At 38.3% G+C, this 71,942-nt stretch overlaps 4 protein-coding genes across 12 annotated transcripts; 2 read left to right on the plus strand and 2 right to left on the minus strand.

The window, feature by feature from the left end:
• Positions 1-5,539: 5,539 nt before the first annotated feature.
• Positions 5,540-6,860, plus strand: cart3 (cocaine- and amphetamine-regulated transcript 3). The gene is made up of 3 exons (XM_054621178.1): positions 5,540-5,737; positions 6,557-6,640; positions 6,753-6,860. The coding sequence occupies exons 1-3, from the start codon at positions 5,540-5,542 to the stop codon at positions 6,858-6,860; spliced, it is 390 nt and encodes a 129-aa protein (XP_054477153.1).
• A 7,143-nt stretch (positions 6,861-14,003) lies between these two features.
• Positions 14,004-19,406, minus strand: cdkn2aip (CDKN2A interacting protein). Its single transcript, XM_054621166.1, has 4 exons — positions 19,335-19,406; positions 18,728-18,968; positions 17,599-17,723; positions 14,004-15,892 (listed from the first exon to the last, which is right to left on the minus strand). Exons 2-4 carry the CDS (start codon positions 18,964-18,966, stop codon positions 15,315-15,317), a joined length of 942 nt encoding a protein of 313 aa, XP_054477141.1. The 5' UTR covers positions 18,967-18,968; positions 19,335-19,406; the 3' UTR covers positions 14,004-15,314.
• Positions 19,407-20,870: 1,464 nt separating this feature from the next.
• Positions 20,871-32,663, plus strand: tubgcp4 (tubulin, gamma complex associated protein 4). The gene is made up of 18 exons (XM_054621155.1): positions 20,871-21,014; positions 22,267-22,395; positions 22,603-22,725; positions 22,808-22,861; positions 22,983-23,039; positions 23,545-23,624; positions 23,751-23,952; positions 24,358-24,523; positions 24,617-24,741; positions 25,204-25,254; positions 25,339-25,444; positions 27,375-27,482; positions 28,534-28,678; positions 28,780-28,957; positions 30,003-30,137; positions 31,327-31,443; positions 31,547-31,686; positions 31,806-32,663. Exons 1-18 carry the CDS (start codon positions 20,937-20,939, stop codon positions 31,810-31,812), a joined length of 2,001 nt encoding a protein of 666 aa, XP_054477130.1. The 5' UTR covers positions 20,871-20,936; the 3' UTR covers positions 31,813-32,663.
• A 49-nt stretch (positions 32,664-32,712) lies between these two features.
• Positions 32,713-57,648, minus strand: tp53bp1 (tumor protein p53 binding protein, 1). Of its 9 annotated transcripts, none has more exons than XM_054621108.1 (28): positions 57,302-57,648; positions 53,313-53,400; positions 53,149-53,230; positions 52,988-53,055; positions 52,756-52,884; positions 51,614-51,665; positions 51,352-51,512; positions 50,660-50,786; positions 50,462-50,556; positions 50,197-50,384; positions 48,382-49,471; positions 46,819-46,935; positions 46,525-46,707; positions 46,344-46,410; positions 44,994-45,086; positions 42,875-43,148; positions 41,902-41,970; positions 41,660-41,812; positions 41,150-41,361; positions 40,647-40,817; positions 39,297-39,694; positions 38,455-38,646; positions 37,687-37,869; positions 35,894-36,082; positions 35,688-35,782; positions 34,226-34,422; positions 33,106-33,242; positions 32,713-33,019 (listed from the first exon to the last, which is right to left on the minus strand). In XM_054621108.1, the coding sequence occupies exons 1-28, from the start codon at positions 57,479-57,481 to the stop codon at positions 32,820-32,822; spliced, it is 5,190 nt and encodes a 1,729-aa protein (XP_054477083.1). In that variant the 5' UTR covers positions 57,482-57,648; the 3' UTR covers positions 32,713-32,819. The 9 variants fall into 9 exon arrangements, with proteins under 9 accessions (XP_054477083.1, XP_054477066.1, XP_054477058.1 ...); XM_054621091.1 differs by having other exon boundaries at positions 35,885-36,082; XM_054621083.1 differs by having other exon boundaries at positions 35,885-36,082; positions 44,994-45,083; positions 51,614-51,668.
• Positions 57,649-71,942: the final 14,294 nt, after the last annotated feature.

Consider the following 71,942-nt stretch of genomic DNA (forward strand, 5'->3'; position numbering starts at 1 on the left):
TCCATTTGTGGAAATGATTTATTCGTTTGATGGATTTTGATTCCATTTGTGGAAGACCAGATTGAGCACTGAGTTCTATTTGAATGTTATTTGAATAACTGACTGTAAGTCGAAATGCTAAATGACAATGAAGGAATGTCCTTTTATTTCAGCCATAAAATCCTAAATCTGCTCAAGCTTAACCAGCTACAATCAAACATCTCACATCCTCATACAATCAGACCCTGAACATAACAGAAAGTCCGGTGGCATCACTGTCACATAATAAAAAAGACATAATCTACCTAATTTAGTTTTCAAGTGTGTTAACAGTCTGGCCCCAGAGCCTCTTTTCAGATATATCCAGGACATATCCAAGACCCGACCGTAACAGATAGGAGCATAAATATAAAATACCACATTTTAGATCCAAATTTGGACAACCAGCTTTCAGGGCTATTAACTCTGGAACATATTACCAACTGGAATCAAATCAATTCCTGATATAAAGTCCTTTACAACAAAGATTAAGTGCTGGCTTAAAGCAAACCAAATCTGTTCCCATTGTAATAGTGAAAGATGTCAGAGTGTTGTAGATGAGCAACAGCTATAAACTCTCTGTTGCATGCTCTGCATTGGAACTACGTTAAATTGCATTGTCCGAAAATAAAACATATTTTAGGACAAAACCTTTAATGAGGGAAAATATATAAATAGAGCAACAGGGGAGGGATCCGGCTTCCAGGACAGACAAACATGCCAAAGATGTTGTGTATGCAGGATAGACAGAAATAACAACCGTAAAATGATACTATGGAGAAGAATGACAGTAAATGGAGTGCAACTGTACAAAATGAATAAAAATGTCAAGACGTCAAGTGTAAGAATATTAAATATCTTACGCTGAATTTCTTTGATGGCTAAATTGTCGTTGTGAAGCCTCCTCCTCAGCTCAGCTGTTTGTTTCCTTCCTGCTGTTTCTGTCAACAGTGATAACTGAGTCCGGTTAGAGACACAGTGAGGTCGGCAAACCAAGAAATAAATATTCAACTATCAGGGGTTATGAAATGTATTTTGGCCAGAGATGCAGGATGATGCTGTCATCAGTATCGTCAGAGAAAGGCTTTAAAATGAGAAATAATAATATTTCAGTGAGTGTGTGTGTGTCTTCTGGGTTCATGCAAGTTTACGTTACATGGAAACTTGAGAAAATTTTATTTTTTTGCCAATATATCTCCTGCTGGGTCTCTTACGTTTATTCCTCCAGTTTAATGAAAACCCTAAAATTGCCTGAAGGTGTAAATGTGATTATCATTTTAATTCTGTCAGTTTTCTATTAGAAAATTATAAAGTCTGCAAAGGTGTTAAAGAGGGCTCATATTCCTCTATGAGTCTTTTTTATGTCAATGAAAAAAGTTTTTTGCATCAGGATTTCCATACACTGAGACTCATTCTCCTTTATTTGGTCAGTGTGGTTGTTTTCTGATATCTATCCTTTTTTGATTTCAAGGTGGGATGGATCAACTGATCAATAAACTCTGAACAATGAACTGTTGGAGGGAGAAAGTTACAAATTCTCGTTCTCTTTGTGGAACATGTTTGGACTCCACTGCCTGTTGGGGTCAACCACTCAAAACTGTTTTGCTAAAAATAGAACAAAAAGAGGGAGCTGATACAACCCAACTAAAATCTATTCATTCTTTTTTCTCCAGTGATTAAAGCTGCACCGATCAATAGTTCTTTATTAACAATGGAAAAGAAAAACTATGTGAAATGTGAAAGAGATCGCTCAAAGTGATGAACCCACGGAAAACAATCATCCCTTCAGCTCTACGGAGGGTTTTAGCAATCTGTCAACTCTTTGCATGCCAGGAAAAAATGATGTAGTTGTATAAATCTTCAAACCACGGATATGTTGAATGTTTTTGGGCTCGGTCAGAACAAGTGACGTAGCAATTATAGTAATTATAAAACACGTGGTATAATAATTGTAAAATATTACAATCAAAAAAGTCCCCTAAGAGCCGATGGGATAGGAGTTGGGCAGGTCAAACAAAAAACAAAAATTGAAAAACATAAATATCAACTTCTGTATTTGCCGTTGTCCTTTCCTTCGGTGTCTACCAGCAAAAAAACAGGAAGGAAGCTTTTAAGATGTAAAGCCTTAAAAGCTTTACAGCTTGTGCCAGTGACGAGCATTTCAACTTTAATGTACCTGTAAAAAAACACAAAAAACACACAATGCATGGCACAAGAAGAGAGTGCATGGCAGGACATTAACGTATGAAAACAACAGTTCCGGGGATGTTGTGTTTCTAACAGGAGGAAACCTCTGTTTCTGGCGAGTGAAGCCGATGAGGAAGTTTCTTAAACCTGCATTCTCTCTCCTGTCCATCAGGGGGCGACTCCTCTGGTTGTATAGAAGTCTATGAGAAAATGACTCTACTTCTCTCTTGATTTATTCCCTCAGTAAACATTGTAAACATGAGTTTATGGTCTCAATCTCTAGTTTCAAGTCTTCTTCAATACAGCATGATGTTCATTTAGTAAATGATGCTCCATTTAGAGTCAAACAGACCATAAAGCAGTTGATGCTTTAGGGCGGGGCTACACACTGATTGATCGGTCTCTACCAGAAATGTTTATGGCGTTTCTACGTCACTCCTCCACATTCCAAATATGGTAACTTCCGTTCACTGGCTGCAAAAAACAACAACATGGCGACGGCCGTAATCCAAGATGGCGACGGCGAAATTGTCGATCTCGTGGCTTAAAAACAACAGTTCACAAACCAATGGGTGACATCACATCCACTTCTTATATACAGTCTGTGGTTTAACATCGTTGAGCTGCCAACAAGTGGCCAAACAATCTGTGATCGCAGTTTAAAACGGGAGAAACTGATTTAAACCTTTTGTTTTTGAGTCAGCCAACTCTAAACATAATTTGTTCTGATAACTTACTGTAGTTCGCTGCAGTTTACTGCAATCCTATTCTAAACATAATTTTAGTCTGTTGCAATTATTGATAATCTGCCTCTGCACTGTACTTTTGCTCTGTTTATTTTAAGATGCTTGTTTAAGAAAGGAGATGCACTTATGACTTCTGGTGACTAGTAGTTCTCTTGAATACCTATGTTGAATACACTTCCTGTAAGTCGCTTTGGATAAAAGCGTCTGCTAAATGACTGTAATGTAATGTAATGTAATAACGGTTGTTATTCATGCTTGAAGGTGCTCAATCCGAGGGCCGATTTAGCCAAGTCACCCAAAGTCCTCAACAACCGTTACACCAAAACCTCCAGAGGAACGGATCAGAGCTGGGAGCCGTCTCCTTGAAGGAGGACGTCGTACAAAAACTAATGAAGTCGTGTTTGTGAATGACATGTAGCCTGGTTGTTGTGAATGAAATGTTAAATTGGCGTCTCAGTCATTAAAAAGTGTGTGGGGGGGGAGGGAAACATGAGTCATGCAGCCTGGAGCACAATCAAAGCCTCCTGCTCTCGAAAACAGGCGTCTCTGAAAACAGCAATCAATGCAGTGAACCGGGAAATAAAACATGAAGCTCAGGATTAACGAAACAATATCTGTTACAGCAGCAGTCGTTTGTCCGTCCACATTGTGTGTGAACACTCATCCCTTGCACTGTTACAATGGTTGCAAAAGAGATAATATGATATCATTGTGTGGCTCCTGCAGAGATGATTAGTGGGAGTATTTATATATATATACATATATTTCTCATATATTCATTTATTTCACAGTTATCTGTTTACTGATTCAGTGTGTTTGTTTGCTTTGCAGTGTTTCTCTTTTCCAACTCTTCCTGCTTTCATCTACAGCATCACCAACATGATTTATCTCTGATATGAAGTTCAAAGTAATCATTTCTTTAATATGCAGGTTTATTATGATGCTATTGCACTGATTAAAACAATGAGATAACAGTTTTATTGTTTAGCATAATGCTTTGTAGTATGGAGCAGTAGTTTAAAAACATTCTAAATTAAAAAACACTGTTTAATAAGCAAGTTTTTACCTATTTGTTCTTTTTAAATGTATAAAAATGGTGTTTACTACTCTTGAGATGACCTGCAACACAAATTACTTCCCTAGTTTAACAAACCATCAATTCCCTTCCAATAATAAATGATAACAGCCAGTAATAAAACAATGTGTTTGTCCATTTGGCCTTCGGTCTTTGCACATCACATGAAAAGTGAATGTTTCCGGTCAAACCAACCCTCACAGTGATGAACCTGACTTTAACACGGGTGGGGAGGTTCATCGCTGCTTTGATTTTAGAAAGAAGAAAGAAAAGAAAGAAGAAAGAAAGAAAAACAAGGGGCGTTTAACGTCAGCGCTGTTTGCTTTTTCTTGATCATTTACAGCAGAAAAAAACGGCCAGTCTGAGTCACCACATTTAAATGCAGGCGAGGCTGCAGAATGCCATTTCTGAGGTGATAATAGAAGAGTATTAAAGTAATAAATGCAGAGATACTGCTGGTCGTTGTGGAATACTAAACACAGACTGACTGAAGCACATTATGGCTCATTTAAAATAGAAAAGATTCCTTGAGGCTCTGATCCAACACAGGTTTACAGAGTGTTCTGATTCAAATGATCATCTTATAAGGGAGGCTGTGGCGTAGTGGAGAGCAAGGTAGTTCTCCAATCAGAGGATCGGTGGTTCGATACCCGGCTTCGGCAGTCGATGTGTCCTTGGGCAAGACACTTAACCCCAAGTTGCTCCTGAAGGCTTGCCATCGGTGTGGACTGGATGATGAATGTTAGTTAGAGTCTGATGGTGGCACCTTGATGGTAGCCTGTCATCAGTGTGTGAATGGGTGAATGATATGTAATATACTACTGACTGTAAGTCGCTTTGGATAAAAGCATCTGCTGTAATGTGATGTAATGTGATGTAATGTGATTGTGAAAAACAAACATCATCCTGCAAAGTGAAGCTTAAACGTCCAAGTAAAGTAACAAAAGCTGATGTTTGAGTGAAGAAAAGCTTTGACACATCTGGATGTGCTGATGTTTAAGCTTAAATATGAGTTAACTGCATAAGTGGAATGAATCCGATATAGATTTGTCTTCTTTTAGTTTTTACATCAGTTTAAATCTGAACTCATCTGCTGCAGGTTAATTATTTTCTTCCATGCAAAAATCATCGGCTCCATTAGTGAATGAACGTGACAGTTACTTCCTTTTTCCTCTGCTACATGACTGTAATGTAATGTAATGTAATGTATAATGACCACAGTTACAGACACCAACATATAATCTGCTGTTATTTGAATGTAATGTTGTTGTTGTTGTTGTTGTTGTTGTTGTTGTTGTTATATATATTTTGCCCAGCAACTTTTCACAGGGATGACTCACCCAAGAAGCTGTTACATGACCAAAAAAAGGAAGAAACTCAAAAGGATAAGGTGGAGCCAGATAGAGTCAGATGTAAAGGTGTTTGGAGGGGGGGAGGAGAGGAGGAGGAGGTGGGAGGAGGGAGGAGGGGAGAGAGACTATTTGAGACCAGAGTGAGAGAGAGGGGGCCCCACATGCTGCCGAGCATCAGGACCATGCAGACCACCTCCAGGATGCTCAGCTCGGCGCTCCTCTGCTCGCTGCTGCTGCTGCTCTCCAGAGACGCCGGAGCACAAACCCTGCTGGAGCCGGAGTCCGAGGAGGAGCTGAGCCCCAGAGCTCTGCGGGACTTCTACCCTAAAGGTCCCAACCTGACCAGTGAGAAGCAGCTGGTGAGCTTTACTATTACTTCACTGCATGCTTTAATAAAGACTGCAACTTAGATACATTCACAACAACTCTGAATGGGTTTTTTTTTGCAATTTACTTCATTTAATTGTTGCCATTCAGCTCCAGTTTTTTTAACCAAACTCCATTCAGAAATGCATGCATTTAAGATTTATGCTCTGTGCAGATAATTATGAATTTGACTTTTCATATAATCGATTTGTGCCATTTTTTAAACAACATATTCAACTGTCATAACTATATTGCATATTGTGATAAAACATGGCAAAAGTATTTATTATATTTGTAGAATCTTTTTTGCAATTTACTTCATTTTAGTTGTGTTTTGTTAGTAATTGTTGCCATTCAGCTCTTTTTAACCAAACTCCATTCAGAAATGCATGCATTTAAGAGTTATGCTCTGTGCAGATAATTATGTATTTGACATTTCATATAATCCATTTGTGCCATTTTTTAAACAACATATTCAACTGTCATAACTATATTGCATATTATGATATAACATGGCATTATGTATTTGACTTTTCATATAATCCATTTGTGCCATTTTCTAAACAACTATATTGCATATTATGATAAAACATGGCAAAAGTATTTATTATATTTGTAGAATCTTTTTTTGCAATTTTGTGAATCTACATGTTTGTGGCTGAAATAAAAAAAGCTTTATTCATTTAAGACTTTCTTTTCTTTCTGCTGTGTGTGTGTGTGTGTGTGTGTGTGTGTGTGTGTGTGTGTGTGTGTGTGTGTGTGTGTGTGTGTGTGTGTGTGTGTGTGTGTGTGTGTGTGTGTGTGTCTGTCAGCTCGGAGCTCTGCAAGAAGTTCTGGAAAAGCTTCAAGCCAAACGACTCCCATCATGGGAAAAGAAATTTGGCCAAGTCCCAACGGTACTGTGTGTATATCTCTAATGCATCACATTGCATTGATTGCTATTGGGTTGGTCTGCATGCATGTCGCAGCAGAGACACTGAACGCCTCTGGTGTGGTTTCTCCCCTCAGTGTGACGTCGGGGAGCAGTGCGCCGTGAGAAAAGGTGCACGGATCGGGAAGATGTGCGACTGTCCCCGGGGAGCTTTCTGCAACTTTTTCCTGCTGAAGTGCTTATGATGAGATGGAGAGAAGAGGAAGAAGAGGAGGAAGAAGAAGAAGAAATAACTCGATTCCTTTGTAATTACTGTCATATTTTTTTATGATACAGCTGAGGAGCAGGTTTGGTGACTGGCCCACCTTTAGTAGTTCTATGATTAAAAATTATCTTTAAAGTATGTCTCATGATGGACAGGATGCTATAGAGACCCATAGAGTTAAATATCCAGAACCACTTAATGTCTGTACAACCACAGGACTGTTGTTTGTGACGTAGTAGGAGCTCATTCAATAAATAACCCACAAGTCTTAACAGAAATATCATGGGAATATTATAGTGATTCTTCACCTGGGGGGAAAGAAATCTGTCTTTTGAACTTGAACTATTTTGTTTCAGATGAATGTTTGTGTATGAAATCATAATAATATGATCATATAATAATAATAATAATAATAAAAAATCATTATTGTTTTGTAAAGCAGTGGAGTGAGTGCATATTCTTTTCATGCAAACAAAGAAAGGCTTTGGGATTTTTTTAAAGGCACAAACAAGATGGTGTTAAAGAGCTCAGTCAGTGTTTGAGGGAATGACGTCGAGGTGACCCAGTCTGTGACGTCACGCCTCCAGGGGGTTGTTGTTGTTGGGGATGGAGGAGCTGCAGAGGAAAGAGGAAGTATTTATGAATCAGTAACTGTCACGCTCATTCACTAATGGAGCCGATGAGTTTTGCATGGAAGAAAATAATTAACCTGCAGCAGATGAGTTCAGATTTAAACTGACGTAAAAACTAAAAGAAGACAAATCTATATCGGATTCATTCCACTTATGCAGTTAACTCATATTTAAGCTTAAACATCAGCACATCCAGATGTGTCGGTCAGTTTCAAATCAAAGTGCTTTTCTTCACTCAAACATCAGCTTTTGTTACTTCACTTGGACGTTTGAGCTTCACTTTGCAGGATGATGTTTGTTTTTCACAATCACATTACATTACATTACAGTCATTTAGCAGACGCTTTTATCCAAAGCGACTTACAGTCAGTAGTATATTACATATCATTCACCCATTCACACACTGATGACAGGCTACCATCAAGGTGCCACCATCAGACTCTAACTAACATTCATCATCCAGTCCACACCGATGGCAAGCCTTCAGGAGCAACTTGGGGTTAAGTGTCTTGCCCAAGGACACATCGACTGCCGAAGCCGGGTATCGAACCACCGACCCTCTGATTGGAGAACTACCTTGCTTTTCTTCCGTGCTCCCTTTGGATACACTTTAAGACTTTTTTTTGTTTGATTGACCAAAATGGAATGTGCAAAGAATTCAAGTAAACGTTAGCAGCACATACAGGCTTCAGACAGAGGATGTCACATGTGTACAGATGGTAAAGCCCTCACAGGCCAATTTGTAATTTGTGATTCTGGGCTATACAAAATAAACTGAATTGAATTGAATTGAATACAGAACTTGTGGAAGTAGAATAATACACTAAAATAATGAAAAAAAGATAGATATAAACACAGCTATAAACACAGCCATCAGATGTATTTGGGAAAAAAGTATGGTACTTTTTACCCGATAGGGTTTTTATTTTGCTTTACATAAACTTTGGGTGATATCCAAAATTCCCTCTATAAAAAAACCTTTGACTCTAACATGTCCACAAAATGAAACAAGAATTTTGAACCTGGCTTTATCCAATTTTCAGATTTCTGTTCTTGATATTTATGCTTGATAATAAGCTCATATAAGATAAGATAATATCTCATTTGTGTATTAAAACATATGATTTCAGAGAACTTGTAATACAAAAAAGTATTGTCTTAATGCAAGTAATCAACTGGGGAAGTTTAATATTGATATCTGTTGATTTCTTAACCCATTCAGCTGGAGTATTTTCTGACGGAGATAACATTATGAATGAAGGACTTTTATTTGTTAGACAGTATTTTTACATTGTGGTACTACTACTTTTCCCTAAGTAAAAGATCTGAATACTTCACATGACAACGAGCTGCTAGTCATATAATCATTTGTTGCAAACAGTCAAATGACAATAAACACCATTAACACTGGAATATTAATTAATAAGATTCATCTAACAAACACATATTATCATCTTCATCATCACTGAACATTTGCTGGTTTATTCCCTCTTATAATAATAATAATAATAATAATAATAATAATAATAATAATAATAATAATAATAATAATAATAACATATTTCTAGAATCCTCCTTGTTGTTTGAGTTGACTTGAGATTCCCAGCCGTCTGTTTTTGTTTCTTCTTGGTATTCCACATCACTGTGCTCATCTGGGATCCACCGTCTCCTCCTCTCTGCTACCTGTCAGCAGCTATCAATGATGCAGCGGAGACGAGTACAAAATGTTTACTCTGTCCATTCCGTGGACAGAGTAAACAGTGTGTGTGTGTGTGTGTGTGTGTGTGTGTGTGTGTGTGTGTGTGTGTGTGTGTGTGTGTGTGTGTGTGTGTGTGTGTCATAATAGTCATAATATGTAGTTTGTGCTGTTGATCGATCTAATCACACGTTTTCCTGTTTGCCCTGTGATTTCCTGCAAAACCTGCTATCATCATTAATATTTCAACGTGTCAATATTTTATTCGTGTCATAGGATCAAATATATTTTGAAATTGGTCCAGTATTGAAGGAGACTGGGGGAACTCCTCACTGTTGATGTACGTACCAATAAAAGTGCTTGTTTCTGCCTCAGATTGTTGTTTTAATGACAACATTAAAGGAAAGACGTAACGAGGAAATCAAACCCTTTTCTCTTCCTTTCCCTCAATCTCTGAACCCATCTGCTACCGCTCTGATGACAAATAGGCCTCTAAAAACAAGGCTCTATACTTCTTGGGGTTCCAGTAGAGCCAGTGGATATCGGTGCTAACAGTCTTCCTTTTTCCAAAAGTAGCAACTAGCTAATTGTGATCTGATTTTGAGCTAAATCAACGTCAGACTAAAGGTTGTCGGTTCCAGGTTTTGCTCTTCACACGGACGGTTTGCCTGCATTCAACCAAAGACTGCTCCAACGTGATTGGTCGATTAACACTTCCGATACCCAAATCTTGTCACGTGCTGAACAGATTCTACATATGAATGTTGTTAATAGCAAGTTATCGTAATACAACGTTTCATATGATATCTTATGAAACGTAACAATTCATTTTTCGTGTCTTTTCCTTCAAAAGTCCAGCAACACATGTTCATTTCCACCTGTTACATGCATATGGTCTTTTTCAAAGAAAGAAATCTGTCTTAACAAGAAACAACTTAGTTAGGTTTCTCTGTAACAAACAGAAAGGGAAACGTAAAGAAAAGTTTTACTTCTCTTTAGGGTCTTTTCCATCATTTTGTCAGACACTTATATTAAAAAACGAGCTCTTGGGATCACATTTCTGCAAGAATATGTACAACAGAAAAGGGCAAGACACAAATCATTTTCTTAATCCTGTTTGAATTGTGCCATGAGCTTCACATATAATGTTTATCAATTTAAAAGATCATTTTGCACGTCAAGAAAGTCTACTTTTATCATAAAGCTGTTGAAGTTAAAATGACTTCACAGCCAAAAGTGTTGTTTCTCTCTGAAGCTACGATTGTGTTTTCCTACCAGAACGTTCTCACATCAACAACGCTCTCACTCCTTCTTTCACTTCCCATCTGATGAAACTTGTTGGCATGAAACATCAAAGTTAGCTAACTAGCTAGCCAAGCTAACGACCATGCTGGTGTTGGTGATGTACATTGTGATTTTCATCGGTTTCAAACTAAACTAAATGTTACTCCGACAAACGGAGACTTCCTTGACTTTCAAAATGATCTTTTAAAGTGACAAACATCATATTCATGGCACAATTCAAACAGGATCAAATCATTTTTTGTCTCTCCCCATTGACTAAAAGTTTTTCCAAAATAAGGTCCCATGGAGGACACAGGAAGGGGGCGGGGCTTTACCTCTCCATTGACGGTGAGCCGTTGCCCCTAGCGATCACATTTAGCGGCTGCCGTCTGCAGCGTTCTCCGTCAATACTGGACCAATTTCAGACAATTGTTGTCCCCGTTAGTCACTTCGACATAATGAAATGAGGAAATTGGGTCCAGGTTGCAAAAACACAGAAGTTGACCTTTAACCTTTGTAGCTGTTGAGATGTAAAAACTCCAATCTTGTTCATTTTGGCTCATTTTGGGGTTTTTAAAGCACATTTATAGATCCCCTTAACTTATTAAACACTTGTTAAAAAACACCCAGACACATTCACGGCGGTGGGCGCTGACAATAAGACTGTTTATCTTGGTTCCTGAGCGGCGATACTTTCCCCAGACAGCGAGGATTTGCTATCGATCTCTGGGGGAATTACCTCTAAGCCCGATTGAGATTGCATGTGTGGATAAGAGGCCCTTTTTTCCCCCACCGCACAGTGAGACACTTTGAAACCTGCAGCAATCACCCCCGTCGGGCTGAACGTTTGTCTGTGTGTGATAATTTGACAGAGAAGTAAAGAATGACGGATTAGAGATGGTGACGGAAACACTGATAATAAAAAAAACCCTGAAAGGAGAGAGAGACGAGGCGGAGGGTGATTGAGAGCGTGATGGATGGATGTGCGGAGCTGGTTGACAAATGAGACATTCTGTAATAGAGATCGTTCTCTGAGGACGACAATGTTGGGTGTAAACCGCTCAATGCATCAGCTCCAGACACGAGGCTGGAGGCAGCGACGTTGATTTATAGTGTCTGAACACCCGTATGTCTACAGGGGTTTACTCTGCTCCTGCTGTGAGTCAATACAGTAGAAACTTTTGACTCTTAGGATCTCTACTCAGGAATAGAGGCTGATAATAAATAAATGGTAAATAAAAGAAGGTATTTCCACGACTGCGTCTTTGTGGCCTAGCGGTTTAGATATCTGGAATGTAAAGTTTTCGTGGTTCGAATCCAGTTGGCGACCGTTGTTGAACGTAATACTTTTCTCCAGTAAAGGAAAATAGCAAAAAATATCATTTAAAGGGACAGTTCAGCACAGAATCAAAAACACAGATTTTTCCTCTCTCCTGTAGTGCTATTTATATATACAGCGGGTAAAATAAGTATTGAACACGTCACCATTTTTCTCAGTAAATATATTTCTAAAGGTGCTATTGACATGACATTTTCACCAGATGTCGGTAACAACCCAAGTAATCCATACACACAAAGAAAACCAAACAAATAAGTTCAGAAATTAAGTTATGTGTAATAAAATGGAATGACACAGAGAAAAAGTATTGAACACGGTTACTGAAATGTATTTAATACTTGGTACAGAAGCCTTTGTTGGTAATGACAGCTTCAAGACGCCTCCTGTATGGAGAAACTAGTTGCATGCATTGCTCAGGTGTGATTTTGAAAAATGGTGACGTGTTCAATACGTATTGTACCCGCTGTATATCGAGTTATTTGGTGAGAGTTGCAGAGTTGTAGATATCGGACGTAGAGATGTCTGCCTTCTCTCCAAATAATGGAACTATATGACATGTCATCTTGAGGTACTCAAAGTGCCAAAAAACAACAACATTTAACTCAAAAGAAATGTTTCTTTCTAGAAATCATGACCCGGTTACTACTTACAGAACTTGTTGTGAGCAGTTTCTGTGGTTCTTATGAAACTTTTTATAAATAAAAAACAGCTACAAAATTCAATGCTGAATATATAATGATTTTATAAATGAATGCCACATTGACATTCTGCTGCCAAAAAGTACTTTCATTTTGATACTTTAAATGCATATGTACTTCTACTTAAGTAAGTTTTTTGAATGCAAAACTTGTACTTGTAGTGAAGTCATTTTACCCTGGTGTTTTGCTACTTTTATTTAAAGTGTCAAATTCCATACTAACATGCTGTTTTTCAGAATTGTGCCTGCAAATTTCCATTTTTTTCTGTGTATCCAATGAAGAAAAACTGTAAAACATTATTTATTCAAAGTGGCAAACTTGAAGATTTTCCTTTGGATAAATGTCTGTTAAGTCAGTATCTCATGCCGAAGGAGGTAACACAATTGTGATTGAGCTTTTGGCCCACTTATGAAAGTATTGCAATATTTATATATTTGCAGTTTTAGAATCTGGTTGTTTGTGGAGACATCCCTGACAGAAAATCTGTATTACAGTTTTTCCTTTGCATTTTTCTGCATGTATACGGACAAAAAATATAACTATGCACATATTTCTGAAAAATAGCTTGTTAGTATGGAATTTGAAAAGCAGCCTAAAACAAAACCATGAACACAATTCCATTATGTCATTAAAATATAAATTATACATCAACTAGAACTAAATATTAAGGACTAACACTTTAAGTAAAATGTCTAAATACTTCTTCCACCTCTGGCGTTTACATTCTGTTTTCCAACTGATGGATTAACAAATAAATACTAAAAGAGGTCTGATTGTAGAATTCAATAACGCGGTCAATAATGTGAAGAACTAAAGGTCAAACTAAATCAGTTTCTACGTTTCCTTTTCTTTTCCTAAAAGGTTAAACTGGAAAAGTCTCTCTCTCTCACAGCCGGACCAACCTTACGGCTCAGATACAAACAAAAGTTAACCTTTATCTGGAGCGAGCTTTGTTCGATTCCCTAAATCACACAGGACCTTGAGCTCCTCGTGAATTTGCAAACGTGACGTTTCCACCGCCGCCGCAGCTTTAAGCAGCACGTTACAGATCACATCAGTGTTCAGAGGAACCACGGACCAGTCATGTGAATGAAGTCCGGTGAACTGTGCTGATGAGGCCGGAGGCTTCCTGCTGGTACAAACAATAGCCGCTTCATCTGTGGGAGGAGGTCAGGCGTGAATGTCGCTCAAATCATACAGAGATTTATGATTATTTATTTATCTGAGCTTCTATTTAATGAGGAACTGAGTCATCCTGCTCACATCCTGTCTGAACTCGCCAATTAGCGCTAATGAGAGGTGAAACGCGTCTACTTATTGATACAAATAGTTATTTTCTTCTTTATTGTAGTCCCTTTGTGACATGAGATCATTAGGCTGTTGATAGAAAGTATTTTTGGCTGTTTTTTCAAAAATGCTGTTACGAGAAAATGTAGTGAATCTGCAGGTAGAAACCAAATAAAATGCACTTGGGTTAAATTATTTTCTTTATTTAAAAATATATTTAGAAACAGAACCACTGGTGTAAACGAACAGTAACATACAGGAACCGTGTGGAACTCACACTCACAACCCTGTTCACCTTCAACCCCCAAAAAAGAATTAAAATAAAATGAATCACACGTCACAGCAGCACTTTACCCTCAAACACACCGGCACCGTGCTCTCTGCATCAAACTGAGCTCAGAGGAATCTTTCTGGATTGTGACACTCGAATACATTTCAACATTGTGTGGGTCTCAGCTTATTTTTTAAATCAATGAAGTTAAATAATGAAATAAAATAAAAGCAGTAGCATTTAGTACTTCTGTGTACAGTTTAATGGGTACTGTGGTTTGCCTCCTTAAACATACTGTAATAAAAAAACTCAAACCAGTAAGTCAATTTGTTGTAGCAATACTTTGATTGAAATCACTATTTTTTTTATTTAAAGTAGAAAAATTATCGTTAAATGAATATTTGGGTCAGTAGAAACGAGAATGCAATCGCAACCTGATACAGAAACAAAACTTAAAACGCAAAGGTTAGCACATTTGTAAAAATAAAAAAATAACGTCTGGACTTATTCCTCATATTCATCTATGTTTGTGTTCTTCACTGGTGTGAACAATAAAGGCAAATCAATCAGAACTATAAAAAGTTACAGTGACCGTATTAGTTTTAGTTTTTGTATCCTGCTGCCTGACAAAGTGACAGATAATCAAAACTGTAAAAAAACAAGTTATCGGTTTGTCTTTTTATTCCCTCCTAACCGAGCTGTGGGAATCTGAACCAATCAGAAAGCAACAGTAAGTCAGGTGGTGTTGGATAAAACCCGTCACGGTAGGAATGAACAAAGGGGAGCAGTATATATATATACACACTACTCCTAGTATTATGGCCGAAAGCACTCTGTTGTGAAAAATAATCACATAAACTCTTAATGTGAAACTTCCTCCGACAACACTCAGGTGATATTTAATCCTTTATTTGTTTTAAACTGTTCAAACTGTTTTGCTGATTGAGCTTCTTTTTTCCAGTTTATGGCTGTTTGACTTCACACACTGTCAATAAAACTGAAAGCGGTTGTAAATGTAGTCGGGACAGTATAAAGATCCATTCTGCTTGTTGTGGTGATCTGAGACGTTTCTCTAACAACGTGCCACCTGCATTATGACACCATTCATTGTGTAAAATGCATCACAGCCTGGTCCTCGAACACGCTTATGAACTCCTTCAGTAGCTCCGGTAAGTCGACGTCACTTGTCTTTGCTTCCAGTAGGTCAAACGTCCCAAACCGTCTGCTCTACGAGGAACCCTCTTCCTGCTGCTCGGCCTCAAAAGGGTAGCTGATTGCGGGAGGGAAGCCCTGACTCCGAGGCTGTTCGTCCAACAACATCAAGTCCTCCACGTCTTTCCCTTTGAACCTCCGCCTGCAGATCTTTACTGTCACTTTTCGCCCCTGAAAGACCTTGAGGGCCTCTTTGGAAGCCATGGCCTTGGCGGCGGACTCGTCCCGCCCGTACCCCGTCCCCATGTAGACGCTCTGACAGCGGATCTCGCACACGTGGCCTTCCTTCTGCGTGCGTCCCGCGGGGAGGCCCTCGATGTCCTTCAGCGGCACAAACACGCAGGTCAGGGTCTCTTTGCACGACTCCACGCAGCTGCGGAGAATTTCAAAATGGTCCAGGTTCGGACCGAAGCCCCCCGCCGACACCAGCTTCCAGGCCACGGCCTTGTACAGGCGGTTGAAGAAGGGCTGGTGCTCTGCTGGAGCCTGTGGACTAGGTCCTGACTTCTGACTCCCGGGCCACGGAGCAGCTCGGCCGTCGAGCTCATTAGATCCACATTTGGCTCTTTTCACAGCGCCCTCAGCGTCAGCCTCTGCAAATGATGACACAACAGGCAGGAGACAGTGATGACTGCACAAAGAATCACATCCTAATGAGGGAGCAGACTCCAGTCTCAGGTGTGGGAGTTGAAAGAGAAAAAACCTGCTAGTAGGTAATTACAGAGAAACCCTGCTGTAAAGAAAACATCACTGAAACATGCTGGTGGTCCGTAAAAAGCAGCAAAGCCTGTGCTGCACCGAGTCCTTCCCACGAGATAACCTGCTCACAGCTTGCAAGTAGTCACATCGCTCATAAAGCTATCCAAGGTCACCAGATTATCTAATCCTTTAGATAATGTGTGTTAAAATGAGCCTCAATAAAATGTAATAAATTTACAATAAATCAAAAAAGTGATGTTCACTGACAAATGCAGCTATCAATAATATAAAAATGTTAATATTTTTTATGTACTGTGTATGTTTTGTGTTCATTGTAAGCACTTTTCTATAAATCTACGGTGAATCATGAAGGATGGTTTATATGAAAAAACTAATATTACAATATTTTAACCAAACAATATATGCTTCCATTTCAGTGTTTGTTGAAACTTTCAGAGAATAATTTACTCAAGAATAAACATAGGGACGATATGAACATTTTGTGTCATGATTAACTTGGGCAACTAAATTGTGATTCACGATATTATCCAAATAATCATAAATATATGCTTTAAACTCTTAAATTGACACTTAAACATTCTGAAGTCATGTTGTTAAGAAACAAAAAATGTTGTTGCATCACAGACCTTTTAAAAAAAATGTAAAACATATTTTTAGTGAATGTAAAAATCAGACAATCATAAATAAGGTAATTATAATTTATTTTTTTTTTAAAATGGTAATTCCTGTGATTTTTTTCTTTTTTAAATCAGGCTCTGTTTCTAACTTCTCTACCCAGGCGGCAAGTCACTTTTGACAATATTCACGATTATCCGGATTATGGAAATTTACAATGACCATTTGAGTGTGTGTGTGTTTTTATCCTGACTGCTGATGAAGATACTTTACTCTTCCATCCCTCTCAAAGCGGATTGTAACTTTTGAGGCTGTAGCTTGTGGCGTTGCTGGACTGCATCTTGTTTATAGGTGCTTTTAATATATTTTGTCCATCCAGATATACACAAAGGTTTGGACTTCTCATTCAACTACTCTGAAGAATCTAAAATATAAAACATATTCTGGTTTGTTGAGCATTTGTTTGTTTACCACATAATTCCATATGTGTTCCTTCATAGTTTGGATGTCTTCAATATTAATCTACAAAAATAAAAATAAAAATAAAGAAAAAAACATTGAATGAGAAGGTGTGTCCAAACTTTTGACTGGTACTGTATATATATATATATAAATATAAAAAATAAAAATATATAAAAATAAAAATAAAAATAAAGAAAAAACCTTGAATGAGAAGGTGTGTCCAAACTTTTGACTGGTACTGTATACATACTAGAAAATACATTTTAAGACAATACAATCCAAGACCACACCGCTATCTGGCCACAATGCTTACTGTATTCTCCTTATTTATCTGTTGCTCTGTGTATTCCTAACAAGCTCAAATTATAAAATAGTTGTACTGAGTGTCAAATGTGTGTCTTGCGTCACCGTCCGCCTGAATCCATCTGCAGCATGAACTGTGTCTGAGAAAGTAAATACAGGCGTCTGTTTGTATTCTTATTAAACGTGTGTATTGCATTACCAGCTGTGGCACTCCGCTTTCCTCTGGAAAGAATCCCATCTTTTGTCGTTTTGCGAACTGGAGCATCTTTGACCACGATCCCCTCTCCCATCTCCTTGATCTTGTCCATCACAGCCTGTGGATAGCTGGAGAGAGAAGAGAAGAGAGGAACGTGAACTCCACATCTGTACGCCTTTATCTCTGCTGCTCTGTCAGTGTCTGTCCTACCAAGAAGCACTACACTGAGCCTTCCACTTAGCACTTATTGTATTCTATTAGTTTGTTGCACTTATTGTATTCTATTAGTTTGTTTCTGCACTTATTGTATTCTATTAGTTTGTTTCTGCACTTATTGTATTCATATTAGTTTGTTGCACTTATTGTATTCATATTAGTTTGTTGCACTTATTATATTCGTAATAGTTTGTTTCACTTATTGTATTCTATTAGTTTGTTGCACTTATTGTATTAGTTTGTTGCACTTATTGTATTAGTTTGTTGCACTTATTGTATTCATATTAGTTGTTGCACTTATTGTATTAGTTTGTTGCACTTATTATATTCGTAATAGTTTGTTTCTGCACTTATTGTATTCTATTAGTTTGTTTCACTTATTGTATTCGTAATAGTTCATTTCACTTATTGTATTCTATTAGTTTGTTTCTGTACTTTTGCTCTGGTTTATGCTTTTAGTTGCTTGTTTAATAAAGGAGATGCACTTATGACTTCTGGTGACTAGTAGTTCTCTTGAATAATAATATGTTGAAGAAACTTATTGTAAGTCGCTTTGGATAAAAGCGTCTCTCTAAATGACTGTAATGTAATGTATGTATGTATGTATGTATGTATGTATGTATGTATGTATGTATGTAATGTATGTAATGTATGTATGTATGTATGTCATGTATGTAATGTAACGTATGTAATGTATGTAATGACTGTAATGTATGTAATGTATGTAATGTAATGTATGTCATGTATGTAATGTATGTAATGTAATGTATGTAATGTATGTAATGTATGTAATGTATGTAATGTATGTAATGTATGTAATGTAATGTATGTAATGTATGTAATGACTGTAATGTATGTATGTAATGTATGTAATGTAATGTAATGTATGTAATGTATTGTATGTAATGTAATGTACCTGCAGCCGAGGAAGACGTGATTGGCCCAGACCACGGACAGAGACAGCAGCTTGTCCAGGCTGCTGCTGGACACTCCGGGCTCCAGTGAGGGGAAAGCCTCCATGTTCCTGAGGATGAACTCTCTGCGGGCAGCCCACTGCTTCTCACTCTCACAGTAGGTCCTGAGTGTGGGGACCCACTGGGCCAGCTGTGGGTTCTGCTCCAGGTACTCTGAAACAGTGTCCTCTTGGCTTGCCATCCCTGTAACAACAACAACAACAACAACAACAACAACAACAACAACAGTGTTATTAGTGCAGCTAGCTAACAGGCTAACTGCTAGCTCCACAGGTCTGCAGAGGAGCTGACACATGTTATGCTATGCTAACATTAGCCTCATTGAGCTAACAGTCACATTCCCCACAGACACACTGACACACTGACTTCAGCAGCTGACGTCACGTTAAGTTAAACAGCTAGCTAAGTTAGCCTGTGAATGCTAGCTCTAGAAGCCACGCTGAGAACTACAAAACGTGCTTTAATGAGTCCTGGTGTGGTGAGTTATAATGTGAGTATTCTGCTGGAACAACGCAGATAAAAACATCTGAACCAGTAACTGCGACGTACCAGAGTCTCCGCTGCGAGCTGCTGCTAGCTAGCTACATGGCCGAGTGATGACGCGAGACTGGCGACGCGTTCTCCAGAAGAACTACATTTCCCAGAAGCGCGTTGAACTTAACTTTTGTTAACTATTAAAAAAATATATATACATATTATTATATCGTTGGTCTAAATGTCAGAGTAATAATAATAAACACATTTGGGAAATTTATATAAAAAATAAAGTTGAAGTTAAGGCATAGCAAGGAGGAACTACATTTCCCAGAAGCGCCTTGAACTTAACTTTTTTAACTAAAAAAAATATTAAAAAACAGCGGGTGATTTAGTGTCATATCGTTGATTTAAATATATATAAATAAATAAATATCAGAATATTAATAATAAAATAATTTGTGATATTTATATCAAACAATTAATAGAAGTTAAGCATAGCAACGGAGCGACGGTTGCTACGTCCATGGTTACCGTTGGTTAGCAACCAGTCCGTGCCGCCCCCATGATGCTTTGCGTCCTCTTTTTTTCCGAGAAGAACTACATTTCCCAGAAGCGCCTTGAACTTAACTTTTGTTAACTATTAAAAAAAAAAAAAAAAAATTTATTATTATATCGTTGATCTAAATCTCAGAGTAATAATAATAAACACATTTGTGACATTTATATAAAAAATAAAGTTGAAGTTAAGGCATAGCAAGGAGGAACTACATTTCCCAGAAGCGCCTTGAACTTAACTTTTTTAACAAAAAAAAAAAAAAACAGCGGGTGATTTAGTGTCATATCGTTGATTTAAATATATATATATAAATAAATATCAGAATATTAATAATAAAATAATTTGTGATATTTATATAAAACAATTAATAGAAGTTAAGCATAGCAACGGAGCGACGGTTGCTATGGCCATGGTTACCGTTGGTTAGCAACCAGTCCATGCCGCCCCCATGATGCTTTGCGTCCTCTTTTTTTCCAAGAAGAACTACTTTTCCCAGAAGCGCCTTTAACTTAACTTTTGTTCACTAAAAAAAAAAAAAAGATTTATTATTATATCGTTGATCTAAATATCTGAATAATAATAATAATAATAAACATATTTGTCACATTTATATAAAAAATAAAATAGAAGTTAAGGCATAGCAACGGAGCGACGGTTGCTACGTCCATGGTTACCGTTGGTTAGCAACCAGTCCGTGCCGCCCCCATGATGCTTTGCGTCCTCTTTTTTTTCCGATAAGAACTACTTTTCCCAGAAGCGCCTTCAATTTAACTTTTGTTAACTAAAAAATAAAAAATAAAAACAGCGGGTGATTTAGTGTCATATCGTTGATTTAAATATATATATATAAATAAATATCATAATAATAATAATAAAAACATTTGTCACATTTACATAAAAAATAAAATAGAAGTTAAGGCATAGCAACGGAGCGCCGGTTGCTACGTCCATGGTTACCGTTGGTTAGCAACCAGTCCGTGCCGCCCCCATGATGCTTTGCGTCGTGACGTACTCACCCTGCGACAGTTTGGTTTGTTGTGGTGTCTTCTGGAGACGCTCACAAGCTGCTCACAAGCTGCTGGTTTCTTCAACGTTAATCAATTAAAGGTTAATTAAACATGATTCACGAGCTGCTGCTGGCGCTGAGCGGATATCCGGGGACGATATTCACGTGGAACAAACGGACGGGACTACAGGTGAAAACTACATGGACAAGCTAATGCTAGCTAGCTAGCTAACATGTGGTTTATGCAGAAGATATATCTCATTAACTGTTAAATGTAATGCATGCTTTTATGAATGTATAACTAACCTCTCACACATTTAACCTTTAACCTGTTTATGTTATTACTCTGTTAACTGTTTAACTACTTTTATTATGTGTATGTTGCACATGCACTTAACCTTCTCCAAGACACTTGTTTACATCTCTGCTGTTGACTACAACTGGGGTTTGCACCTTTCTGATGATCTTTATTGTTTATATTTATGCATTATAAAGCACATTTGACCATTTACATTACATACATACATACATTACATTACATTACATTACATTACATACATTACATACATTACATACATTACATTACATACATTACATACATTACATACATTACATTACATTACATTACATACATTACATACATACATACATACATTACATACATTACATTACATACATACATTACATACATACATTACATTACATTACATTACAGTCATTTAGCAGACGCTTTTATCCAAAGCGACTTACAATAAGTGTATTCAACATAGGTATTCAAGAGAACTACTAGTCACCAGAAGTCATAAGTGCATCTCCTTTCTTAAACAAGCATCTAAAAGCATAAACCAGAGCAAAAGTACAGAAACAAACTAATAGAATACAAAAGTGCAACAAACTAATAGAATACAATAAGTGCAACAGACTAAAACGCATAAAATAAGTGCTACAACTGATACGAATGCAATAAGTGCTACGAGGAAGGCTCAGGGTAGTACTTCTTGAGCTCAGGGCATTTGTTGCTGCAACTGCTGCACAATAACTTCCCCCGGGAGGATCCATCCTTTCTTTTATTACATATTTATGCAATTTAAAGCCTCCAACTCACCTAAACTGCTATTTTTATTATTTTATTATCACCACAAACTTGGGGAACTGTTGAGTGAACTCTCTATAGTCTGCCTTTAGGAGAGATAACACTGCAACAACATGCAAGAAAGGGTTTGCCCGTTAGCTCACTTTGCTTTTCAAGGAACAGGACTGTTCATGTGTTGGTTCTCAGAAAGGTAGATCAGGTGATTCATGTGCAAGCGTCACTTAAACAGAGCTGTAACACTGGCTTTCTGTATTAGTCCTTATGCAAAGGAGAGAGTGTTGAGGCTCGTTTCCCACAGGAACATTTGTGTATTAGAGTCACACATGAACCACTTTGTTCCTCCCAACAGGTGTCCCAGGACCTGCCCTTCCTTCATCCCAGTGAGACCAGTGTCCTCAACCGGCTTTCTAAATTGGGCTCCGATTACATCCGCTTCACAGAGTTTATAGAACAACACACCGGCCATGTGCATCAGCAGGTGAGTGAAGTCCCTCGATGCCATATTACAACATTTTTCATAATAAGCTTGTAAGAAATCAAATTCGAAATTGGCCATTTAGAGATGCGCCTTTCTATATGAAAAGTAATGTTTCAGGCGATATGCAGTTTGTTAAAGAGTTCATCTGTTAATTAAATGGATAAATAATGCTCCCTGGATTTTTCTCAACAACATTTCTTTCTTCAGGAACATCACACGAACCAGCCCAACCCGACGGGACTTCATGGAATTTACTTGCGTGCTTTCTGCACAGGACTGGACTCTATCCTGCAGCCGTACAGACAGGCCCTGCTGGACCTCGAACAAGAGGTAAAATGATGTCACACACAACGAGTTTGAATGTTGAAGCATGTGACACGATGCTCATTTAACTTGTGTGCGTCTGTTTCAGTTCCTTGGAGATCCACATCTGACGATATCTCATGTGAATTATAAGCTTGATCAGGTAAAGCATTAATCAAACGAAGAAAGATTTGTTTAATTGAAAATATTCTAAAGACACTCAGTTGAAAGTCTTTCTACGGTTTAAAGACATATTTGTCTAACTCTGTACCTTTTTCTTTCAGTTCCAGTTGCTGTTTCCCTCTGTGATGGTGGTGGTAGAGTCAATAAAATCACAGAAGGTAAGGAGTGTTTATAGAAGTATTTAGTTTCACAAGAAGACGAATTGTTCAACAGAGGATAATTACGACAGGCCTCCACTTCTCCAGATAGCCCCAAAAATAAAGAATACATAGAATACAAGAATACACACAGCCTATGCTGCATGTCAACCCCAACTTTTATTACCATATCTGCCGATAAAAACACTGAATACAAATGTGTCAAGGAACCACAATAATTTGTAAAATATTGAGAGAAAACACATTTTCTTTTGCCAAAATGTCTGAAATTTTCTAGAACCTGCTCAACAATTTGCAGTCATAACTATTGTTTAAGTTTGCAGCTCATCTCTCAAAGCATTTTATACAAATGAAATGAACAAACATGATGTAAAAGCTGAGGCAGCACTGTGGGAGCTCTTTGGAGGAAATGACTACATAACTAAACACAATGATCCAGAGTAACACTTGTGTAACAGAACTGACCGCTGTGATCTTCTTGATCTTATGTGTGTTTCTGCTTTAGATCCACGGCTGTCAGATCCTGGAGACGGTGTACAAGCACAGCTGTGGGGGGCTTCCTCCCGTCCGCATGGCCTTAGAAAAGTAAGTCGTCCTTTGGTGAAGACTTGTGTATTAGCAGCATTGGTATTGTCATCTTCTATGATTCATCATGTCACACTATGAAACAAAACTTTTTGCCTTTGTCGTGTTGTTTTCCACATTCTGCAGGATTCTGGCTGTGTGCCACGGTGTGATGTACAAGCAGCTGGCGGCCTGGATGCTGCACGGACTGCTGCTGGACCAGAGCGAGGAGTTCTTCGTGAAGCAGGGCCCCAGCGCAGGAGGAGCTGCTGCCAACCAGGAGGAGGAGGAGGAGGACCTGGGGCTGGGAGGCTTGAGTGGGAAACAGCTCAGAGAACTGCAGGACCTGGTGAGAACCACAGTCAAGTCTAGGGATTATACAAAGAAGGCCAATTCATGTTTAGATGGTCTGAAAAAAATCTTCATTTGAGTAAATATTTTGCAGCCAAATCAAATTGTTTACATGATATTTAACCTTTGTTTCTTTATAATGGATTTAATACTTGACTTCTTTTTGTTACAGGACTTGTATTAAGGCAATAAAGTAGGCCATGAATATGAGATATGAGTTTGCAGATAATTATTTATGGCTTTTAGACGGTTTTCATTTTGATTCTTCACTGTTCATTTTTTTCGTACGCTCTCTGATGTTTCAGAAAATATTCAGAATATAAACAAAGCTTCAGACACAAATAGTCTTTCAGTACATATTTATGTTTTTAACTGGATCATGTGTGTCTGTGTGGTGGTGCAGAGGCTGATCGAGGAGGAGAACATGCTGGCTCCGTCTCTGCAGCAGTTCTCCCTGAGAACAGAGATGCTTCCTTGTTACATCCCCATCAGAGTGGCTGAGAAGATCCTCTTCGTTGGGGAGTCCGTCCAGATGTTTGAAAACCACAACCACAGCCCGTCCAGAGCTGGTAGCATATCCTGGTCTAATTTACAAGCTTATTATAACATTTGTCTTCATGTCACTGAGAGGAAACATCTCATTGTTGTGGTGTTTCTTTCAGGCTCCATTCTGAAGCACCAGGAGGACTTGTTTGCTGCCGAGCTGCACCGACTCAAACAGCAGCCTCTTTTCAGCCTGGTGGATTTTGAAAACATGATCGATCACATCAGGAGCACAGTGGCAGAGGTGAACACACACACACGTTAGGATTTCATCAATACTGGTACTTTTATCGATACTCTTATCGGTTCTTTTTGACTATATTGTGAGAAAAAAGACAATTAATTAAGGAAAGAACATTGCTTTATTATTCTTTTTAATAGTCTTTCTTGAGCAGCAATACAAGAAGTTCCAAAATCTTTAAAATACATTCACAGTTAAACAATTATCTCAGTGATTATCTTTCATTGATTATCCTGTTCTTCTGATCAAACTAAGCATCTCCAATCAGTAGAACACTGATCATTTGTGCAGTCTGATGTTCTGCTTGTTGTCCAGATGTTGTGGTAAACTGCTGCTGTTTCCTCCCTTAACTTGTGAGGGTTTTTTATTGAGTTTGAGACAACGAGAGTTCTCAGAGTCTACTGGAGGAAAATGTAAAACCACTTTGGATCTTTGTTAAAATGTCTAAATCTCTCTGACTTGCAGCATCTCTGGACCTTGATGGTGGAGGAGTCCGATCTGCTCGAACAGCTCAAGGTTCGTATTAAACACACTTTCTTTTTTCTGGATCATAATGATGCCAAAATGAACAGTATTGATGTTTGTATTTTTTATTCCCAGATCATTAAGGACTTCTACCTGCTGGGTCGTGGCGAGCTCTACCAGGTTTTCATTGACCTCGCCCAGCACATGTTGAAGACGCCTCCCACAGCCGTCACTGAGCATGGTAGGTTTGAATTACGAACTTGACTAAAGAAGTTTTCACTCAGGTCTTTTTGTTCAGTAGTTATATTAAACATTCCCACCTGTATCAACCAGAACAGTGGTGTAACAGCCCATTGATATTTACTGCTCAAACTTAAATGTGTATTGATCCAATGTCATCATGCTACCGACTGGGAAAATTAATAATAATTGAAATAATGCTGGTTTGGTCAGGTGAAAAGGTGGTAATAAAATGAAATTCAATACTATGACATTATCATTTTTTGACATACTATACTATGATTTCTTTTACATTTTGTATGACATACAATGCTATGACTTTTTTTATTTATGTTTCTTTTATAATTTTTTTCGACATACTATACTATGACTTTTTATTTTTTTTCCAACATACTATACTGTGCCTTTTTATTTATTTTTAATTTTTTTGACATACTATACTATGACTTTTTTAAATTTCTTCGACATACTATACTATGACTTTTTTTTGACATACTATACTATTATTTTATTGTTTTGACATACTATACTATTATTTTATTTTTTTGACATACTATGATTTTTTTTTTGACATACTATACTATGACTTATTTTTACATTTTGTATGACATACAATGCTATGACTTTTTTTATTTATGTTTCTTTTATAATTTTTTTCGACACACTATACTATGAGGTTTTTTTCGACATACTATACTATGACTTTATTTTTTTCCAACATACTATACTGTGCCTTTTTATTTATTTTTAATTTTTTCCACATACTATACTATAACTTTAAAAAAAAGAAATTCGACATACTATACTATGACTGTTACTCAGAGAAATAACAAAGTATAATAGATTAATATCATGGATGACATACTCATGGCCTTGTATGCTGATTTGCAGCAAAGCAAAAAAATGTACACCCCAAGTAATCACTTTCACAAAAAAACTGTGTATTGTGCAGCAGGTTAATCACTAGTACTGTTTAGTTTTTATTGTTTTATATCTTATTCATGAGCACATAACCACCTTTTGCAAATACAAAGATTGCGTAGTCCCTTTTTAAAACAAGCTCTGTACAGAGTTCTATTGAATCGCTGTCACTGAATGGTAGCAAGTGAATATTTCAAATGTTATGAAATAAGAGATACAAATAGTTTGGAACCATTAAAAAAAAAGAATAAGTACCCTAATGAACTTTTGTTTTATTCTTTTAAGTACTACATTCTTTGAACACAACATATCACTCCAGTTCTGCACAGACGCCAACGTCTAAATGGAAAGAAAGCTTTATCGTTATATATTAGTTGCAGATTCATGGCCATGAAGTTGGCTGTTTAAAACAATGTTCCTGCTCTCAAAAGTAAATCAACTTTTCAACTTTGTGAATTGTGATGAAGCATCGTACTGTGTTCCAGTGTGCACAGGGTCTGGAACAACCATGCAGCAGCCTCCAGCTGCCATTACACACCAGATGTTTAAGCTTCGTTCTGGTCCTTTTACAACTGAACCCTGCTCACTAACTCTTCATTATGGAGTGTCACTACGAGTAAAATCAAGTCAATAAACATCTACAGCCAGGGACAAAGTGATGGTTCCTTTTATTTTACTTTAGGGTGGTGTTAGGAATGAGTAGCTACAGGTTTATAGGCACGACTGATTTAATGTTTATAAAGTAGCAATAATGCAGATTGTAAATGTACCTGGTCGTCTCACATCCAGTTAAGGCCAGTGGAGAAAGAGAGTTTTATTGTCCACTTTCTCTCCTTAATGTCTGGGAACCTTAATGTGAGCGAGCAAACGGAGGCAGAGCGAGTAGAGAAAGTGTGTCGGGGTCAGATTGTGTTGGACCTTTATTGTACAGCAGCAGAAAGAAACCAAAAGTTATTATTTCATAAGAGTAACTATATGTATTTTAACGTCATGTGATTCCTCTTCCACAGACGTAAACGTGGCCTTTCAGCAGGCGGCTCATAAGGTGCTGCTGGACGACGACAACCTGCTGCCTCTGCTGCACCTCACTGTGGACTACCAGGGCAAAGACAGCAAAGGTCTGCTGCTGAACACACACACTGACCATGCTCATGATAGGATCCTATTGAGGAGACTGAAGGAGAGAAGTACCCTGATGTACAAAGGCAGATGATGTACAGAAACTTTTTTCCTTTAAGAGGATGCTCTCCTTTATTTGGTGTTTAGCGCCATCCAGTGGTGGTATGATCAAACTGTTAAGAAATTTTAAATAACAACTCTTATCTTCAGTTTTTATTAATCTGCTGATTGAAAACACCAAATCTTCTTTGAATTGAATTGTCCATTTAAAGAAATTTACTCAACAACAATTTATACAATTTATAATTGTTTAACAGATTTATTATGCAAAAATGCAGCACATTCTCTATTTGTGTCTTCTCAAATTGGAGGATCTGCTGCTTCTCTCTGGTTTATATCAATATAAAAAGAAATATGTTTTGCTAATCGTTTTGAACTGTTGTTAAAACAAAACAAACAAGAAGAAGATGGCTCAGGGACTCTCTGATGGATACTATACTTTTAGTTTTTTTTATATTATTTTTATAATTTTAATTATATAATTTTGTTTTGAAGTATTTTCTCATTAATATTATGTATTCATATCATAATATATATTTTAACATTATTCAGGTGGAAACTTCAAATAAGTCCAGTAGTTTTTTGCCTCTTCCTGCACTGTGAAATTATTTATCTCTGTTATGTTTGTGCATTTTTTTAAATTGTGCAACTAAACTAAACTAAACTTTCAACTAAAACTTTCAACTTGTAAACATTTATTTACACATTAATCGATTATTGGTAATAATTATTATTTACAGCCCTTTTTCTAACACAACACACACTAGCCTGAAGCTTATGTGATCCTGTGAGATCAGTTTGTATTAAAACAAATGATCAGATGAGTCACCGTCATTACAGAATCCTCCTTAACTTCCAAGCACCCTGATGAAGATGATTATCAGACTCATTGGATGGTGTCCAGTGAGGCTCAATAACCCTCCTGATCACTCGTTCTCTTATCTCTGTAATTTAATGTGGTTAATGTTTTTTGTGCATGTTTTCTTCCAGAGGCGACAGGCCCCAGAGAGGGAGCCACTCCTCCTCAGGACACCTCCCCCCGTGAGGCTCCTCCCACAGGCTGGGCGGCTCTCGGTCTCACCTACAAGGTCCAGTGGCCGCTGCACATCCTCTTCACTCCCGCCATCCTGGAGAAGTGTGTACTCATTTGGCTCCCTTTATAGTATTGTTATTTATTGATTATGTTTGAGTTCAGCTGGTGATCATCCTCTCCTCCTCCTCCTCCTCTGTGTTCAGGTACAACGTTGTGTTCAGGTACCTGCTGAGCGTGCGGAGGGTGCAGTCTCAGCTGCAGCACTGCTGGGCTTTGCAAATGCAGAGGAAGCACCTCAAGTCCAGCCAGACGGTCGCCGTTAAGTGGAGACTACGCAACCACATGGCGTTCCTCATCGACAACCTGCAGTACTACTTACAGGTAACGATAGAGAGGAAGAGGCTGAAGGAGCCAGATGTACAAACAATGTGTGTGTATGCACAATATGTACACGTGCAAACCAGTTTTTATCAAAACAGATTTTGCAGCAAGATTGTGTTCATCTTGCACATTCTTGATCTTTAAAACATGATTTAACGAACTTTACTGCAGTTTAAATGTATTTCCAGACTCCTCAAAGTCTCCTCTTTTAAAAAAAATAATTATCTGGTTAAATATTAGTAGCTACAAGAGACACATCTGCTTTCTTGCTCATTAAGACACAAGAAAAAGATAAAACTGGTAAAGACAAACTTTTGGTTTGTGTTCAACAAATCAAGCATCCAAATGTATTGTTGTGGGAATATAAAATGGAGACAGAATCTAATGATTAAACATGATTTGTTTTGGTTGTTATTAACCAATGTCACCTGGCATATGTGGTCTCTTTGAAGGCTAACAATTATCTATAATAAGATAATTAAATATATGTTAAAACCTTATTTTAAATAGTCAAACGCCCAATTTTATGCTGCTTTTCTAGTTAATATTATTTTATTGAAATAACTCATGTTTGTTCTACTCATGATTCTTTGTAAAGCACTTTGTAAACTGTATTTAGAAAAAAAGTGATCGTAACTAGTCATTATTGATTACCATTCTCAAGTGTGATGAATATTTACAGATACATAGTGAATTACAGACACATTGGGTGCTAAAACAGTCATTGGTACATGATTTGAAACAATTCAACATAAAATAATCATTGAAACTGTGCTTCTTAAGCGTTCTTTTGGTTGACTTAAGGTCCAGATTTAAGGACTAATGGCCTTCAACCACTTGTGGCTACTTGTTGAGTTGTTCAGTTTCAAAATTCTTGAGATGTAATAACCAAAACCATGTTTCACAGATTACCATGTGTACGTACAGCTTTATAAATCTCATTAAAAAGAGTTCTTGCAGACTTTATTATTGTATCTGACCCCAGACATACCGTATGATTGGAGCATTACGTTTTTAAAGTATTTTTCTTGTTTCCTGCCTCCAGGTGGACGTGCTGGAGTCTCAGTTCTCTCAGCTGCTTCAGCAGATCAACTCCACCAGAGACTTTGAGAGCATCAGACTGGCCCACGACCACTTCCTCAGTAACCTGCTGGCCCAGTCCTTCATCCTCCTGAAGCCGGTATGAATCAGGATTCTTCACAAACACATGCATCTTCACTAAAACCTTAATATTTATAACATTTCTGCATAAACACGGTCATGCTTGCACGGTGGCGCTTCTCCTCCGTGTGAGTCCAGAGGACGTTAAAGTCTTTAGTAGGGATGAACCATGAAATATAACTACTCCTGCCATGGCTGTCATAGTATAATATGCTATAAATATGTAATAAAAAAGTATTTGTATAGTATATCACAAAAAGTCATAGTGTAGTATGTCCAAAAATGTCATAGGCCATAAAATTGGTCACAATATCCAAAGGGTCATACTAAACAATGACATATTACCATGAAAAAAAATCTAAATATAATAACTAAAAATAAATGTCAAAATATATGTCATAATAAAATGACAAATAAAATGTAGAAACAGTCATAATAGAAATATAAAAGAACATTTCATGATCATAATAAAATGTCAAAAAAATTCTATGAATATTATAAAATGACAGAAAACATCATAGTATAGTATATCACAAAAAATTATAGTGTTGTTTGTGTTAAAAATGTGTCATAGTATAGTAGGAGACAATTTGAGAAAGTATAACATCTCATGAAAAAGTCATGTGATGTAAAAGAGTCCTATTATAGCATGTCAAAATATAGCCATAGTAACAGTCTTAGTTTAATGTCATAAAATATAAAAGAAAGTACAGTATGCTATAAAGTATACGAGTATAGTATGTCAAAAAATCTTTATAGTATGGCATGTCATAAAAATGTCATAGTATAATATGTCATAAAAACATCATAGTATAGTACGTCATAGAAAACGTATTCCCCCCAAAAATCACAGTATAGTATGTTGTAAAACTTGTCATAATATAGCATGTCAAAAAAAAATGAACATAATTAAATATGTAGAAAAAATCATAGTACAGTATGTTGTGAAAAATGTCATATACCTCATGCCAGAAATGTACAGTATTGCAGAAAATCATAGTATGTTGTAAAAAATGGAAAAATCATTGTTTGTCATAAAACAATTTAAAAACAAAAAAATCTGAATGGGTGACATAAACTTGGGGTCACTTTGACCACTTCAAATCAAATCAGTTCATCCTTAAAGTCACTGAGTTTTATGTTGTTAATTAACTGGCTGATTAGTCCATTTATTTGAATTAACCCTTAATAAACCCTCCTGTCGTCAGGTGTTCCACTGTCTGAACGAGATCCTGGAGCTGTGCCAAACCTTCTGCTCTCTGGTCAGTCAGAGCGTGGCGCCGCTGGACGAGAGGGGAACCGCTCAGCTGGACATCCTGGTCAAGGTGGAGACGCTCTCCTCCCCATCTGCCCAATGGCCGAACAATTCAATATATATATATATAAATATATATATTTCTGTTGTAACACAGAGCTTTGTGTTTCCAGGGCTTTCGGCGTCAGTCCTCCTTGCTGTTTAAGATCCTCTCCAGCGTGAGGAACCATCAGATAAACTCCGATCTGGCTCAGCTGTTACTGAGACTGGACTACAACAAATACTACACCCAGGCTGGAGGCACTCTGGGCAGGTAGGACACAGAATCCCAGCATGCACCATCATCCTCTTTTGCTTAATAATTCATTCAGTGAACTTCAATATACCTGACTGGAGAGTTAATTAAAACATTCTAAATGTCTTTCTTTTCAGTGTTTGAGAAGAACAGACTCCCATCAATCCCAAACTATAATGTGGCATGCCTGTTAAATGCTCCTTCAGGGTTATGGTTCTCATATTCCTTTTTTGCCTCTGAAGCTTCAGCCTCCACCTCGATACAACAGAGGTGGAGGGGATTTTGTTTGTCACAATCACAGCATTGAAAAATGACACTTGTATTTTCAGACACATTGACCTCATTGGGAAAGATTTGAGTGAAACTACTTAAAAACAGTCGTTCCATTGACGGCTGTTCATTGAGGTCTGTGGATTAAACACAGAAAGTGAAGTTTCCTGTAAAAAGATTGAGGTTTGGTTTATATATATTTTTATTTAAAGAATGGTTCAACATTTTTAGTAAATCTGCTTCCTTGTTGAGAGAAAGATGTAAAGATTTATGCCGCTCTCATTTGTTAATTATGAGGCCACAGAGGTCAAAACTCGGTCAAAAATACTTAGCTTAGCCATGCTAGCTGTTAACAGTCTTTATGCTAAGCTAACAGTTTCCTGTAGCTTCTATATTTAGCGTACAAATATGAGAATGCTGTTGATATTCTCGATAAAGGAGAGAATGTGTTGAACTATTCCTATTTTTGTACTCAAGTTCAAACTTATTCAACCTGCTTCATAACGAGTCCGTGCCATCATTTTTCAATGCTGTAAATTTAGCAAACAAATTCCATTTACTTCCACTGAAAAGAGCTGGAAGCAGAAGCCTCAGGGGCAGATCAACACCTGAGCACTTCGACCTCACTCTGAGTTCAGTAGGGAACTGTTTGGTCATGTGACCCTTTGGCTACAGCTCACTGTCCTTGTATAAACTGTAAATAAATATTAAACCATGTTGTGTGGAGAAAAATAAACTGGATTCAGTTAAAATGAAACAAAGAGTCACAATTTATTATCTCAATAAAAACAGACAGGATAAAGTTATATACAGCAGAGGCATGCAACAGAACTAATGCAGAACATTTAATGTGGTCCGGAGGCGTTTGTTTTGGAGTGGGATTATGATGAAGAGGAGGAGGAGGAGTAGTCATGGTGATACTGAGGCTTACTATGGAAACCCAGGCGCTCCCCGCGGATGACGCTCTGGATGATCCACTCTGGAGACACCAGCGGGACTTCCTGTGATGTCATGTTTTTCTCCACCGATGCCGGACAGGCGCGGTCCGTCACCACCACGTCGTACTTGCCGGCAGGAATGTCTGCAGATGGAGGGAGGAGGAAAAAAAAACTGTCAATAAATAGCTTCCAGAATCATATTGTGACATCATGAGGTGTGATTCTGTACCTGAGACGTCTTTGTCTGCCGGGAACTGTCGGACGGAGGAGCCTCCACCCATCCCGATCAGCTGTGCCCAAAGCTCCACCGGCTTCTCAAACACCAGAAGGACCCGCAGAGTCTTGAACGGGCTGCAGCGCGGATGCCTGATGGGAGAGAAAATATATTTAAAAAAAATAGCAAATCCAGCTGCTTTTGAATGAGCATCTCAAGCTAACATTGAAAAACCTTTTCAGAGGAGCAGGTTCTCTTCCTCAAGATAGTTTAGTATGTCACAGGATGCTAGGTCTTAAAAATAGAAAGTATAGTATGTCGTAACAAAATTTCATAGTTTAGTGTGTCCCAAAAGATTTCAATGTCAAGAGTCATGAAAAAGTAATAATATAGTTTATCAAAAAACGATATATGTCTTAGAAAATGTAAAAAAACAAAATATAAACCATGTTAAAAAAACATAGTATTGTATGTCGAAAGAAATGTCAAATTATAACATGTCAGAAAAAGTCATAGTATGTTGTAAAATTGTCATAGTAGAGCATGTAATTAAACACATCTTAGTATAGTTTATATAAAAAAACGTTATAGTATAGTACTTTATAAAACATCTAAAACGTCATGAAAGTCATATTTAGTCTGTCAAAATGTTTTCGTACTACAGTATGTCGTAAAAAAAGCCACAGTATAGCAAAAATATAGTATTGTATGTCAGATAAAAAGTAATAGTAAAACTTGTAAAAAAGCTGTGGCAAAATGTCAAGAGTACAGTATGTTGTTAACTCAGTGTAGTAGGTCATAAGAAAAAATCATAGTATAGTAGGTTAAAAAACTCATAATATAGTTCTTCATATAAAACTTGATGTGTTCAAGGACTGTAAGAAAATTGTAAATCTGAAGTTAATGACGGTTTTGAAAGCTTCTGGCTACGATAAACTTATATTTTTGAGAATTGTTTTAAAGAAAACATGCTTTTTCGGTTGCAGAGGACAAACAGCCTTCTGAGTTTTCACTCTGTGATTAGAATGCTAAATCAACCAGAGATACTCGAATCATAATCAAACATAATCCATAGAATCCATCCAGTGGAACCCAGAGAATAAAAAGCAGAGCTAATGAAAGCCGCTCCTCTCACCATTCCACTATGGCCTCATCGGGCCCCACCCCGGCGGGCAGCAGGTAGTTCCTGTAGTTGAGCAGCTTGTTGTCTTTGCAGCAGTCCCTCACCCAGATGTGCGACACGCTCGGCACACCGCTGGCCAAACACAGAAGGTACTTCCTGGTGCGACAGTGCTGGTCTGCAATCAGCAGACTCTGGTAGGCCGCCTTACACTGCAGAGGGAACCAAACAGAGGAAGAAACAACATGGATGACTGGGTTATTAATACACACTGGAGCTGGAGCTGAGCTTTTAGATGACACTCATCTCTTTAAAGGGGAAATTTAACACGTTCTATGTGGATGGTAAATGTAGTCCATTAAAGCAGTGAACTTCCTTGTTCTTCTTCACTTCTACACATTCTAGTGTTTTGGCTGACTCAGAGATATTCAGCCGTATTTAATGCAGTCAGAGTTTACCAACGAAGAGATGTCAGTACAGGTGTCAGAGGCTCAAGAGCAATGCATTCTGGTACATGTAGGCACAACCGGTTCGACTCCATGATCAGGAGAACTCAGCTTTCTGGGTAAAAACAGCAACACTGAGGAATTGTTTGCTTCAATCGACTACATTTACCATCAACACTGATGACACGTCCACATTAAAGGTGGCAGATTTGTCCTTTAAAGTGCATCAAAATATGACATAACACCACATCTTAAACAATATGCAATGAGAGCTGTATGAATGTGAAAACAAAACAAATTGGAATAATTAATATGACATATCTGGAGTAATATGTGACAAAAGAATCATGAAAAATTACGAACTCAAAGATAAATGGGCTACATCGTTATGTTAAATGATTTCTTTATTTTCTTCTACAGTTATTTTTACCTGCATATATATTTTTATGTTTATTTTATGATATTTATTTTATAAATTTATAAATAATATAAGATTTATTTTAAATTTATAAAAATAATATAAAATGTATTTTAAATTTATATTTATAAATAATATAAAATATATTTCAAATTTATATTTATAAATAATATAAAATGTATTTCAAATTTATATTTATAAATAATATAACATTTATTTTAAATTTATATTTATAAATAATATAAAATGTATTTCAAATTTATATTTATAAATAATATAAAATTTATTTCAAATTTATATTTATAAATAATATAAAATTTATTTTAAATTCATATTTATAAATAATATAGAATGTATATCGGTTGTATAAAAATAATTAACTTTTCCATTTTCAGTTTTGTATTGGGTTTTCTTTGGACGGTCTGGGTTGACATAAGATGCATCACATTGTGTAAAATAAAGTTTTTTACTGCTACAAGCTCTACAATATATGTAGCAAAATAATAATTCACGTCCATAAAATCCTGGAGGCAATAATTGTCAAAGTTTTTATTGCCATTAATTCTCACGTTTTTATGAACAAGAAACTGGGTGGTGCTTTCCGATCACTTACTTGTTCTTCGTTGAAGTCTTGCAGGACGAAGCCTCCACCCGTCTGCAGCTGGGACTCTGTGTACGTTTTGTTATACGGACCCGTCTGCACGTAATCTGTTGAAAGACAAAACAATAACAATAAATATTGATCCTACAATCATTACTGAAGCAGGAAGTGATGCTTCTTCTTCTGATCCTCCTCTGCAGTCCTCTCACCGTCCTCACCCTCCTCGTCATCGCTGGCGTTCTTGTTGGTCAGCCGGTCGATCTCTGACGAGGCCGTCAGCATGAAGGCGAAGCCCATGAAGAGGGTGGTGTTCTGGGGCAGCGGGCCGTGAGTCTCCGCCACGTCTCCGGACCGACCGGGGAGATCGGTGCCGCTGCCGGAGGTGTTACAGACCGCGACCCGCTGAGCTGCAGACAGAAACACGAACGGACAGAGTTAGAGGAGGAGGAGAAGAGAAGAAGAAGAATAACAAGAACAAGAAGAAGAAGAAGAAGAAGAATAACAAGAACAAGAAGAAGAAGAAGAAGAAGAAGAATAACAAGAACAAGAAGAAGAAGAAGCAGCAGAAGAGCAGAAGACATGAAGGGAGGGAGTCGGAGTAGATCAAAGTTCAGTTCAGCCAAAATACAAAAACATATTTTTTGTCCCTCACATCCAGTGAGATCATTATCTGCTGATGTGTAGAGTTGTGACATAATTCATATTAAAGTTATCTTTATGATGTTGCTGAAAACATCTTCAAAATGTAAAAAAAAAAAAAGAAAAAAGAAGCTTTTATCAGAAAATGGCAAAAGATGATGGAACCTAAGGTTGAGGATGTTATAAATAATATACTGTAATATACTATATATATATATATATATATATATATACACGAGGGAGAAGTTGACTTTTCCTTCCAGACTGAAACTGGACAATTTTCATCAATATTTGGGAAAAATATAGAAAACCAATTAGATCAGTTTGTGAGAAAATCGGAGAACACCGGAGAACACCGTGGTTCCATAGCTACACATTTTGAAAATGTTCTTTGACTTGACATACTGGAAAAAAAAAAAAGTTTTTCCTTTTCTTTAATCAATTTAAACGCCTTATTGAAAATGTGTTGAAGGATATATATATATATATATATATATATATATATATATATATATATATATATTATAAAAATCAGTTTTTATAAAATGTTTTTATTTATCAAATTTTTTTATATTATATTATATATAAAAAAATGAAAAACGTGTAAGAGACGATAAAATGTTATTTGGATATTTAGTTGTCGATGTCAATAAGAAGACAATAAAAAAAAAAATAAACAAATTTGTTTTCTGTAAATTTGGCTGAACTGACCTTTTGAGCATTAAATATAAATAAACTGACTTTATTAAAGTGGATTTCAGAGCAAAAACACCCGTGACCTTGCACCCCAAAAAAATACACCTTTTCATCTTCCCTCCACACGTGGACCATCACCATGGTAACACTGGTGAAAGTTATTAATTACCAAGTCAGCCTCAGCAGCAGCCAGCAGCAGAAGAAGAGTCTGTCCTAAAGGTCTCAGCTAAGCTCAGAGATCACACATTACTGACAAGAAGGACGTTCTCGAGAGAATTATGACAGAAAACAAGATTTAAAAATGGAAAATGCTCAAAGCATCATGGAGTAAAATGTAATAAACAGGTTAAAAATCTTTTTTTCAACAATTATTCGTCTAAAATCCATTTTTAAAAGTGCTATTACACCTGTTAAAGTTCATACCGACAACGACACTGTTGACTAATTAAAACTTCATGAGAATAAAACTTCATGTTTAAAATCTAAAACTAACTGACTTAAAACAAAAAAAAAAGCTAAAAAAATATATAGAAAAAGTCTGAATTCCTTATGAAAAAAAAAAAAAAAACAGGGAAATAACAGATGAAAACCCTGAAATAAAAACCAAAAAGTTGCGGTCACGGTTTCGGTGAACACGGTTTCGGTGAACACGGTTTCGGTGAACGCGTCTCCGTACCGGCTCGGGCGCCCATGCCCCGGCGGCCTCTCTTGGCCGGCGTCCTGTGGTCCTCGGAGCTCATCAGCTTCCTCTTTCCGGAGGGTCCGGGGGTTCGAGGGCTGCTGGAGGAGGAGCTGCGGTTGGGGGTGTTCTGACCCTCGGGGGCTCCTCTGCGCCTCCTCTTCCCCTCCACCAGGTTATCTGAGGAGAACATTAACAAAGGTCCACATGTTTAACAGATTATTAACAATTAAACCTTTGTGAAGTTAATGAAAGATTTCCTACATTTATTAAAGTTTCTATGTAGTTTAATAACAGTATTTGGTGATATTTATTATATGAAGTATGTTTTTATGATGTACTTCTCTATAGTCAGTCTGACGGGGAACTGGAGATGATACTTCCACCTGTGCTTTCTTCAAAGACACCAGACTCCATTGACAAAAACGGTCATTTTACCTCACAGCACACGAGGCTGCTGGTCAACCGTTGCCCCCATCGGTTAGTTTGTTTGTGCAACTGTTAGTGTTTTAAAGGGTAAGTTTGAATACACAGCGAGCAGACTACAGCCAGTAGGGGGGGGTGTAATTCTTGTCTCATTTGTGGTCTCATAAACAACAAATTCAGTTCCCGATATAGCAATTTTCAAAGGAACTGTAACATTTGTTGACGCTGTTTCGCAGCTTTCAACATACGCTCATGCAGTGGGAGGCGTCAGGGTGAGGCCTTCGGGGTGAAGTTGCACTTTAAACTTTACAGAACGGCTCGTCTGTGTGGTTGTCTCACCGAGGCTGATGTCGGAGGCCTTGGCCAGCGGCATGGCGGGCTCGTAGGGCCCGAGGCTGTGCTGCTCCCTCAGCTTGTTGCCCTGCTCCAGAGACAGGATGATGGCCGTCCTGTTGTACCACTGCCTCTGTCCGTCCTTCTCCACGCTGTAGAACAGATCCGGACCCTCGGTTTTGTGGCCCCGCACGACACCTGCAGACACAAAAACACACCGGAGAGAAGATCATCAGAAACTCTGGTTTGAGAGTTTTTGATATTAGTCTTTTTCATAAATAGGACTGTTTGGAAAGCGGACTCGGGAGGAAGAAAGCCGAGATGGAAGCTAAGCTAACACAGCTAGGAACTGAGGCTACTCCACTACCCAGCATGCTCCTGGCTAATATTCAGTTGCAGGAAGCCTGAGCAGCAACTCGAGATCAGTGACTAGTCCTAGCTCTAGTCCACATCTTCAAGGGAAGACCTGGTTCTATCGTTCATCCCGGATCCGGCTGCACAGAGAGCAGGACTCCGGAGGGCCGAGAGGAGCTGGACTCTGTGTTCACATCATGATGCTTGGTGCTCAAACACCGTCAAAGCTGATGGACAATGAAGAAAACTTTACTGTCAAGATGTGTTTTTGCTATCCTCCTGTTTTGTTTTGTTTGTCATGTTTTTCTTGTGTAGCAAACGAGCTCCAACTGCATTTTGTTGTGCAACCCTGTGTTGCATAGAGACAATAAATCATCCTTGAATCCTTGAATAGAATAACTTGATGAGAAAATCTCTTTTTGTCTCATCCAATGATTTAAAAAACCTTTCAAATAAAGGTCAGAGTTCATCACATGAACACACTCCTCCCTCACCTATGCTGAAGTACTCGTCCTCCAGCAGCGCGGTGACCTCCGTCTCCAGCGGGATGGGATCACACAGCAGGATGTCCTTCCCCGCCACCTCACACTCGTAGCCGTCGTCGAACCTCAGGCGGAAGCTCCCCTCGCCGGCGTCCTTGATGATGCGGCCCGAGTAGAAGTAGCCGTTGGACGTCCACTTGGCCACCACCCGCAGGCCCACGAAGCTGCTGCCGGCCGAGTTGGCCTCCTCCGGAGACGAGCGGAGGGAGTCGGAGCGGCTGTGGAGGTCGGCGTCCGCGGGGCTGACGGGGAGGCGTGGGGGGAGCATGCGGGTGAAGTGCTCGTCCTCTGAGGAGAAATGTGGTTGGCTGTGAACGCCGAGCCTCGGCAGCGAGCCGAAAGCGCCTCCCCTTAGAGGAGAAACAGAGTCTGATCAGACGGCTTCAGACGGCTATGTAAAGGGCTCCTGTCCTCAACGTCTATTCATATACGTGTATTTTAAGATGGAGACATGATTATATCCCCGGCATGTAGTCATCATAACTGGAACGGGTTTTGCTTGCCTACTTTTGCTACATAATTGATTAACCTTTGTGCATCACTGGGGACATTTGTGGCTTTTTAATTTTTTGTTAGTTAGGCTATAAAAACCATCTGAACCCAAAACAGTTTTGGGACGGTTCTTTGCACATTTTTCTCTCTGTGGCCTTGATTTTAACTGCAATATAAACGTTCTGCACCTCTATGGAAACAGAACAACAACTCAAACATGTCTGTTGTGCAGTTTAACACAGTTGTAATGCCATACATTTTTAAAAAAGTTGAAGAATGCAAGTTGAATTCCTTTGGTTATTTATTTTAACAAAGATTAACCAAAAACGTGGGAACAAACAAGTTTTTTATATAGTAACAGGTAAACACAGTTGGCTCTGTTGTTATTGTATCTTAGAATTTTAACTCTAAGTCGTTCAGCTGAAAATTAAGTACATTGTTAAGTTTTTGATTGATTGTAATGAAATTGGAATATTTGACTATGATTCACAAATTAGTTTGGAAATGATTCTTCAGTTGGTGGATAGAGAGATAATGATTCAATTTAAATAAATCAGTAAAAACACGTCATTGTAAAAAGTTTACAACATTTACAAGAAAGAAACAAGTACATAAGTTTTATAAAACAATCGATTGATTCACTGCTTAAATAAATAAATAGTTTGCAGCTCTGAGTGAGAAGATTAGTGAAAAGAGGAAACGTGAAGTGTTATCAGAGAAGTTGTGGGTTGAAGCAGTTTCCCCGTTGTTGTTATTTCTGCCTCATCAGCGGTTTCTTAAGGTGCAGGGCGAGCCTCGGCGAGGACTCACCTGCTCATGGAGGAGCGGGACGGGGGTCGGCCCCTCCTGGCCCTCCCTCTGGGGGTCAGCGGGGCGAAGGCCTGGGACCCCAGGGTGCCGTAGCCTCGGCTCGCTGTGACCACTGACCCCGCCCGGTGACCCCTGTGACCCCTCTGTTGCTGCCCGCCTCCCCTCCTGGGACTGCAGACACACAGAGGGGACGAATGGGATCCGGTCAGGTTGCACGGGGCACTGATCTGGGGGCTGCGCTACAAAACCAGAACGTGGAGGGTTTTAAGCGACCCCCAGATTAATGCCCCGAGCAACGTGTACCTGAAGCAGGCAGGGATCAGTGAATCACTGAGGAAGTAGGGTGTTAGAAAAGGCAAAGAAGGTGAAGGAGTGACAGGAAATCAGCATGCAGCTAGTGTCGACAGAGAAGGCAGAGAGGCTTTTATATTGGCGGGACGGATGAGAGAAACAGCGGTCTGCGGTGCTGGAGGTGGAGAGGGTGGAGAGGGTGGAGAGGGTACCTGAAGGCCCCACGGCGAGGCGGCATGATGAAGTCCGGCCGCGTGAAGCCGCTGCTGCTGGTTCCTCCGGAGCTGTGCTGCAGGCTGGAGGCCTTGGACGACAGAGAGCTGATGTCGGCGAGGTCACCGGAGGTCACGGAGCTGCTGCCCGTGCGGCACGGGGAGATGTCGCCGTCCAACACCTGGCAGTCCACCACGGGCTCCTCGTTCTCCTGGTAACAAAAAAATAATACAAGAGGTCACACAGGGAACCTGCATTCTCTCTCCTGTCCACCAGGGGGCGACTCCTCTGGTTGTATAGAAGTCTATGAGAAAATGACTCTACTTCTCTCTTGATTTATTCCCTCAGTAAACATTGTAAACATGAGTTTATGGTCTCAATCTCTAGTTTCAAGTCTTCTTCAATACAGCATGATGTTCATTTACAGTCAAACTTTTCGATGTTTATGTGTCTAAGTGACGGATGGGGACAAAGGTTAACTCTAAAGAAATGAGAAATGTGTCCGTTACCTCTGTGACTTTGCGCTCCACCTCCTTGCCGTCCTCATAATACACGTCTGTGATGATCCGTGTGACGGTGGTACGCACTTCCTGGATGGTGCGTACGTGTCTGCGGTGGGCGGGGGCTGCTGTTCTTCTAAAGGACGGAGACTCTGGTTCTCCCTGTAAGACAAGAAACTTAAGACTGTCTATTGGACACACACACCCACATATATATATATAAGCAGTATTTTCCCTCTGAATCTCCGTACCCTGGCGGCTGGAGATCTCAGCCCCGGTGCATCGAAGCTGGTCTGCAGGGAGACAGTCCGCTGACGGAGCTGAGACACACAGGACAGAGTGATCAACACCACCAGGACGTGTGTTCAGACTGCACCTTCATGCTAGCACTGACTTAGCTCTCTAAAAGAAGCACTGAACACAAGCTCAGATGTTTGTTTGAGTCTAACGCATAAAAAATGGGATGTTTGGAAGTGTGGCTTTATGAGGTTCTTCTCCATAGTCAGTGTTTCACCTAAGTAGATGGAGTTTGTAGAAACAGACAGGAGAACCAGAATGTTCTGCTGTGGACGTATTTAGGACTCATAAAAGACCCAATATCGGTTTGAAAGTCACTATATTTAGAATATTTCCACATATTTGCCTTTCTGTCAGACAGACCTTTCTGACGTTATCTGTGCCCTCTTCAAAGACACCAGACTCCATTGACAAAAACAGGAATTTTAACAGGAATCTGAACTAACCTTTGAAATCAACAAACTCAAACAAACTAACAGTTCAAGGTGCTGTGTCCTGTGAGGTAAAATGACTGTTTCTGTCAAAGGAGTATGGTGGTTCATAAAAACATTTTTTAAAACAAGTATGATATTTTTAAGACCTTTTTTAATGTTGTGGGAAATAAAATTCAGAAGACCTGAGATGATATTTAAAACTCAAAATCAAAAAAAAAGATATGTATGACTAAGACTTTTTAATTCAAATCAAATATTCAAATATTTGACTGCTTTATCAAGCTAAATTTAAAATTCAATAAAATGAAAACGTAGCTGTAAAAGTGCACCTTGCCACATAACATACACTACAGCATAATATAATAATAACCATGTTTAGTTACTACTTAATAAGAACATTACACAGTTGCACAATTCAAATACATTCTCTAACTTGGCTTCATGAATCCTTTGTTCTGGGAATAGAGCCAGGTGTGGACAGGAAGTGACTGACCTTGTTGGACGGAGTGGAGGTGACGGTGCTGTCGCTGCTCTGCTGGGCGACCTTCTGTCTGGCGTCTGTCCGGTTGGGGGCGGGCGGTTCTGGAGCTTTAGTCGGACCCCGTCTGTCCTCAGAGTGCTCGGCGGGGCCTGGAGGAGCCTTACGGGTCTCCTGCGATGCTGCCAACACTTCCTGCTGTGAAGGCTCTGATTGGCTGTTGGGGAGGCTGTTGCATCCCAGCGAGGACGCCTGGGAGCTCCTCTGTGGGGAGGCGAACAGCTGCCCTCTGTGGAAAATGGAAAAATCTAAATCAAACCCTCCTAACTAAAAATAAATCTGGTTTGAATTGAAATAAACAACTTTAACAGGTTTTGTTTACAAGATATTTATTCATGTCTGATCTGTGGATGGATGAGAAAAACAACACTGAGTGGAAATGCTGTGGACTCTTTTAGCCCATAAAGAATTATGATCTTCTGAGAATAAAGTCGTAAATTTACGAGAGAATAAATATGATATTCTCTGAGATTAAAGTGGGGAAATTACCAGTAAAAAAAAAATCTAAAATTTGCAAGATTATAAAGTCACAAATGTACGAAAAATTTAGTACAATAGAAAAATAGAGGTGGAGGTTTTGTGGAGGAACATCGCTTCACACGGTCGCACCGACCTCGTTACACCACAGCGATACCATCAACATAAGCAGCTGATTGCAAAATATATTAGATTGCAGCAGACTCTCTTCATCCATCTGTTCTCATCGGATTATCAGATTTTTAAAACAATTTTTAAACTTTGTGCAATTTAGGAGAAGCAAAGTATGAAAACTATGTGAGGAGACATGAGACAAAAAAGAAAAAAAAGTTATTGAGGTAAACTAAGTCATTTATTGGATTTATCTCCACAAAATCTGTCCGACCAAAATTTAATGAAACTATTTTTCTGAAGACAGAAAGTTATCTTTTCATAAGATAAATGTAATTATCTTTATCTATCCACTTCTGTATCGTCGGGGGGTGTCAGGAAGTAAGCAAATTTGGGAGCGTTTTTTAACAAGCGGATATTAAAATGCCAAACATATATTTTTATCAGGAAGCGTGACCGGAAAGTCCTACAAAATAATGAAGAAAATTGCAGCGTTATGAATGCTTTTTTGCTGTTTGCCCTGAAAGATCTTATCACTGGACGTTATTCAAAATATTTGACAGTGATCTGCTTCCAAAAGCCCACACATGCAGCATCACCAGCAGCAAAATGTGCTTTCTGCTTTGGTGTAATAGAAAAACAAATAAAAAGACTTCCAACACACTTGACCATTTGTGCATATTTCCACATATTCAATAATTCCTCCTTTGATATTTAAAGAAGATCTTCTCTTTCACAGTTTTTTTCACTGTATTCTGTAGTATGGGATTATTCATTTTTTCCTTATGGCAGAAATCAAAGCCGTTTAACAATATGGTCTTTCCTCTGGCACCATCACCAGGCCAAACATTATTTATTCACCACTGAAGATGGTAACCAATATATATAAAAAACAAATCCCCTAAATACATTGTGTGGCTCTCTTTATTCCAAACAAGATGAACAAAGAGAGAATTCAACCGCAGAAGACATTTTGTAAAACAGCGTCTCTTTAGTTCAACCTGGAGGACAAAACTAAACCTCACTGCTCCTCGTGGCCCGAGAGAATATGTAGAAAATAACCATCCGTCACACCTCCAGACTGCAAAACTAGGTCTCTCTCTCTCTCTCTCTCTCTCTCTTTTCACACACACACACACACAGCATGTCAGACAAAGCAGACCTATTTCTGTCTACTAAAATACATTACAACAGGGGAAAACTGTTCACACGGACATGTGAAGCTCCTGCAGGTCACAGCAGCAGCAGAAAAGTGTTAATTCTACAAATCTAAAATGAACTCTTCTTGTAGTATCTTGTACATCCACCCAAAGTGCAAACATGTACGTGTAAAACTGGAATGAAAGCTTGGTGTTGTGGCCCTTAACAAGCACAATTTAAACCAGTTTTCTACAGGTTTATCGTAGTTATTATCTGTGAGATTACATTACATATGGTATTTGCACTAGTAGATGCCCTCCTCTATTGTAACAGTGAGTGTGCTCACCTGACAGGTGTGCTGTTGCCTCCAGCCTGGATGTCCTCTCTGGCTTCCTGCTGTCTGTGCACCTGTCTGACACGACTGAACACCGACGGGCTGCTGGGAAATGAAACAGAAGTGTTAGTCTACAACACACAATTCATCAATTAATTTGCTTTATGGTCTGTTTGACTCTAAATGGAGCATCATTTACTAAATGAACATCATGCTGTATTGAAGAAGACTTGAAACTAGAGATTGAGACCATAAACTCATGTTTACAATGTTTACTGAGGGAATAAATCAAGAGAGAAGTAGAGTCATTTTCTCATAGACTTCTATACAACCAGAGGAGTCGCCCCCTGATGGACAGGAGAGAGAATGCAGCTTTAAGGCATGAAGCATTGGCTTCCCTCGACAGAACCAGAGGTGACCGCCTGGTGATGATGCACAGCAGCTTTAGCAACGGCTTAGGCAAACGCAAACGTAACAGAATTAAATACCCTGCATCTATTTTTGACTTTATTTTCTGATGAATAAATGTAGCCAGCGGCCAAAGTCACGATTCCAGTGGTGGCTGCAAAAGATTGTTTTGAAACATTTAGAATATCTCCAGAGCTTTGTTAAGTCCCAAAGTCAAAATGTATTGAAAAAAGATAGAATTTACCATTTCCTAAATGCACAAAATGGTCTTACCTAACGAAAGACTCTGCTTCAATCCATATTTGTTGGTGTTTAGCCTTTCAAAAACTTGAAAAAGCCGCTTGCCTTTGCTGCTTTCCGCACACAAAAGGAAGGTACGGACCTGTATTAACCAGTCGTTCTAGCAGAAATCTAACAACACTATTGTTACTATGTGTTTTTTGGGGTGATAACATCATCAAATAGGCCGACAGACATTCAATGCTTCATTTGAAAACCTCAATAGAAGCCTCTGATGTAAAAATAAATTACATATTATTTGGTAGAGCCTTAAAAAACACAATAGACCTCAGTATTGAGTAAAGATTTTGAAAGCGATCCATTAAAATATGTCCAGATTGGCCAAAATATCAATCCTCATAGGCTCAGCTCTGGACATCTCTACCTCAAACACATCTTTCTTCATTCCTGAGCTGGAACTCAGGCAACATGCGTGAGATCCTCAGTTTGACCTTCAATTATTATCCATGAATCTGACCTCTGAATCATCCTACAACACAGTCAAACACATCTGTATATGTCTCAGTACTTCGGTGTCGTCGTGTGTGAAGTGATGAAGCCGAGGCTGAAGAATGTCCTTCAGCTGCTTCTCATTCTCCAGAGCCTGAATGAACGGCACTGACACACTTATGAAAGAATTCAGTTAATGTGCGTGAAGAGATAGTGCCAGGTTACCTGGTTACGGCCTTGGCAACAGTGGTAACCTTGGCGACGGATCCATCCTCTTCTGATAGTGTTGGCTCTGGGGGGGGGTAGAAAAGTGTGAAATGTATTACTGAGAGGGTGGAGAGCTTGTCACCGCCAAGAGGAAGTAAGAGTTGATGGTGTGAAGGAGTGACGGAGGAGCAGCTCTCACTCTGAAGGCTGAAGCGCTCCGAGCTGCCCTCCTCCACGGGGGTCACCAGCTTCATCCTCAAACTCAGCTTCCCGTCTCCCTTCTCCGTCGTGGTGTCATCACCGCTTTCCCCCGACACAATGTCACTGGCCGCCATCGCACCATCACCCCCCACGCCGGACTTCTCAGAGAAGGAAGTAATCTCTGCGGAAAAGAAAAGACAAAGAAACATTGAAGAAGCTGTCTTGTAATACTTTAAATTTATAGACAAGTTGTTTTTTGTGAAGCTCCGGTTTGTCCGGTACAAGAACCCACCGATGGGAGTGCTGTGTCTCAGCGTCTGCTTCAGCTGGTTGATTAAAGGGGGCGTGGCTCCAACAGCAGGACCAATCAGCTCCCCTTCTTTAGGAAGCGTGAAGTGGAAAGAAATTTCTGTAGTAAAAAAAAAAAAAAAAAAAAAAAGCATTACTGGATCAGATTAGATCTAGTTCAGTGAATGATTCCTATCAAAGCCAGATCAGAAACAGACATGATGTGACTCTAACTGAACCACCTTTTTTTTTGCCTCCAATGTAACTTTGCAGAATAACCTTCACAGAACATGTCATGGGTTTTAGATGTGATGTTAGTGTTGTAAATAAATCCTTGTTGGATCCCTGTAACACGTTGCATTCAAGGGAAAAATCTAAAACAATATGTTTTTTAAAAAAGTAGCTTCTGAGGTCCACAAAACACAAAAATGTTAACATGCTGGATTCATGTGTATAAAGTAGTGTTATAGTCAAGAACACCTAAAGAGAGGACAGGTCAAGACCAAGACCAGAGAGTATCAAGACCAAGACCAGAGAGTATCCAGACCAAGACCAGAGAGTATCCAGACCAAGACCAGAGAGTATCCAGACCAAGACCAGAGAGTATCCAGACCAAGACCAGAGAGTATCAAGACCAAGACCAGAGAGTATCCAGACCAAGACCAGAGAGTATCCAGACCAAGACCAGTGTGAGTTCCAGACACATTCAAACCACTGTGTCGCTAATCAAACCTATCCGAAAGATCCACATTCCCATAAAAAGACAAACAGAAACCTCATTAAGATTCCTCTTAACTCTCCCCTTTATCTATATATACTGTATATATGTGTGTGTGTTTAAGTGCTACATGAGAAATGTGTTGATAAAATAATCAAAAGGCATTGCAGCGGTGAAGTTAATGTGTAGGAATTTTCCTTTGTTTGATGTTAAGTAATAAATCAGACAATGCAAAGGCATTTTAGAGCTCACATCCTCACAGTGGTGGTCTTGACTGGTCTTGAAATGTCCAAAAATCATCTTTGTCCGACACCGAAACAAGACCGCTTAAAAATGGCGTCAAAGATGAGACCTTCAAAAGGAGTCTTGAGACAGATATCTGGACCAGCTTGATCTTGAGAACTACAACACTGGTATTAAAGCGCTATTAATGGTTAAAATAAAATAAAAAATTCCAATGGAGTCTGGTGGTTTTGGCGAGAGCATAGATGGATATAGCAGCATTAGTTCCCTGTTGGTTTAAACCCAATTTAAACCTGCGAATAAAGCGTACACCTAAACTGTTAGGATTTTTTTTTTTTTGATCAAGTTTTGCTGCTTCCCCCGTCCACAGCACTGCTCTGCTCTGCTCCTCTGCTGGTTCTCCTGTCGGTTTCTCTGAACTGAGGGCGTAATTCATTCAAAGAGTAATTTTCCGCTCTCAAATTGCTTCATTACATCAATTTAAGAGGCCTGAAAGGTTGCAACTAGATTATTTCACTCAAAAAGAGCCATTATTAGAGAGTCCCTACACGTCACATTAGGAGAAAATCAGCTTTAAACCCAGTCACGTATCTGTGGCCTGCTTACCTCCCGAGCTGTCACTCAGACTCTTGTCTTTGAGCCCCTCTGGTTCAGGCCCCGCCCTCTCATTCTGGGAGAGCCTATCAGGAACGGCGTGGACCTTCTTCTCCTGAGCCTTGGACTGATGGCCGTTGGTGGAGACGGGCGCTTTGCCTCCGACCGTCTGGGAGCTGCTGGTCTTCGGTGGCGGCGTCACGTCTTTCTGAAGAACCTCGGAGTCTCTCTCGCTGTCTGTGACAATGATGACGCTGTCATCACCTCGCTTTTCACTCTCCTCCTCCTCTTCCTCCATGGGTTCATGGGACAACAGCTGGACCAGAGCCACACCCGAACCCTCCTCCATCACCACATCCTCCTCCACTACTTCACCCTGCTTCCTCTCATCCGTCACCTCCTTCACTGTTTGACTGTTACCAACAGCTCCGCACTTCTGAGACGATGCTTTGGCGGACGGACTCTTTGCACTTCCTCCGTCCTTCCTCAAGTCTACAGAACTCTTCGCCACATTCACAGCAGACTTCTGAGAGACCATGGACGGAGAGGTCAGACTGCGAGGTGAAGCGTCTGTGTTGGGAGTCTCCTGCACACAGCTGTTAACAGTCAGAGAGGAATCCAGCTTTGGTTGCGAGCACGACACCACGTCAGCAGGGCTCGCCTGTTTGCCGTCGCTCTTACCGTCCTTCACATTCACATTTTCTACATTCAAAGAAGTCTTTTTGTTCACTTCAGGTTTTTGCGCCGCATCCGACGGCTCGTTCTCGGTACATTCGCTGCGATGCTTCGTCGATTCGGCCGAGGTGGCAGCTTTTGAACTGGTGGGAGTTTGTGACTCCGGAGCGACGCCGTTGCTCTCGCTCCTCTGATGTGTAACGGCCGAGTCGCCGGCGTCGACACCGGGCGGTTCTCCCAGCTCCTCGATCTGCGTGGCCTGGCTGTCCTCCTCGATATGTTCGGAGGTCTTCAGAGCTGGACTACTGCAGGAGAGCTGCAGAGGAAGAGTGAAGGAAGTCGACGCCAGACGTTGAGACTGCGTTTCGCCCGTCTTCTTATCGGACTGTTGCGGCGCCTCCTGGCTCTGCGTCGGGACAAACACGTCCTGAGAAAACAAAACAAAAACACACACATGGATTATCAGGAACTAGGGCTGCAACATCCTATTTTCATTATCGATTAACTTGCTGAATATTTCCTTTTTTATACTAATACTAATTAATCACTATGTGGAAATTGTGAAATACCACAATTTCCAAACGTGACGTCTTCAAATAGCTTGTTTTGTTTGATCAACAGTCCAAAATCCAAATCAATTGAAATAAACATTGATGAAAAAGCAGAAATATTGCAAATTTAATGAGGCGGTTATCATCAGTTTTTTATCCTTTAATTATTGACTTAAAATATCAATCAATTATAAAAATTGGTTACAACTATTTATGTGTCGATCGATTAATAAATGCCTCGTTGTATGAGGAAAGTCAAAAATAAACAAATTAATGCTGAAAAGATTAAGCAATCAATCGACTGACAGATGAAAAACAATTCCTCATTTTTCAAGCAAAACTGTAACACAAGTTCTGGGTCCAAGTCTGCAAATGTGAAGTTTTGCTGATTTTCTCTGTTTTATATCACTTTGACTGAATCTCAGGTCGAACAAAAGAAACACATCTGAAGAAGTCTACTTGGATTTAAGGGTCAAATTTCTGACAATATTAACCAACATAAATTTCAGTAGTGTTCCGTTTGCTGCGGACCCTAAAACAAAAATATAATACATAAAAAGACTAGATGATTAAAATGAGAAAGAAATAATGAAGTACATACATGAGAGAACTCCGGCTGGGAGGGTAAAGAGAGAGTTTGCTCCATCACAAAATCAGGGGAATTCTGAGAGATGGGAGTAGAGGCGGATGGGTGTGGCTTAGAGGCGGCCTCCGTTTCCATTGGCTCCTCCTCCTTTTCTCCCCCTCGGCCTTCTGGGGGCAGCGAAGTATCCATCGGTTCATCAGCGCCTGATGAAGAAAAGGTTTAGCTCTTCTCACCAGCAGACTTTGTTAAAACTCAGTCATCAGAGTTTAAATCATTTTACCGTGTTCGTTCTCTGGTCCGGTGGGCGAGTTGGGGATTATTAGAGGGGTGTGGGTGAAGTTGTCTGGGGTGGGGGCGACGTAGTCGATGGAGCTCCTAGAAAAAACAAAAAGGGGACAAAGAGAGAAGAACTTTCAGGTTGTTCTTCTGCATAGTGCTTGAGAGTGGCCGGCAGCGTGAGGGCACTCTGGTGACTTACTGGGACAGACTTTCCTGCACCAGTGTTCCCTGTCCAGACAGGTGCAGCAGTTGCAGGCTTTGTGCCGGCGTCGGGGTCGGGTGACCCTGCTGCTCCGGCTCGGACACGGTGCTGTCCACCGCAGCACCTGAGACAAGAACAGAGGTTTACATAAAGGGGACAAAGAAAGAAGACGGCAGTCACAAAAAATGTAAAATTATCAGGAATGTGCAAATATGCAAATTTCCCCGCTGCGGGACTAATAAAGGATTATCTTATCTTATCTCTTATCTTAAATAGAAAGCATTAATCTCTTGATCGCGTATTTATACTGCTTATGGGCTGATAGTGATCCTCAGTAATAAAAAAAATGGACATTATGATGGTTACATTGTGTAATTAATCGGTTCACATGCTTGTTTAACCGTGAGGGGGAATCTGTACAGATCACAGACCACTACAGCTAACGTACGGAGGTTGCATTGAGTAACCTAATGATACGTTCAAGCTCTATTCCGTAAAAATGAGTATTGGGCAAAGGTCAATTATAACCTCACCACGATGCTTTCAAATGTAATCTTGTCAAATGTAGTTTTGGGCGAGAAACTTGATGCGGATCATCGGAGAATAACAATTAATTTGCAATAAACAAAACTGAATTTCACTGGTATTGGTATCGTCTGCAAAATTGAAGCATATAAGCATTCATGTACCCGTCTTGTCGGCGTCGAACATGTCCTGCTGTGAGGACAGGATCTCACAGTCCTGCTCGTCGGAGGCCTGGAGGCCCTCTGAGTGCAGCAGAGCCTGGATGCCCAGCTGCCTCCCCGACTGACCCGAAGACTCCAATGAGCTGCTGGAGCTCACCTCAGACCTGGAGGAGGACAGATAAAAGAAAGAGAAACGCTGCTCATCCCAGACCAGTGTGTGTCCCGGTAACTAAAGCAGGGTTTAAAACACAGCGTGGAGACGAACCTCACTGCTTTGTTGTCCTGACTCTCTGAAGTCCTGGAGCTGACGTTCTGCTCTGCTGGTGAAGAAGGAGAGAAGAGAAGAAGAGAAGAAGAGAAGGTAGGAGTTAGACTGACTCTTTAAACTGTAAATAATGAGCTATTATACCAAGCTGTGATGCTGCGCCCTGTGGGTCTAACTCACACACACGAGCGGTTGTTCTGGAGCAAATCGAAATGTTTTGCCTCGACAACGGACGTTTCAACTCTCTTTATACTTCATCTATGCATCCTGAGCTGAGAGCTAAAAAGCAAAGTATAAATTAGGGTTTGGACCAATATATATCGGCTGTTGGATGAGTACATTAATTGTTTTATTTCTGCCTCTGAAGAACCAGTGAGAGCTGTGGCTCAACGGGCAGCTGACACAGCAGGAAAAACAAAGTGTGTATCTAACTCTATGACAATAAAAAGGGTGCAACTAAGATGTACTGGAGCTACGGACTAATGAAAGAACGCCTCACTAAGTGCCTTAGTGAGGCGTTCTTCCTTGTCATGGTTTCTCAAAGTCTCTAAACTCTACTAGAAAGAAACACCATCGTTCTGGGAGATATTCCCCACCTGGTGTTTTGATCGTGATGGTGGTGGCCCCAAATAAACCGTTTGCATGAAAAAGATCCTGTAAAAAAAACATTCAATTATCTAGTCCTCAGCACAACTAGGAAGCTTTGATTGACTCGGCTAAGACCAACAGTCACGTGACAAACATTCTGTGAAACTTTGACTGAACTGAAGGCTGCTGAAGGAGAGGGAGAGGAGAGGCTTTAAACTTTAAAATTGTAAATAGTTAAATATATACAGCAAGAGAAGATCAATTATTTCTTCCAACATTGGTAACACTTGGAAACATGTAGGATATATAGATTCCAGTGTTTTCCAATTTTTGTACAATTTATTATCGAAAAAATGTCAACTTTTCTCTTTTTCATGATTTATGTCATGGTAACTGATGGTAAAGGATGATTTATTCTGCAAAGAAGACATGTTTGAGTTCTCTCTTCTTCTAGTCATGATCGTGCTGTTTCCATAAAGGTACAGAGACTAAAAATGTGACAGAACCTTTAAAAAAACAGCCTGAAAATGCTTTGGGGTTGGGAGGGTTAATACCTAGTTTGGAGCGTCTCTCGCTGTCTGTCTGAGCCACAACGTCTGCTTCTTCCTCCCGACTGTTCACCACTTCACCTCGCAGATCCTGACTCTGAGAGAGCTCCAGGAAACCAAACTGAGAGGTTCCCCCTGAAACACAGGACCCACCGACGCCATTAACACATGCAGTCATATTCAATTCTATACTGATCGTTGGTGTTATTCGTCTTTAATATGCAAGAGGGACTCCTACCTTCAGACTGAATGCAGTGTGTGGTAGAATCGGCTCCAGAATCCATATCAGTGTCCTCTGGTGCACACCTAATCGAAATGAGAGCAGAGAGAGTGAAAACACTTCATCATTGTCTCCCACAGAGCATCAGAAATCAGTAAACATGTCTGGTCTTCACATACTTCTTCTTGTTCGGAGGGCAGATGTTTAGAACCTGACTTTCCTCCTCGAATGCAGAACTGGGGTTGGCCGCCATGAGAACGCCTAAATAAAACAAATAGCATTGCTGTTTATAAAGGACAAATGAAATATATATACATGACATGTTGTTATAAAAAGCACTGACCAGGTTCAGCTTGGTTGTTACTCTGGGAGCTCTCTGATTGGCTGTCACTCTGAGAGTATCTGCTTCCAAGTGGGGAGGATATCAGTTCCTGGAAAAAGACAATTCATCACTAGTTTAACAAAGCAACAAACTCTAAGATATATCTCAAATATGTCTTACTTTTAAGAGACAGATCACCCCCAAGCCAAAAGACACGTGTGTCCTCTTAACTGTAGTGCTATTCATAGATCCAGATTGTTTTGGTTTGAGTTGCCTGCTTTTGGAGGATCAGCCGTAGAGATATCTGCGTTCTGTCCAATATAATGGGACTATATGACACTCGGATTGTTGTGCTCAAAAAGTGACAAAAAATACATTTAAAAAAACTTAAAAGTCAACATATCTTTTCAGAAATCCTGACCCGGTTGCTCAAGATAATCCACAGACCTTGTTGTGATTGATAAATGGCAATGCAGATAACAGGAAAAATATTTTGAATTGGGGGTGAAACAAGAGAAAATGTGTCGCATTAGTTAAGTTGCTTTTATTGTATTGATGAGCAAAAAGAGGAAAAGCTTTGATTTTGAAGCAGTGGTGAGCAGCGAGGTGTCCTCGTCTCGTCTACAGAACAAACTTAAAATGAATGACAGCGGTTCACGTTGATCTAAGAGAGGTATGGTTCACTAAACACTCCAGTCTGCTTCGCTGAAGTTCTCAACCAAAATATTATAAAAGATTTTGTCATGTTGGCAGAAAACAAGATCAAACTTGAAAATTAAAAACAAAACAATTCAAATTTGGTATAGCTCAAGATCTCTGCTTCCTTCTCACTATCAAGGGGAAAGGGTCTAAAGTTAAAGTATGAAGAGCAAAGAATCTTAGATATTCAGATCTAACCATCTCACCTCAGATGACCTGAACAGCAGAACATATCTTTCCTCTCTGTGTGGAATTTGCATGTTCTTCCTCATGTATACAGGTATTTACATGCGACTATCTGACCTCCAGTTTGCTTCCACATTTCAAAGACATGCAGGTTAGGTGAATTGGGATCTCAACTGCCCATAAGTGTAGATGTGAATAGTTGTTTTTCTATACGCATTAGCTTTATGATAGACTAGCTACCTGTCAACCACAATAAATCATCAACACGTCCAGAGTGTACGCTGCCTCTCCTGCAATCTCACAAAGTAACCCTGAATAGTAGATGACTTGATTGATGTCTCTATTTGTGGTTATGTGCAGAACAGAGTTAGAACAACCCCAAATATATTGATGGAAGAGAGGGGCGGCTGTGGCGTAGTGGAGAGCAAGGTAGTTCTCCAATCAGAGGGTCGGTGGTTCGATACCCGGCTTCAGCAGTCGATGTGTCCTTGGGCAAGACACTTAACCCCAAGTTGCTCCTGAAGGCTTGCCATCGGTGTGGACTGGATGATGAATGTTAGTTAGAGTCTGATGGTGGCACCTTGATGGTAGCCTGTCATCAGTGTGTGAATGGGTGAATGATATGTAATATACTACTGACTGTAAGTCGCTTTGGATAAAAGCGTCTGCTAAATGTAATGTAATGTCTATAAGAGGGCTGACAAGCAGTGGTGGAAAGCAACTAAGTCTGTTTACCCAAGTTCGAGGGTAGTGTAGTGAACATGAGTATTTTAAGAAGAAAAACATTGTACTATGTTTTTTGACAGCTATGGTTGAGTCTTGTTTTTATATATTAAAATATTTCACAAAATCAAAGTATTTTTCATTAACAATTAGATGATGTTATCATATGTGATGCATTGTTAGAGTAAGCCACATGATCATTTCATGTTTACATGATGTAAAATGCTGCTCATTCAATAATGCATGAGTCTATAACACAATCATACAACATATAATACTGAAACACTAACAGGGGCTGTTTACTTTTCTTTGCCTTTTAAACAGGGGAACCAGTATTTACCTGCTTATATAACAATAAACTACAGTACCAGTCAAAAGTTTGGACACACCTTCTCATTCAACTACTTTGAAGAATCTAAAATATAAAACATATTCTGGTTTGTTGAGCATTTGTTTGTTTAACACATAATTCCATATTAGATTAGATTAGATTCAACTTTATTGTCATCGCACAGAGTACAAGTACTAGGACAAAGAAATGCAATTTTAGTGCAAAAGATGCAGTAAAGGTGCAGTGCAATGTGCTGGATAAATAACAGTATAAATAATGATGTAAAAAAAGAAAAATAACAGTAAAATAAGATATGTGTTCCTTCATAGTTTGGATGTCTTCAATATTAATCTACAATGTAGAAAAAAATAACAATAAAGAAAACCATTGAATGAGAAGGTGTGTCCAAACTTTTGACTGGTACTGTATATATATATAAAATAAAAAAATATAATGGGCTGCATGGTGGTGTAGTGGTTAGCACTGTCGCCTCACAGCAAGAGGGGCCGGGGTTCAATTCCCGGGCTGGACAACCTTCTGTGTGGAGTTTGCATGTTCTCCCTGTGTCAGCGTGGGTTCTCTCCGGGTTCTCCGGCTTCCTCCCACAGTCCAAAGACATGCAGCTTAGGTTAATTGATGACTCTAAAATGCCTGTAGGTGTGAATGTGAGTGTGAATGGTTGTCTGTCTCTATATGTCAGCCCTGTGATAGGCTGGCGACCTGTCCAGGGTGAACCCTGCCTTCACCCATTGACAGCTGGGATCGGCTCCAGCACCCCCGCGTGGATGGATGGATAAAAAAATATATAAAATAAAAATAAAGAAAAACCACTGAATGAGGAGGTGTGTCCAAACTTTTGACTGGTACTGTATATATATATAAAAAAATATATAAAATAAAAATAAAGAAAAACCATTGAATGAGAAGGTGTGTCCAAACTTTTGACTGGTACTGTATATATATATATATAAAATAAAAATATATATCAAAATAAAAATATATATAAAATAAAAATAAAGAAAAAACATTGAATGAGAAGGTGTGTCCTAACTTCTGTCTGGTTCTGTATATATATATATATATATATATATATATATATAATATATATTATATATATATATATATATATATATATATATTCTATGTTCTGTATAATACTGTGACACTAACAGGGGATGTTTGCCTTCTTTGCATTTTAAACAGGCAACCTTCCATTTACCTGCTCTTATATAACAATAACCTACATGACCTGAATACTTCCTGCAGCTGCTGCTGCTCTCATAAATTCAGTTGTGAGTCATAAACAAGCACATGAACTAACCAGAAGTGCAAAAGAAGCAGTAAAGGTGCAGTGCAATGTGCTGGATAAATAACAGTATAAATAACAGATAAATAATAATATAAAAAAAATAAAAATAACAGTAAAATAAGATATGTGTTCCTTCATAGTTTGGATGTCTTCAATATTAATCTACAATGTAGAAAAAAATAAAAATAAAGAAAAACCATTGAATGAGAAGGTGTCCAAACTTTTGACTGGTACTGTATATATATATATAAAAATAAAAATATATATAAAATAAAAATAAAAATAAAGAAAAACCATTGAATGAGAAGGTGTGTCCAAACCTTTGACTGGTACTATATATATATAAAATAAAAAAATAAAAATAAATAAAAACCATTGAATGAGAAGGTGTGTCTAAACTTTTGACTGGTACTGTATATATATAAAATAAAAATATATATATAAAATAAAAATATATAGAAATAAAAAAAAGAAAACCATTGAATGATAAGGTGTGTCTAAACTTTTGACTGGTTCTATATATATATATATATATATATATATATATATATATATATATATATATATATATATATATCTATGTTCTGTATAATACTGTGACACTAACAGGGGATGTTTGCCTTCTTTGCATTTTAAACAGGCAATCCTCCATTTACCTGCTCTTATATAACAATAACCTACATGACCTGAATACTTCCTGCTCATAAATCCAGTTCTCAGTCATAAACAACCCCTGAACCAGGTTCTGGGTCGGGCTCTCACCAGCACCGGGCTGCGGGAGGAGGGCTGCAGGCTGGACAGGCGGCGGGCCAGCAGGGCTCTGTAGCTGCTCTCGGGGTCGTCCTCCAGGGCCACGCTGTCCGGCTGAGAGTCCTCCACGATCAGACACGGGGTCTCGGGCTGAGGCAGGCTGAAGTCCAGGTCACTCCCACCAGGATCCATGAGGCCGGGCCGGAGACGGGGGACGGGCTGCTGCTGCTGCTGCTGTTGTTGTTGTTGTTAGCAGCTGGGAGGAGAAAACACATGCGTCGTAGCCGGTGTTAGCATGTTAGCTCAGAGCTAACCGCGGCAAAAACTTTGAAGGAGCGATCTCATTGGTCAGGGCGGCGCGGTGACGTCACGTGGGAAGGCTAGGTTACAGGAAGTGTTTGGCAGAGGGGCGTGGCTTCTGTGTTTGTGTCAACCTTTGTGTTGTCAATAAAGGTTGAAGAAGTAGCCTACATATCTACAATTTACAATATATATATATACCAAATTCTTACATGCAAAAATGAATTAAAAAATGAATTAAAAAATGAATTAAAAATGAATTAAAAAATAATTAAAAATGAATTAAAAAATGAATTAAAAATAATGTAAAATGAATTAAAAATAATGTAAAATGAATTAAAAAATGAATTAAAAAATGAATTAAAAAATAATGTAAAATTATATTATACGTTTTAAAGATGATAAATATAGGATTTATTTTATATTAAACTTATTTCTTACATATTGAAAACTTTTTTGCAAAAATTAATGAAAAAATTATAACTACTTTTTATTATTATGAAAATTAAAAAATAATGTAAAATTACATTTAAAAAATACGTTTTAAAGATGATAAATATAGGATTTATTTTATATTAAACTTATTTATTACATATAGTTATTTTATCAATAAAGGTTGAACAAGTAGCCTACATATCAACAATTTACAATTTTATTTATTTATAAAACATTAATAAAAATATTAAAAAATGAATAAAAAATAAAAAATTACATTAAAAAAATAAATAATTTATTTTATATTAAACTTAAAATTACATTATACGTTTTAAAGATGATGAATATAGGATTTATTTTATATTAAACAAATAAAACCTCAACACTTTAGCTTTGAGCTTTAACTTTAACACCTCCACTTTTTGGACTCGAATGAAAGATTATATATTGTGTTACATTAATAAAAATCATTATACATTTTAAACATGATAAATATAGGATTTATTTTATATTAAACTTATTTATTACATATAGTGATTTTTATGTACATAAATGCAAAATAACAAAAGTTACCCCCAATTTAACTTTTTTTTAATGTGAATTTTAAGAATATATTAAGAAACGAATTAACATTAAATCTAGTATAAAACTATCAAACTGTTTGGTATTTATTATAACTCCTTTTCATTATTAGGATTTTATATTATTGAAGTTTATTTATCCCAAGTCTATTTTCTTAAACTAATATATATTTTTATTTATTTATTTATTTCAATTCATATTTTTGTTTCTCAGTACTATAATGTTGAGGGCGTGGTTTTTATGTTTTTACTATATCAAAGAAGTAGCCTACATATCAACAATTTACAATATATATATACTTATATATATATATATATATATATATATATATATATATATATATACAAATTCTTACATGTTGAAAACTATTTTTGCAAAAATGAATTAAAAAATGAATTAAAGAATGAATTAAAAAATGAATTAAAAAAATGAATTAAAAATGAATTAAAAAATAATGTAAAATTACATTTTACGTTTTAAAGATGATAAATATAGGATTTATTTTATATTAAACTTATTTATTACATATAGTGATTTTTATGTACATAAATGCAAAATAACAAAAGTTACCCCCAATTTAACTTTTTTTTTTTAATGTGAATTTTAAGAATATATTAAGACTCTCAAATGAATTAACATTAAATCTAGTATAAAACTATCAGACTGTTTGGTATTTATTATAACTCCTTTTCATTATTAGGATTTTATATTATTGAAGTTTATTTTCTTAAATTATTATATATTTATTTATTTATTTATTTCAATTCATATTTTGGTTTCTCTGTACTATTATGTTGAGTAATGTTTGTATATTTGAATGTTTTTTCAATAAAGTTTTCAAAAAAGTGTTTGCCGAATAAATAAAAAAAAATATATTATATATATATGTTCTTCTTTAAAAATATAGTTGAATATTGATTCTTTATTATTTAGCACTCATTCATAGATTTCATTATTCAACTTGGATGATGAATATTTTTGTTTTGGATTTAATCATATATACACTGTGTATCAATAATGACTCCTGATACCTCCGGCAATAACATTTGGATTGTAGTCTGGAAATAAATTAAGCATTTACTTCCATCATGTCATATTGTCTGTTATCCTTTTTTCAAATTGTGTTTTTTCTCTTTCCATCTGCAGTATTAATACCCTCTAGACTTTTGGTATTTTCTTGTATTTCTAATTATAAAGATGCTTCTACGTGATATATCACTGTGGAGTTTTACACTCTGTAATGATAAATCATTTGGAAAAGGAGAAATCTAGGGCAATGCGTCCCACAGCGGGGTCTCAGGGACCTTCAGAGTCCTTGAGAGGCTTTCAGGGACTCCGGTAAAAATGAGATATAGGTTAACTTTCACAATTGTTACCCTCAGCTAGAAGTCTCTGTTGGGCTAAAAGCTTTTTGAGAGATTTATTTCACCCTGCGGTTACCTCCACTCCTCCTGCACAAAGCCAGCTATCTGATTTCATATTTCAATCATCATTAAAACACATTTTACAGAAAATATCTTAATAAAGGACTGCATGGGGTTTGAGGAGTTATGAATGAGCATCTGGCCAGTCTTAATAAATACTGAATGATCAGATAAGAGCAGGTTTATCTTCATCTTTCACAGTCTTTTGATGTAATAGAAAGTGGGATATCTGTGTTTCCGTCATAACAGACATAAATCTTTAACAGCCCCTTTGACTGTGAAAATCATTGAGGAGAGTACCTACAGGTGAATAGGGCAAAATATTTAACTAATAGATATCACCATGAAACTTCCTCAGTTGATTACTTACATTAAGACAACTACTTTTTTTATTACAAGTTTTCTGAAAAAGTATGTTTAAATATGCAAATTATACATTCTGTTATTAAATGTGTGCTAATTTGCATTTATGTCCAGTACAGAAATGTGAACAATGGATAAAGCCAGGTTCAAAATTCTGGTTTCATTTTGTTGACATATTAGAATCAAAGGTTTTACTGAGGGGATTTTGGATATGTCTTTGTATTACTTCATAAATCTGAAAGTACTTCTACCAACCATAAAACAAATCAATTTTCTCAATGTCTTTAGTAATAAAATGTTGTATAAATCAGGCTATGAATGACATATGAACAAACCCCTCTGTAGAAACCTTCATAATATAGATATGAATGAACCTGTAAAGTTTGGTGTATGTAAGAGCTACTGAAGTGGAGATTTCTGGATCAGAGTCTGAGAAAAAACTCATTTAGAGAAAACGTCCTTTAAAGATATGTTTAGTTAAATTACATACATGTTGAAGACACTACAGGTGAATAGGGTAAAAAAATATCTAATAGATATCAACATGAAACTTCACCAGCTGATTACTGACATTAAGACAAGTATTTTTTGTATTACAAGTTTTCTGTAATGTTATGTTTAAATAAGCAAATTAGGCATTATCTAATGGTAACTTTTGGTGAATTCAGTAGAAATCTACAGACGCAAATAGACAAAGTAGTGAAATAAATGATTTCTTTCCACTGGTCTAAAAAAAGACATGTTAAGGGAGTAAATCAGCCCCAAATCTCAAATTTAACCAGTGCAGGAACAATGTTTTTGCCTGTGTTGTCTCCCAAATGGCAGATAATCAGAATTCAGATCAGATGCATTTTGTAAAAGAGCTTTTACTGGTGTGACGCTCACAGTTTTGAGGATTAGCAGGTGGCCTTTCAAATATTAACATCACTTTGTCATCATCGTTTGACAGCCTCAGTTTCCATGGTGACAACATGTTTCCTGTAACACTGCAGTCTATGCAGACGGAGATCACAGAGGGATTGGCAGCAGAGAAAGTATTTTAGCAGCAATCATTTGTCTGATTGAGGCTGCTGGAAGAAAGTGATTTGCTCCACAGAAAGCCTTCAAAATGAGCCGAATCCTGCTTGAATTAACCCACACTGACACTTTATTGTCTCCTCGTGACAGAAATCTCCTTCAAGAGTCAAGGCCCAAGATAAGATTCATCCCAAGCACAAATGCTTTGAATCTACCAGTAAAGAATAAGCAATGAATCTATTGTAGAAGGGCTTTAGAGGGGCGCTTTAGGTATCAAATGATATCCTGTGAGAAATATAAGAGCACCACAAGGGATTAGCTAGCTATGGGTAAGGCCGCTTTATTTATAGAGCACATTTCATCAGAGAGAAACTCAATGAGCTTAATATATATTTATACAATAAAGCAAACATTAAGAAAAACACAGCGGTATGACAATAACTAGATCATTTCTCAAGATTTTTTGTCAGTGTGCCTGATACTTAATGTGCCTCCCACATCCTGAGCTTCCTGTAACGAAATCTACTCTATCGTGCTGTTATTTTGAAAAACAACAGCCTCATACTGAGTTGCCTGTTAAGATCCAGTTGCCTTCTTGGGCTTTTATTTTGAAAATAGTGAGTCGAGCCCTAGTTGTATGTTAACAAACAGTAAGAGTTTGGACTTTTATTTTGAAAATATAACCTTAAAATCATAGTTACTCTATGTGGCTTTTATTTTGAAAACAAAATCGAGTTATCCTGAGTTGACTGTTAAGATACAGTTACCCTCTGGGGCTTTTATTTTGAAAAAGGTAAGTCCAGTCCTAGTTGCCTGACTTTTATTTAGAAAAACACACCTTATCTGGAGCCTCATGTTATTATAGTGACACTATAAGACTTTTATTTTGATAAGCAAAAAAGCCATGTCTTGAATTCCATGGGAATTTTTTTGCAGTTTTTTTGTCAATTTTTGTGAAAAAGTCTTTGTAAATATCTTACAAAAGTCATAACACAGCCTCCCCATCATTCCCACACTTTTTTTGCATACTTTCTTTTGCACGTTTCGGCAACGCTGCAGAACTTGCAGCACAGTGAACCTCGTACATGGAAGATGGAGAATAAGAAATAAGTGTGTTGGATTATATATGCAAAAAAGAATGCAACATATTGATACTGTACATACACCCAATACACATCGCTTACATGCACACTTACATACACAAACACATGGTTTACTCACACACACACACACACACACACACACACACACACACACACACACACACACACACACACACACACACACACACACACACACACACTATCACTGTGCATTGGCCTATAAGTAAACAGGAAGTCTTTAGACCTACAGCTTTAAAAGCAGTTTTTAGATGAAATAAAAGCACCTCTATCAGCTCCAGGTCTCATTCTGGGTACAACTAGAAGCCTTAAAAACCAAAAGGAGGATTTTTGATTGAACCCTTTGTTGTATGGGAAGCCAATAAAGAAATACAAGTATTGGAGATGATGCTTACTTGTACCACAGAGGAAGCCTCATCACATTGTCACCACAAAAGCAGGATGAGGTCATTTTAATTCACATTACAGGCCGACTGTAACTTCCTATTACAGAGATTCATCAGAGGGTGAAATTGCAATTTCCTGCAGGGCTCCTGCAGAATCCCAAATATGAATGTCAGCATGCAGAGCCTATAATCTGTGTTTAAGTCTTTTTTTTTTCTTTTCTTTCTGCTCTGCTCCAAGTCAGCTGCAGGTTTCTCTACAGTCAGACAGACAGCAGCATCTATGAGGCCTGACTGAGCAGCATTTACAGCAATAATACAACAAGTGAGGGGGAGACAACAATGAATCCTGCAGCTCACATCCATCTACCCACACACACACACACACACACATATATATATATATATAAAGATGAGGACATATATCATTTGCATCCCTCCTGGTTTGGATGCAGGTGCAGCATCAGCCTCCTGCAGCCAACCATAACCGCCTGGCACCGCAAAGTTCAGCGTTATGTCGTCATTTCTGCAGCCACGTTTGGAGAATAAATGCGCAGCCACTACCCCAAAAAAAAGATGTCTAATCTCAAACCACCTCTGCTGGAGCTGATGGATCACACACACACACACAGTGGAGGATGCTCATGCTTCATCATCACCATCCCACCGCAATGTAGAAAAAGAAAGATATAAAAAAAGCTTTGTACCTTTTCTGGAGATCAATATATCAGCTTGGGAGGGTTTTTTCTTTGGGTTTCCTTCACTGTCCCGTTGGATGAGAGGATACAGACGCGTCCGACATCTCTCGGTCCCTCCTTGCCTCTGTTTTCAGAGAGTCAGGGTGTGGAATACAACACGCATGGCACGTAAAGATGCAAAGGCATTTTTTAATGTAGATGCCATTTCCTCCTCTGGAGTCACACACACACACACACACACACACAGAGAGAGAGAGATGATCAGAGATTCATTTTGATTTAAAATGATTCTTTAAATACCTACTTTAGTGCAACTTTTACAATAAAGATGATTAAAAAAGAAAAAAGAAAACCATTACAAAAAGAATGTCAAATTGAATCTATGTGGAAATGTTGCAAATTCAACACAGCATAATAATTCATACCCACAACATGTTTAAATGTCAAATAAATAAATCAGGACAGACAGAATATTAAATAAGTATTTTGTTATTATGTAATTATTATTATTATGAAAGTAAACGTGCAGTTTGTAAAATACTTTTATGAAAGAAAAAAAGATTTCTGTGAGAGTTTTCTCAACACTTAACTTTAGTTAGAGTTTCTCTGTCCAAGTTATTTTATTTTCTACTTAGGCTGTGAAACATTATTACATGTTAACACATAATATGCACATATTTAATGCATTGATCTGTTTAGGCTTTTATCTCTCATATTGTCACTTGTGATTTTCTTCTGTCTTTGTATCATTTTCTCCCTGCATAAAAGATAATTTACATATACATAAATAATAAACATTATTTTCACTAATCATACATACATAACAACATTTCTTCAGTTTTTTTTATAAAGAAAGCATATTTTACTGTTTGAAATGAATTAAAAATATTTATTAATAAACACTTGGATTTATTAGGAATGATAAACGTGCTCCTGTAGCTCCCCGTCCTCCCAGCAGAGGCCAGCAGACACTCTGGAGTGTCTCAGACTGGAGTGCTGACTCACTGCTGGTAACTCCCATCCTCCTGAGGACACGTTCACACAGAGAAGAGCTGCTAATGACACTCCACAGTGGTCCATCACCACCGCAGGAGGGCTCACTGTCTTCCAGCTACATGTTCTGAGACTAGCGTTGAGGATTACAGAAGAATAAGAATTATATATGTTGGAAAAGATATCAATCACAGAGAATATAACATCTGGCTTGACATTAAAATGAGATCCAAACAGTCACATCTCAGGGTGATTTATATATTGGAGAACTTAAAAAATAACATCTGCTATGACAGCAAAATTTATATATTTAAAAAAAAGCTAATTTTAAGATCAAATTACATTCATACTCAGTTGTCTGTTTATTAGGAACATCAAACCTAAACTTTTGCAGTCTAATATGGAGAAAGAGCAGGTCACAACCTTTGGTTCTGAAAGGTGAAGCTGATGCTGAAGTGTCTTTAACCTGCATTCTCTCTACTGGCCATCAGGGGGCGACTCCTCTGGTAGGACCATAGACTGTAAATAAGAAGTGGAAATAGTCAATATGACGTCAGTAATTGGTTTGTCTACTGCCGTTTTGAAGACCTGAGTTGGACGATTTTGCCATCGCCATCTTTGAATACGGCGGTCGCCATGTTGTTTATTTTGCAACCAATGAACAAAAGATACAATATTTGGAATGAGGAGGAGTGACGTAGAGACGCCTTATACGTCTCTGGTAGAGACCTGTTATTCTGCTTTATGGTCTGTTTGACTCTAAATGGAGCATCATTTACTAAATGAACATCATGCTGTATTGAAGAAGACTTGAAACTAGAGATTGAGACCATAAACTCATGTTTACAATGTTTACTGAGGGAATAAATCAAGAGAGAAGTAGAGTCATTTTCTCATAGACTTCTATACAACCAGAGGAGTCGCCCCCTGCTGGACACTAGAGAGAATGCAGCTTTAAGACATGAAGCATTGACTGAAAGTTGCCGCCTGGGTAGCATCAAAGTCTATAATAAATGACTCTAATTCTCACTTGATTCATTACCTCAGTAAACATTGTGAACAGTCACATGACTTCACGTCTCCACCACTAAGCTAAAGGAGAAACTTTTTTAAGACACCAGAGGGGCGTTTACTGACCTATTTTATATCGTAGAAATAAACGTTAAAATCTGTTCAGCTTGTGTTAAACATGGGCCTTATTTCAGGCATCTATAACCTATTCAAAAAACACATTGATTTCAGACAAGGGAGTCTGAATGTGATGGAGACACAAGTCTGTTTGCACAGTTAATCGCTGCATATCAATCAGTGCGCTTCAGTCCTTTTTCCTCCCTCGGGGGTTTGCTGTTCTTGAGCTGGGAGGCAGCTGACTTTGCTGCATGTTGTTGGAAGACGGAAAGAGAACCCTGTGTCAGCGAGGTGTCTCTATTATTTTCTATTACACCCCATTAATGAGGCAATGTCAAATTACAGAAACACATCTCTGTATGAGGGGAGACATTAAATGCAAATTATTGTTTTTCATGCACTGATTGATTTTGAGATTTCTGACTATTTTGCTTCCATAACACGTCTTCTTTCAGACTAATGGAAAGACACGTTTAGCTGTTTATTTGACTACTTTTTGGGGGAATTTGCGTCCGTAGATTTCTCCTAAATTCACCAACAATTACCATTAAATTACCTCAAAAACATGGAGAATATAGAATTTTTATAATGCTTTTGACAGTATTTTCTTTTATGGAGTGATACAAAGAGATATCCAAAATCTTTTCTGTAAAAACCTTTGACTCTAATATGTCAACAAAAATGAAACAATAATTTTAAACCTGGCTTTATCTATTGTTAAGATTTTTGTTGTGAAAATGTATGCAAATAAGCACATATTTAATAAGATAATGCCCCGTTTGCATATTTAAACATACAATTTCAGAAAACTTGTAATACAAATAATATTTATTTTAATGTAAGTAATCAACTTGGGAAGTTTCATAATGATATCTATTAGTTAAAAATCAGAACACTATTCATCTGTCTCAGGAGGAACTCATGCATTTTTGGGGACTATTTTCAGCGGCGGATTAATCCACATTTGGTGCTCTGGAGAGTTTTCGTGGCAGCAGGACGATGTTTAAGGGATTCAGTCAGAATAAAATACAGTGTGTGTTCATGCAACAATGAGAGCAAGTGTCTTTTTGAGAAAGATATGTCAGACTTTGACTACACAGATACTACCTATAATACTAGTAATATTAGTTATGCATCAATTTTCTGCTGAACTCTGGCCTTTTCATGGGATTTGGTGACTTTAAGATATAGAATATCACAAAAAACACTATTCTGTCTTTAAATATATGCTTATAGTTTCCAAACACCTTGTCTTGTCAATACGCCGCTTTTGTTGCAGAACGATTTTATTCAAATGTCTTATGAAGCCTGAAATAATGTGTTTTTTCTCCTCCCGACTGTGAGCCTTTGTTGTCAGTGTTACTCTCTGCACAGTTGAAGTCTTGTTTTTGGTCATGATGGGAACAAAGCGGTGTCAGTTTTAGTAACCAAAGCACATTTGCCTGGTACTTGCAGTGACACTGATATTAATAGAACCTTTGTGTGGCATAAAACGTCTTATTTTCAGCCTCCTTTTGTGTCTGGAGTTTAATAAAAGAAATAAGAACAACACGACGGATGCTATAAGTGGCATTGACTAAACTCAATAACCCCAGATGAACAAACTAAAAGAATGTTTTTGGCTGTAAGCTCTCATTTCAGTTTAATGAATGTTTGCACACATTTGAGCAGAGACCTTTGGGTCATTTTTAAACATCGTCTTTGGATAATAAGTTTCTTATCTATACAGGAAATGTTCATCTTCTCTGTCTTTCCTCATCTTAAGTGACAGTGTCATACAGGACATATGATCAACATAAAACTCCCTTCATTTCTTCTCGTCCAATGGTGATGCCGTGACATCAAATAGCCACATAACCTGCGCTCCAATCAAACAACACACCACCCCTGATGGCCACGCCCCAACCCGATCCTCCCAGCTCGTCCTGCACTGTCATGGTGCTTGCTCCGGATGCAGTTGTCATGGAGATGGAGAAGCTCTCCGCTAGTGGCACTGTTACCATGGAAATCCCCGTTTCAGCAGCAGCAGCAGCAGCAGCAGCTTCCTCTGTGGAGCCGGAGGACAGTGTTCAGCACCATGGACAGCACAGAAACCATCGCATGCTCATCGTGATCGGAGAGATTTCCACCAGCTATCACCTCGACGTCGCCAGGAAACAGATCGCACAAGGTGAGACAACAGAGCAGACCTGCTGCAAAAAAACAACGAGGTGGTTTCACTGCAGCTAGAAAACATCTTGGTGTTCTGTTAAACTCTAAAGCCTAAATGTTTAATGGAAACAAACTGTCTTTGGAAAGCTGTAAATTATGAGTTTGATGCAGAAAAGTCTTTAAATATTTGTAAAATGTGATGGATACAATCCTCAAAAGTCTCATATTGGCAGAAAAGGGCTTCAGGTTTTTATTAGAAACTAGTTGATCACTTAAGTAAAAGTGCAAATATCATAAAAAGTACTAAAGAGAAGGTAAAAGTCCTGATTTCAAAATGTTACCGAAGTAAAAGTACAGTGTCAGCTAATTGTAGGCTAATTTATGTGTCAAGTACTCATTATGCAGAATGTCTCTTTTCAGTTTTATATTAAATATGTATTGTATATTATACTGATTAATACATGTAGGCAGCATTTCAGTGTTGCAGTTTGTCAATGTGGAACCAATTCTTGGTACTTTACACACGATTAGTTTAATAGTAAAACACTGCATCGTATATCATAAACTCATCATAGTGAAAAGTGCAATATTTGCTCTATGAGATGTAGTAATAGTACTCAAGTACTTAAAATATGTACCTAAGTAAAGAACTTGAGTTAATGTACTTCGCACTTCTGTAGTTGTCAAAAAAATAACATGATACTACACAAGCTGAAAAAAAAAAACCTTCCAGATATGTATTATTCCTTTCAGAAATGTTGTATTTTCTTCAAATACTGTGCAGTCAGTTATTTGGTAACATGCTAAAAACACACCACAGTCGTATCATTTTATACCATTTCCATTTAGGAGAGATCTATAAGTTATGTTACTGTTTTTACCAGTTGTCAACCTCTGGTTCTGCCGATCGAAGCCGATTCGAAGTGTCTTAAAGCTGCATTCTCACTACTGTCCATCAGGGGGCGACTGAGGCGTCCCTCAGTAAACATTGTAAACATGAGTTTATGGTCTCAATCTCTAGTTTCAAGTCTTCTTCAATACAGCATGATGTTCATTTAGTAAATGATGCTCCATTTAGAGTCAAACAGACCATAAAGCAGGGGATGCTTTAGGGCGGGGCCACTGTGATTGACAGGTCGCTGCCACTACCAGAGCGGTATACAGCGTCTCTACGTCAGTCCCCCGCATTCTAAATATGGTAACCTCCATTCATTGGCTTCAAAAAAACAACATGGTGACGGCAAACTCGTTGAACTTGAGGCTTCCATAACATCAGTCCACAAACCAATGGGTGACGTCATGATGACTACGTCCACGTCTTATATACAGTCTGTGGTGTAAACAGAACTTTAGAGGCTTGTGACTGATTATTTTCACTTCAAAAGCTATTGTTGTCTGGAAATATAGTTTAGACATTAGACTCCACTGTGGTTATTAATGCCCTTACTCTATACATAGGACAATGTGGCACTAAAGCTGAATTGTTATCACTGAAAATACACAGAAAAACAAAACATTACTCACATTGGCTTCATTAAAAGAGGAAATATCCTGAAAAACTCATACATATACATTTGAGTATCTGGAGTTCCTACCAACCCCACAAACTGTGAAATAAGATGACCAAGTCAGTTTTTGTGGGCTAGCTAGATCAGAAAACATGTGTTTCAACAAGCCAATCAGACGTCATTAGCATATACCGCCTACCATCGGAGTACCATCTCACCCACCACTTAGTAACTAGACACTCTTAAAGAGACAGGCACTAAAACGGAGTGTTTCAAATGGAGGGTGAATACAGGTATATTCAGACAGACGGTATGAGAAGAATAAATATAATTTTTTAGCTTTAAAGCATGAAAACATGTTCTATTAGAAACCCAAAATACATGTATGAATCTGAAAATGAGCACGATATGTCCCCTTTAATTAATGTACAAACTTTAATCAGTCATAAAGGTTCTTTACTTTAAGTGTAAGTGGAAATGTGCATAATTTACACGATCTTCCTCCATCCATATTCATACTGTTCTGTTCTTTTACAGGTTTGCGTTCCTGGAACGTTGATCTGTCCGATTGTGACCTGAACAAGGAGCTGCAGCTGTTCGAGACCCGACACACCGCGCAGTTTTCTTCACAGGTCAAAGGTCAGTCTGAGTATAAAAACCTATCTGGCGGCAGTTTCCTGTATTTTGCAGCATGTACAAAACTTGTTCCATGAGCTGTTATCTCTTTTTTTTGTTGTTGTTGCTTGGTGACAATAACTGCCAGCTCGGATGTGTTAAGATGGTATCAGAGTGTAGCTGGAGGGATTTAATGTGTTGCCACCTGCCTTATCATCTTATCGTTAATGTCCGTTACCATGCAGCACGTCTGCAGAATCAGTCTGAGTATGACAGCAGCACATCCTTTTCCTTCTCTGCGTCTCCTTCGTCTTCTCCCTCTCCACACATGCAGCCCGTATTGATCACACTCTGTCGTATGCAGTCTGCATGTCAGAGTGGGGATCAATAAGGGAACACTATCTGCTGGGTGGAATATAAGATCAGGCCCTTGGTGGTGAATGGAGCCAGTGTTAATGTGGATCCGGTCCGGGATGTTACGGGTGTGGATGTGACTGCCCTCCGAGTCGCTGCTTACTGTAGTATTCACAAAGGAAACGCTTGTGTCGCTGCATTTATGATTACTATTCAGCGTTTACTGTAGCACAGTGGGGTCAAACAAACAGAGGAGGAGACGCATCGGCTAAATAGAACTAAGTGTTCACAGAGGAAATGTTTTTTTAAAAGCAGTTAGATCTTGGTGTGCATCTTTCCTCCCACACAGTTCTACATAGTGTTATATAAAGACTAGAAATAATGGTTTGTTGACATCAGTTCTGTGTGTATGTTTGTAGTTTACAAGAACCACAAATAACAAACAGTAAGGTATAGTCCGGGGATTTAGTGTTGCACTTCTATTAATTTGAAGGCCACTGTTACTTCAAAATTGAAGTAACAGTGGCTGAGATATCTCCATTTATACGCCCATTCTCTCACCAATTATTATTATTATTATTATTATCCTTTTACGTCATAGTCTGTATTGTTATTCTTTTGTATAGTAACATCAATGACATGTTTTCCTGTTACGTTGTTTCCGTTCGTATTTTACTTAGGTTTAGATCAAACATCATGGTTGGCCTAAAACATATATATAAACTAACTAAGTGAGTTTGTTGCCCTCCAGTAACCATTACTGTTTCACATGGCGTTAAATGACATGCCATAAGCCGCCTGCAGCATTAACCCAGTGCCGTATAATAACACATAAAGGAAATACAATATCTAACAATGATAGCTAGCTCGCTAGCAGGCCAAGCTAACGGCCATGTTAGTGACGAACATTTGGCAGGAGGAGAGATGTAGTTCACTGAGTGGTTTCACACAAAACTATATGTTACGAGACTATTGTCGTGCAAAATGATCTTTTAAATTGACAAACAACATATGTGTTATCCATGGCACAATTCAAACTGTATCACCGTTGACTACTGTACATTCTTTTTCATGTATTTCCATAGAGGACACTGTAAAGGGGCGGGACTTAGCCTCTCTATGGAGCCTTCATTTTGCCGGATGATCATATCTAGTGGTACACAAATAGCATAATGAAAGTTATGTTTTAAGAAAACCATTCAAAGCGCAGATGCCATGATGTCATTATTCTATAGACAATTCATTGTGCAATCAAAATTGACTTGATAAATGAATGATAAATTAAAGCAAAATAATATTTTGAGAAATAGTCGCTCGATCGGCATGAAAGACAGCAAACATATTTCTTAACTGTTGAGCTATTCCTTTAAACTGGACCCACGTGTTGTCATTAAGAGTGCGTATTTGGATTTTTAATCACGACTGACTATGTAGAATTCATTTTAAAGGCGTTAAAAAACCTTTAAATTAAGCTCAAAAATGCATTTGTGTGATATGGATCGACCGAGCTCTGAATGATTTCACATTACGTCATTGTCTCACCGTCATGATCCGCTCTCCTCTGGAGCTCACATTCATGTC

Source organism: Anoplopoma fimbria, chromosome 2 (genome assembly GCF_027596085.1).
Source record: "Anoplopoma fimbria isolate UVic2021 breed Golden Eagle Sablefish chromosome 2, Afim_UVic_2022, whole genome shotgun sequence".
NCBI classification, from domain to species: domain Eukaryota; kingdom Metazoa; phylum Chordata; class Actinopteri; order Perciformes; family Anoplopomatidae; genus Anoplopoma; species Anoplopoma fimbria.

Excerpts from the sequence above, each read along its gene's own strand:
- cart3 (XM_054621178.1), top strand. The coding sequence starts at position 5,540 with ATGCTGCCGAGCATCAGGACCATGCAGACCACCTCCAGGATGCTCAGC. Across the intron at positions 5,738-6,556 it reads TGACCAGTGAGAAGCAGCTG|CTCGGAGCTCTGCAAGAAGT; the intron begins GTGAGCTTTACT and ends TGTGTCTGTCAG. Across the intron at positions 6,641-6,752 it reads AATTTGGCCAAGTCCCAACG|TGTGACGTCGGGGAGCAGTG; the intron begins GTACTGTGTGTA and ends TTCTCCCCTCAG.
- tubgcp4 (XM_054621155.1), top strand. The coding sequence starts at position 20,937 with ATGATTCACGAGCTGCTGCTGGCGCTGAGCGGATATCCGGGGACGATA. Across the intron at positions 22,726-22,807 it reads TGCTGGACCTCGAACAAGAG|TTCCTTGGAGATCCACATCT; the intron begins GTAAAATGATGT and ends CGTCTGTTTCAG. Across the intron at positions 28,958-30,002 it reads ACCTGCAGTACTACTTACAG|GTGGACGTGCTGGAGTCTCA; the intron begins GTAACGATAGAG and ends TCCTGCCTCCAG.
- tp53bp1 (XM_054621074.1), bottom strand. The coding sequence starts at position 57,481 with ATGGATCCTGGTGGGAGTGACCTGGACTTCAGCCTGCCTCAGCCCGAG. Across the intron at positions 50,787-51,351 it reads GTTCGACGCCGACAAGACGG|GTGCTGCGGTGGACAGCACC; the intron begins GTACATGAATGC and ends TTCTTGTCTCAG. Across the intron at positions 45,087-46,343 it reads GTTGCCAAGGCCGTAACCAG|CAGCCCGTCGGTGTTCAGTC; the intron begins GTAACCTGGCAC and ends TTCATTTCCCAG.
- cdkn2aip (XM_054621166.1), bottom strand. The coding sequence starts at position 18,966 with ATGGCAAGCCAAGAGGACACTGTTTCAGAGTACCTGGAGCAGAACCCA. Across the intron at positions 17,724-18,727 it reads CACGTCTTCCTCGGCTGCAG|CTATCCACAGGCTGTGATGG; the intron begins GTACATTACATT and ends TTCTCTCTCCAG. Across the intron at positions 15,893-17,598 it reads AAAGCGGAGTGCCACAGCTG|AGGCTGACGCTGAGGGCGCT; the intron begins GTAATGCAATAC and ends CATCATTTGCAG.